The 72,089-nt window shown below is 41.3% G+C and overlaps 1 protein-coding gene and 1 non-coding gene across 3 annotated transcripts; one reads left to right on the forward strand and one right to left on the reverse strand.

Annotated features, from left to right (window-relative positions):
* Positions 1-678: 678 nt before the first annotated feature.
* Positions 679-33,714, reverse strand: LOC145351922 (zinc finger protein 346-like). 2 transcript variants are annotated; one of them, XM_080201712.1, is made up of 7 exons: positions 33,520-33,714; positions 25,737-25,840; positions 24,929-25,018; positions 22,014-22,173; positions 19,763-19,975; positions 14,960-15,059; positions 679-2,418 (listed from the first exon to the last, which is right to left on the reverse strand). In XM_080201712.1, exons 1-7 carry the CDS (start codon positions 33,602-33,604, stop codon positions 2,346-2,348), a joined length of 825 nt encoding a protein of 274 aa, XP_080057838.1. In that variant the 5' UTR covers positions 33,605-33,714; the 3' UTR covers positions 679-2,345. The 2 variants fall into 2 exon arrangements, with proteins under 2 accessions (XP_080057838.1, XP_080057839.1); XM_080201713.1 differs by lacking the exons at positions 679-2,418; positions 14,960-15,059 and adding an exon at positions 19,027-19,524.
* Positions 33,715-66,670: 32,956 nt separating this feature from the next.
* On the forward strand, positions 66,671-66,869 carry LOC145352038 (U2 spliceosomal RNA). Its single transcript, XR_013888496.1, has one exon. It is a non-coding gene; the product is annotated as a U2 spliceosomal RNA (small nuclear RNA).
* Positions 66,870-72,089: the final 5,220 nt, after the last annotated feature.

Genomic DNA, 72,089 nt, shown 5'->3' on the forward strand with positions numbered 1-72,089 from the left:
GAGCAATGAGAACTGACCAGGAACCAAAATTTCTGCATCTTCACTACTATCCCAGGTGATACGTAAGTTCTGTCTTTATACAGCACCCTTTCACAACTTCAGGACACTCAAATTGCCTTGCAGCAAAAAAAAAGTCTATTGTAGTATAATAGACTGATCTGCTGGTTAGTTACTGAAAGATTCCAAAAACAGCAATGAAATAATGTGTTGTTAAACGGTTTTGTGATGTTGGTTGAGATATAAACATTTGCCAAGACACCGAGGAGATTTCTTCAAAATAATGCCATGGGAACTGTCTCAACCACCTGAAGAAGATGGGGTGTTGGTTTCATGTCTTGTCCGAAGTATAGTTCACCCTATACTTCAACCTACATTTTGTATTCCAGTTTCTGGAGTGAGTCATAAGCTTCTAACTCAGAGTACAGTCACAGAGCCATGGCTTGTGCTGTAACGAAAAGATACTTTTCTTAGCCGTACAAGTTTATTACCATTTGTTGCTGGGAACTTAATAATAGAGAAGCCTGCAATATCTTTAATTTCTAATTACATCAGAATTGTATTGTGTAAAATATTAAGACCTCCACTGTACAAGTATAACAGAAAAGAGAAGTTTGGAACACTGCTAATGTTCAACCATGAGATATTTGGAGCAAATACAGAATTGAAAGCAAATCTACATTGATAGGGAAACTAATTCTACATTTATTGTGCACGAGGAGAGTAAAAGTACAAAAATTGTCAACGGTCACAGATTTTTCAACAAATCTTGTGAGGTTTAACTAAACATGTAGTTGAAGCAAAGGAAAAAAACGACAGTTTCAAACAGACACCCAGATTACAGAAGTGTGGAAGAGTGTGCTGAGCTCCTGGGTCCATTTTTGCATGAGGTCTGCACACAGTTCAGTTCAGTTGTTTTCGGTCACAATGACAATTAAATCAGTTTCCCTTATGTTCCCCAACGTATGGCAAATTTTTCTAAAAAAAAATTCACAAACACACACAATAAAATATAGTGTCAGAACACACCAAACATACTTTTGTTTTATGGTCTTCTAAACATTAACATTTGTTGCACATGTATTACCTCCAGGTTTCTCCCCATTTTCTCAATAAGTCACCCATGTCCCAAGACTGAAATATATGCAGCGCTCAGTTTGACTTCAGGGTAGTCTGCGATTTAAAGAATTGTTGAGGTGTGGGGAAATCTTGGAGGAACAAAGTAAACCCAATTTATTAACAAGATAAAAAGTTTGGAACTGCAGCCTTTTGTCCACAACAAATCGGCTTATTCAAATAAAATTTGAAGTGTTCAGAATTAGCAATAAACGTCACTAGTTATTCACACTAAATGTTAGAACAAGTGCCAGATATTGCCTTGCCACAGAGTTGCCACATACATTTTTACAAGATGCTTCACTGAAACATTTCCCAATGCAGCATAAGTCAAAATAAACATTTTAACATGTGGGGTATCAGTTTCTAACAGTTGTATAAAGTTTTAAATACATTTATTATTGAGATATGCTAATTACCAGTCACACCACCAGAGTGGCCATTCCATAAACAAATACAGCAATGAGACTGATATGGGACAAAATCAGAGATTTCTTGAGCAGAATTTATACTGCAATCATATACATAGTACCTGCATTAGCAATTTCTGAATAAGTGGAAGAGGTGATATTCAGGCTTAGTCCCATATATTAAAAGGTCAGCATCTTAATCACAGTTCACTGCCTCCTCAAGCAGGCAAAGATCAATATTCATGTTCAAACTTCATGTTGCAGATAACTGTATAAAGCTGTCAATGCTAGCTCAGTTAAATAGTTTAGTGTAACAACAATCAGATTACGGGACATCAGTGCAATGATTTACAAACAGTGCTTGTCATCTTACCTAGGTTGCAATTAAAAGGCTACCAACTAGTTACGTGGCAAATATTTGCAATCATTAATTTATATTGAAGTTTCTCATCTTTCCCTAAAGATCTACCAACTTAACTGCTGAGCTTAAGAATCAAACAGTAGTAAGAGACAGGGGTACATGTTTCTTAGTTCCGTTACCAATGTACTGAGCCAGGTAGGCATGTCAATAGTTAAACGTTTGACGGAAAGCACCAGTTACTGTTCTAAACATAGTTCTTTTACTCTCAATCCCTTCAGCTATTTGCATGAAACTTAACAATTAAAAACAAAACATATTGGGCCCTAGAGCTCAGAATTATGGGCTGCTATATCAGTAGAAATGTTTTGCTGAACAGTATGCAGATCCAAACATGAACATGGGCCAAAAGGCCTCCACACTGAGTAACATTCACTGACAAGGAGAGCATCATGCCAATATTGTTAGATGACATCATCTTCAAAAAGTTCAAAGCCCCCTTCATCATCTTCTGCAGTAAATTCATTAGGTTTCAACCTGAGGAGTAAAAGAGTAAACAAAGTTATACAAAAGTTTAAGACAAGCTCATGTAATCACTCTGAGCACATAACAAAGATGCTTTGCAAATTATTCCTACAAAAATATCCTTACACATTTCTTGCTTATTTACTACCCCAAGTAACAAATCTAAATGGCTATCAAAGATATTAGAGTCTAAACAATAGCAGTATGGTCCAATTTAAAAGGCAAATTGAGTGACAATAAATAAAAGTGAAAGCAGCATCATGGCCACAGTGGTAAATGTTCTTATATTTCTTGTATGCTTATATTTTTTCTATTTGCCATAGAAGCATAGTGTTCAATATTAGCAAGAGGAAATTAGAGTCCAAACACAGAATACATGTAGCCAGCAAGCATATGAACAATCTCTACGATAATGCTTTTCAAAAAACTCAGAAAATGAGTTCTTTCCTGTCCACAATTAGATATTTTTTAAACATTAATTTACAGGATGTGGGCATCACTGATTAGGCCAGCATTTTTTGTTCACCCCTAGCTGCACTTCAGAAGGGGATCTTGAGCTGCCTTGAACCACAGCAGTCCAAGGTGCAGGTACAGTGACAATGCTGTTAGGGAGGGAATTCCAGGATTTTCATACAGCAACAGTGAAAGATGGTGATATATTTCTAAGCCAGGATGGTGAGTGACTTGGAGGGGAACGTTCAGGTGTTGGTGTGACCAGGTATCTACTGCCCATGTCTTTCTACATGGTTCTGGTCAAGGGTTTGAAAACTGCTACATGCTGTAGATGATATGCACGGTTGTCATTGTTCGTCTGTGGTGGAGGGATTTAATGTTAGTGGAAAGGGGTAGCAGTCAAGAGGGCTGGTGTCGAGCTTCTTGATCATTGTTGGAGCTGCACTCATCCAGGCAAGTGGAATGTATTCCATTACACTCCTGACTTACGCTTTGTGGACAGGCTTTCAGGACTCAGGAGGCGAGTTACTTGCCAAAGGATTCCTAGCCTTTGACCTACTCTGGGAACCACATTATTTATATGGCAAATCCAGTTCAGTTTCTGGTCAATGGTAACCCCCAGGATGTTGATAGTGTGGGATTCAGCAATGGCAATGCCACTGAATGTCAAGAGGTGATAGATCCTCTTGTTGGAAATGGTCGTGGTCTGGCACTTGCGTGGCATGAATGTTATTTGCTATTTATCAGCGCAAGCCTGGATACTGTCTAGGTCTTGCGGCATTTGAACATGAGCTGCTTCAGGATGAGTCATCATGAATGGTACTGAACAAGAAGGTGAATGGAATGCTAGCCTTTATAGTGAGGGGGATAGAATATAAAAGTAGGGAGGTCTTGCTGCAACTGTACAGGGTACTGGTGAGGCCGCAGCTGAAGTACTGTGTGCAGTGTTAGTCGCCGCATGCGCAAGGATATTTTGGCCTTGGAGGGAGTGCAGACGAGGTTCACTAGGCTGATACCGGAGATGAGGGGGTTGGACTATGAAGAGAGACTAAATAGACTGGGTCTGTACTTGGAGTTTAGAAGGATGAGGGGGGATCTTATAGAGATGTATAAGATAATGAAAGTGATGGATAGGTTAGAGGTAGAGAGATTCTTCCCGCTTAGAAAGGATAGCAGGACAAGAGGGCACAGCCTCAAGATAAGGGGGGGGGTGGGTGCAGTTTAGATCAGAATTGAGGAGGAACTTCTTCACTCAAAGGGTGGTGAATCTCTGGAGTTCTCTGCCCGTTGAAGTGGTGGAGGCTACCTCGCTAAATACATTTAAGTCATGGGTAGATAGGTTTTTGACAGACAAGGGAATTAAGGGTTATGGGGAGAAAGCGGGAAAGTGGAACTGATCCACTTCAGATCAGCCATGAGCTTATCGGATGGCGGGGCAGGCTCGAAGGGCTAGATGGCCTACTCCTGCTCCTATTTCTTATGTTCTTATGTACATTGTGCAATCAGCGAATATCCCCAGTTCTGACCTTATGATGGAGGGAAGGTCATTGATGAAGCAACTGAAGATATTTGGGCCTAGGACATTACCCTGAGAGACACTTGCGATGATGTCCTGGAGCTGAGATGACTGACCTCCAACTACCATCTTCCTTTATGCTGGGTATGACTCCAACCAGCAGAGGATTTCCCCCCAGTTTCCACTGACTGCTAGGGCTCCTCGTTGCCATTCACGGTCAAATGCTGCCCTTAAGTCAAGGGCAGTTACTCTCACCTCACCTCTGGTGTTCATCTCTTTTGTCCACGTTTGAACCAAGATTGTAATGAGGTCACGAGCTGAGTGATCCTGACAGAACTGAAACTAAGCATCCATGAGCTGCTTATTGCTGAGTACTTAATAGCTTGGTTGATGACCTCTTCCATCATTTTGCTGATGACAGAGTAGACTGATGAGGCGGTAATGGGTCAGGTTGGATTTGTCCTGCTTCTTGTGTACGTTACGTACCTGGGCAACTTTCCACATTGTTGGGTAGATGCTAGTGTTGTAGCTGGACTGGAACAGTTTGGTTAGGGGTGTATTAAGTTCTGGAGCATAGGTGTTCAGTACTATTGTCAGAATATTGTCAAGGTCCATAACCTTCGCAGTATTCATGCTTTCAGCTGTTTCTTGGGCAATTCAGTTCATTCCACATGATATCAACGGCCGACATCTGTGATGCTGGAGACCTCCAGAAAAGACAAAGATGGATCATTCATACAGCACTTCTGGCTGAAGATTGTTGCTAATGCTTCAGCCTTATCTTTTGCACTGATGGGGATACTTTAAGATGGGAATATTTGTGGAGCCTCCTCCTCCAGCAAGTTGTTTAATTGTCCATCACTATTCATGGTTGTATGTGGGGGGGTGCGTGCGAAGGAAAGGAAGATAGTACATGATAATCAACAGGAGGTTCCATGACCATGTTTAACATGGTACCATTAGACGTCATGGGGTCCACAGTCGATGTTGAGGATTCCCAGAGCAACTCCCTGCTGACTGCATACCACTGGTAGATCTGTCCTGCCAGCGGGACAGGACATACCCAGGAGTGGTGATGGTGGTGTCTGGGACATTATCTGTTGGGTATGATTCCATGAGTATGACTACATCAGGCTGTTGCTTGACTAGTCTGAGAGACAGTTCTCCCAATTTTGGCACAAGCCCCTAGATGTCAGTAAAGACGACCTTGTAGGGTTCCAAGGAGGACTTTCCAGAGTAATATTGCTGGAATGGTGCTGGAAAGAAATACTGAAGCTATTGCCTCCTTTAGAAATTATGGTTTATCATTGTCAGATTTATTTGGTTAGAGTTAAGTAGAAGAACAGTTGCTATGCTTCTAGAGGTACTGTGCTGTTACAGGTGCACCAAATCTATGAGCTAGAGAGCCAAATTGCAAAAGTAACACATTAGAGTAGTGATAAATGGGAAAACTTCAATTATCCTAATAGAATAGGGGGTAAACAGTATAAAAAGACAAAATGGGGCAGGAATTCCTGACTAAATACAAGACAACTTTCTGAGGGTTTTCAGCCCACTAAGGAAGGAACCCTGGATCTAGTCGTTGTGAAAGAAGTGAGGCAAGTGGGATTATGTTCCATTCATTTGAGAGACATTGGTGTCACTGGCTGGCCCGCATTCATTGCCCATCGCTAGTTGCCCTTGGAAAGCAACTGAAAATCAACCACATTGCTGTGGCTCACGAGTCATATGTAAGCCAGACCATGTAAGGATGACGGATTTCCTTCCCTAAAGAATATTAGTGAACCAGATGCTTTTTATGACAATCAACAATGATTTCATAGCCAATAGTAGATTCTTAATTTCAGAAATTTTTTACTGAATTCAAATTCCACCATTTGTTGTGGCTTGGTGGCCTTGACTTTTCTCACACTTAAATGTCCTTCCAACCCAACCTTTCAAGTTTAAAGCCTCAACTAAGTACGATTTAGCAGACACTGATCCCAGTTCACTTCAAATGGAGGCAGTCCTAATCAAACAGTTTGTTCTTTTTTCAGTGTGGATTCGTGCTCCATGAATCAAAGTCTCCATCTACCATAATATTGTTTGAATCATGCATTCAATCTGATCTGTTTGACTCTATACCATTTGTGCACAGCTCAGATAGTAAACCAAGGCTTGCCTTTTGAGGTTCTGCACTTTAATTCTGACCCTGCCTTTTCAGATTCCTTCACCAAAACCTCACTCCTCAATCTATGTCACTGAATCCTCTGCAGACCACGACAATTGGATTCACTCCGTCCTATCTCAAATCCTTTTGCAGCTATCGGGAAATGTAGGGTGGAATACAAGGAAAGTAGAAATAAACTTAAGCAAGGAATAAGAAGGGCTAAAAGGGATCATAAAAAATCATTGGCCAGCAGGATTAAGGAAAATCCCAAGGCTTTTTATAAAGAGCAAGAGGGTAGCCAGGGAGAGGGTTGGCCCACTCAAGGAAAAAACATAAGAACATAAGAACATAAGAAATAGGAGCAGGAGTAGGCCATCTGGCCCTTCGAGCCTGCCCCGCCATTCAATAAGATCATGGCTGATCTGTCGTGGCTCAGTTCCACTTTCCCGCCCTCTCCCCATAACCCTTAATCCCCTCTCTTATCAAAAACCCATCAACCCGCTTCTTAAAAATATTTAGCGAGGCAGCCTCCACCACTTCAACGGGCAGAGAATTCCAGAGATTCACCACCCTTTGAGTGAAGAAGTTCCTCCTCAACTCCGTTCTGAACCGCCCCCCCTTTATCTTGAGGCTGTGCCCCCTAGTCCTACTGTCTTTTTTGAGCGGGAAGAGTCTTTCCACCTCTATCCTATCCATCCCATTCATCATCTTATACGTCTCAATGAGATCTCCCCTCATTCTTCTAAACTCTAACGAGTACAAGCCTAGTTTATTCAGCCTCTCCTCATAGCTCAACCCCCTCAACTCCGGTATCAGCCTAGTAAACCTCCTCTGCACTCCCTCCAAGGCCAAAATATCCTTGCGCAGGTGCGGCGCCCAAAACTGCACACAGTACTCCAGCTGCGGCCTCACCAATGCCCTATACAGCTGCAGCAAGACCTCCCTACTTTTATATTCAATCCCCCTCGCTATGAAGGCCAGCATCCCATTCGCCTTCCTGACCACCTGCTGCACCTGCAGGCTGGGTTTTTGCGACTCATGCACAAGGACCCCGAGGTCCCTCTGCACCGTCGCCTGCTGCAGTTTTTCGCCACGTAAGTAATAGTCCTTCCTACCATTCTTCCTACCAAAGTGGACCACCTCACACTTGCCAACATTAAATTCCATTTGCCATTTCCTGGCCCATTCGCCCAGCCTATCTAGATCCTTCTGCAGACTCTCCACACCCTCCACACAAAAGGCAGGGAATCTATGCGTGGAGCCAGAGGAAATGGGTGAGCTATTAAATGAGTACTTTGCATCAGTATTCACCAAAGAAAAGGACTTGGTGGATGATGAGTTTGGGAAAAGATGTATAGATAGTTTGAGTCACGTTGAGATCAAAAAGGAGGTACTGGGGTTCTTGAGAAACGTTAAGGTTGACAAGTCCCCAAGGCCTGATGGGAACTACCCCAGAATACTCAGAGGGGCAAGGAATGAAATTGCTGGGACCCTAAGAGAAATCTTTGTATCATCACTCGCTCAGGGAAGTCCCAGCGGATGGGAGAAGAGCCAACGTTGTTCCTTTGTTTAAGGAGATTAGCAAGAATAATCCAGGTAATTACAGGCCAGTGAGCCTTACATCAGTGATAGGGAAATTGGAGAGGATTCTTCGAGACAGGATTTATTTCTACTTGGAAATAAGTGGACATATTAGTGAGAGACAACATGGTTTTGTGAAGGGGAGGTCATGTCTCACAAACTTGATCGTGTTTTTTGAAGAAGTGATGAAGATGATTGATGAGCATAGGGCAGTGGTTGTTGTCTACATGGACAAAAATAAGAACTTTGTCAGACTTGTGCAGGAGATGAAGTCGCATGGGATTAGAGGTGAACTGGCAAGGTGGATACAAAACTGGCTCAGTCAAAGATGACAGATGGTAACGGTGAAAGGGTGCATTTCTGAATGGAGGGCTGTGACAAATGGCGTTCCTCAGGGATTAGTGCTGGGATCTTTGCTGTTTGTAACATATATAAATAATTTGGAGGAAAATGTAACTGGATTGATTAGCAAATTTGCGAACAACACAAAGGTTAATGGATTTGCGGATAGCAATGAGGGCCATCAGAAGATTCAGCAGGATATAGATCAGTTGGAGACTTGGGTGGAGAGATGGCAGATGGAATTTAATCTGGACAAATATGAAGAATGCATTTTGGAAGGTCTAATACAGATTGGAAATATAAATGGTAGAACCCTTAAGAGTATTGATAGGCAAAGGGATCTGGGTGTACAGGTACTCAGGTCACTAAAGTGGCAATGCAGATGGAAAAGGTAGTCAAGAGGCATACAGCATGCTTGCCTTCATCAGCCAGAGTATTGAGTTTAAAAATTGGCAAGCCATGTTGCAGTTTTATAGAACCTTAGTTAGGCTGCACTGGAATATAGTGTTAAATTCTGGTCGCCACACTACCAGAAGGATGTGGGGACTTTGCAGAGGGTGCAGAAAAGATTTACTAGAATGTTGCCTAGTATAAAGGGCATTAGCTATGAGGAGAGATTGGAGAAACTTGGTTTGTTCTCACTGGAGCAACGGAGGTTGAGGCACGACCTGATAGAAGTCTACAAGGTTATGAGAGGCACGCACAGAGTGGATGGTCAGAAGCTTTTTCCCAGGGTGGAAGAGTCCATTACTAGGTGGCATAGGTTAAAAGGAGATATACGAGGCAGATTTTTTTATTTTACACAGAATAGTGGGTGCCTGGAACTTGTGGCGGGGGGAGGTAATGGAAGTGGATATGGTAGTGACTTTGTGTTTGCCGGGGGGGCGGGGGGGGGGGGGGGGGGGGTGTGCTGGAGAAGTATATAAATAGGATGGGAATATAGGGATATGGTGCCTGGAAGGGTAGGGGGTTTTGGTTAAGTCGGGCAGCATGGTTGGTGCAGGCTTGGAGGGCCGAAGGGCATGTTCCTATGCTGTAATTTTTTTTGGTCTTAGGGTGGTGAAAACAGGATGAGGGATATTTGCCTTTATCAATCGAGGCATAGATTACAAAAGCAGGGAAGCAAGTCATGTTGCAGTTGTATAGAACTTTGGCAAAGCCACAGCTAGAGTAATGTGCAGTTCTGGTCACCACATTATAGGAAGGATATGATTGTATTGGAGACAGTGCAGAGGACATTCACCAGGTTGCTGCCAAGTTATGACGAGAGATTGGATAGGTTTGAGTTGTTTTCTTTGGAGCAGAAATGACTGAGGGGCAAACTGATCGAGATGTATAAAATTGAGGGGCATGGTCAGTGGATAGGCAGAAACCGTTCCCCTTAGTTGAAGGATCAGTCATGAAGGGACGTAGGTTCAAGGTGAGGAGCAGGAGGTTTAAAGGGAATGTGAGGGAAAACATTTTGACCCAGAGGGTGGTGATGGTCTGGAATGCACTACCTGGGAGGACGGTAGAGGTGAATTGTCTCACATCCTTTATAAAATACCTGGATGAGAACTTGGCACATCACCACATTCAAGACTATGGGCCATGTGCTGTTAAATGGGATTAGGTGGGAAGTCATCTGTTTCTCACGTGTCAGTGCAGACTCAATGGGCCTCTTCTGCACTGTATGATTCTAAGATTCTATTTAATTGTAGCACTTGGCAGGCATCTCAAACTCAGTCATGGTTGCAGAGAACAGAATCTATTTCCCTGACTCTACTGTCCTCTACCAAATGATTTGTTTTCACTCTTCCCAAGTGAATGATGTCCGGTATTATTATGCCATGATCAGTTTATCTATCCTGCAGATTTTGCCCTCACCCACACAGGCAATCAGAACCTTAAACCGATTGGCTAAGGGCAAAGGCCGAATGAGGCTCCTCTCCCATTGCATCTGGGGTCACCTTACCTGCCTGAATTATAGTCACAACCTCCTGCTTATTCTGACTGATCAGACCTAAACCACATCATAAACTAAGTGGTGTGATTATCACTAGTAATCTAGACGAATTTACAAGGTGCCCAAGAAACCTGATGCTTCCTGACACTCTAGGAGATCTGCACCTTGGACTTCAGCTCACCAAATTCGAGCTGAAGTTCAAGGTGCAGACGCTTACCGCAGATATAGTTGTCCATGATCAGAATGCTCTCCGTAGTTTTCACATACTGAAACTGTGGACACCATCTTCTCTATCACCCCTATATAACTTGGACTAAGTAAATAAAACAATGTATTTAATTACCAAATGTTCAATTTTTATACAGTTTGCAATGCACTCTGTGCAAACCACACCACTCTAATTTCACTCTGTAACTCTGATGAAAAGGCTTACACACCTAAAATAGTCTGTGAACAGAATTATTTTTATTCATTCAACAGTTAACATTCTACTTCCAAAGTTACAGAAATTTTGCTTTGAATGGGAGATCCATGGCAATCACTTCCCAAGAAAGAAAAGGATCAGGCAATGAAGGAAGAGTGATTGACCAAAGCTGGCACGGATGTAGTCACAAGCACATCCAAATACTGATATATTTTCTATTATTTGTTTGGATCCACCTATCAAAAAAGTCTCAGATTTTCTTGTAATCTAGTAGATGAATTTGCAAGGTGCATAAATAAACACAAGAAACTCTGTAGTCCCAAGATTTCTACACAAATTGAGATACAGTAACAAAGCTACTGAACTGGTTTGTCATCTTTATGCAAATCACTGTTGCATGGGGGTGGATTACCATAAAAGAACAAATTCTTGTTAGTATTCACCAAAGTGCTAAATCAGCGATTCAATTCAGAAAATGTTTCTCAAGGCAACATAAAAGGGCCCTTCCCCCTTGTCAATCATTCCCCCTTTCACTGATAGAAACACCTTAATGCATAGCATGTGGTATCAGATCATTCGGGTAAAAACAGATAAGGTTGTCAAGGACTCAAACTGTCGCAGGTTTCACTAATGCTTCGTGATTGATGCTACAGCCAGAGTATAAGAAATGACCTGCTTCACCTCAATACAGCAAACATACTATTGTTTACTGATACTTTTATTACTTTTTTTTATATACCCAGGAAATTATCGACCAGTGAGTCTAACCTCAGTGGTTGGTAAGTTGATGGAAAAGATTCTGAGGGACAGGATTTATGAACATTTAGAGAAGTTTAGTATGCTCAACAGTAGTCAGCACGGCTTTGTCAAAGGTAGATCGTGCCTTATGAGCCTGGTTGAATTCTTTGAAAATGTGACTAAATACATTGACGAAGGAAGAGCGGTAGATGTGATTATATGGACTTCAGCAAGGCGTTCGATAAGGTCCCCCACGCAAGATTTCTTGAGAAAGCGAGAGGACATGGGATCCAAGGGGCTGTTGCCTTGTGGATCCAGAACTGACTTGCGTGCAGAAGGCAGAGAGTGGTTGTAGATGGGTCTTTTTCTGCAAGGAGGTCGGTCACCAGTGGAGTGCCCCAAGGATCTGTTCTGGGCCACTTGCTGTTTGTAATTTTCATAAATGACCTGGTTGAGAAAGTGGAGGGATGGGTTGGTAAGTTTGCTGACGACACGAAGGTTGGTGGTGTTGTAGATCGTTTGGAGAGATGTCAGAGGTTGCAGCGTGGTATAGATAGGATGCAGGGCTGGGCGGAGAAGTGGCAGATCTCAACCTGTGTAGTGGTACATTCTGGCAGGTCAAATGGGATGGAGGAGTATAATATCAAGGCAACACTCTTAGCAGTGTAGAGGATCAGAAGGACCTTGGGGTCCAGGTCCATAGGACTCTTAAATCAGCCTCGCAGGTAGAGGATGTGGTTAAGAAGGCGTATGGTGTACTGGCCTTCATCATTCAAGGGACTGAGTTTAGGAGGAGTCGGGAGATAATGTTGCAGCTTTAAAAGAACCTAGTCAGACCTCTCTTGGAATACTGTGGTCCCCTCATTACAGGAAGGATGTGGAAGCCATTGAAAGGGTGAAGAGGAGATTTACAAGGATGTTGCCTGGATTGGGTGGCATGCCTTATGAGGATAGATTGAGGGAGCTTGGTCTCTTCTCCTTAGACAGACGAAGGATGAGAGGTGACCTGATAGAAGTGTATAAGTTGTTGAGAGGTATAGATCGGGTGGATTCTCAGAGGCTTTTTCCATGGGCTGGAATGATTGCTACGACAGGACACAGGTTTAAGGTGCTGGGGAATAGGTACAGAGGAGATATCAGGGGTAAGTTTTTCACTCAGAGGGTGGTGGGTGAGTGGAATCGGCTGCCGTCGATGGTGGTGGAGGCAAATTCGATAGGGTCTTTCAAAAGACTTCTGGATGAGTACATGGAACTTAATAGAATTGATGGTTATAGGTAAGCCTAGTAGGTATGGATATCATCAGCACAACTTGTGGGCCAAAGGGCATGTTTGTGCTGTAATTTTTCTATGTTCTACTTTTATAAAACCACCTCTTCTTAATCTGGCTATGATATTCCAGTTCCTTGGCCATATCTCTGATTCCTAATATTCTCTGAAGTGGAATTACATTTAACTCTGAGTATAGCCACATCCAAAGATTAAACGCAGCACTGGGGGGGACCAATGTTTGAATACTCTGTCTGGAACTTGAACTAAAACACTTTTTGCCAATTATCTGAGTCAATGCAGCAATTGCCTGCCCTAAAGCAGTAGAACATGCTGCTAATTCAACACAACTAATAGATATGCTTAGTAATTTTTCAGCAAGCAGAATATTTATGATACAAGTACACCATAAACCTTATTGAGTTCTTTGAGAAAGTGACCAAAGAGGTGGATAGGGGTAAGGCAGTTGACGTGGTATATATGGATTTTAGTAAGGCATTTGATAAGGTTCACCATGGTAGGCTTCTGCAGAAAATGCAGATGTATGGGATTGGGGGTAATCTAGGTACTTGGATCAGGAATTGGCTAGCAGATAGGAGACAGAGGGTGGTGGTTGATGGTAAATATTCGTCATGGAGTTCGGTTACGAGTGGTGTGCCTCAGGGATCTGTTTTGGGGCCACTGCTGTTTGTAATTTTTATTAACGATCTGGATGAGGGTATAGTTGGGTGGATTAGTAAGTTTGCTGATGACACCAAAGTCGGAGGTGTGGTAGATTGTGAGGAAGGGTGTCATAGTCAGGTTGCAGAGCTGGGCCGCGAGGTGGTGGATGGAGTTTAATGCGGAGAAGTGTGAGGTAATTCATTTCAGTAGGAGTAACAGATGTGTTGAGTATAGGGCTAACGGGAGGACTTTGAATAGTGTGGAGGAGCAGAGGGATCTAGGTGTATGTGTACATAGATCCCTGAAAGTTGGGAATCAAGTAGATAAGGTTGTTAAGAAGGCATACGGTGTCTTGGCGTTTATTGGTAGGGGGATTGAATTTAGGAGTCGCAGCGTCATGTTGCAACTGTACACAACTCTGGTGCAGCCGCACTTGGAGTACTGTGTGCAGTTCTGGTCCCCACATTACAGGAAGGACGTGGAGGCTTTGGAGAGGGTGCAGAGGAGGTTTACCAGGATGTTGCCTGGTATGGAGGGGAGGTCCTATGAGGAGAGACTGAGGGATTTGGGGTTGTTTTCGCTGGAAAGAAGGAGGCTAAGAGGGGATCTTATTGAAACGTATAAGATGATTAGAGGTTTAGATAGGGTGGATAGTGATAGCCTTTTTCCTCGGATGGAGAAAGCTAGCACGAGGGGGCATGGCTTTAAATTAAGGGGGGGTAGTTATAGGACGGATGTCAGGGGTTGGTTCTTTACCCAGAGGGTGGTGAGGGACTGGAATGCCCTGCCTGCTGCAGTTGTAAATGTGCCTAGTTTGGGGGCGTTTAAGAGATCTGTGGATAGGTTTATGGACGAAAAGGGATTGGTTTAGAATAGTGGGTCAGTGTTTTTTTTAAAAAACTGGTCGGCGCAACATCGTGGGCCGAAGGGCCTGTTCTGCGCTGTAATGTTCTATGTTCTAATAGTTGGGGCCTCTCAAGTAATGATGTGAATCAGAGCTACTGGTTAGCAGATCAATTTTACATGATCTACTGTATTATGCAATCATTCTGATATGTGAAGTATCCCACCAGTATAATCTTCTTGTTTAAGCCTACAGTTTGGATTATTTTCACAAATACATGGTTCTTTCAATACAAGCTACACAAATCATTAAGGAATTCACAACGAGGAAGGACTTCCCAAAAACCGTTGTAACTCCACATTGACCACAATGGATGCAACTGAACAAAAAGAAGCCGTTCCAGCTTTTTCCCCATTGTCATTTCACCAAGATGGGATTCAAATGCAAAAGATGTGTCAGTCAGATTTAAATGTGCATACTCCATATGACTGATTATCAAAATGGCTTTCTGCACCCAAAGCAAAGGTAATGCCAGCAGATCAGATTGTCTCACCCTGACTCAAATCGAACTATGTATGTTATTTTTGTCTGCCCTATGTAGATTGTTTAAAAAATAGTTAGGTGTACTTACTGGTTCTGGTGTTTGGTTCCCTGGATGTGTGCCTGATACTGTTCTATTGAGTTCAGAACAATGTTACAGGTGTTACAGGGGTAGCCTTTAGCAGCAGCAGCTGTGAAAGATTATAATTTAGTTACCTGCCATTATAAACAACCGTTGAATAATGCAATTACCTGCCTACAAGAGTACATTTATCCAAGTTGAAATTTCATGGACACTTGCTTTGCTATTCAGTTTTCTTTCCTAATCCTTTCCAATTTCAACATGTAATGATTTTTACCCACACTTTATAGCTTGAAAGAACTACTTTTTAAAAATACGGAATTTAGAGGAGAGAGACAGTCCAAAGTTATGGTCAAATGTACTCATTACACATAAATCAGTCTGCATCTATAAAGAGAAAGGATAGGCTGTTAAGTTTTGGGTGCAGACCCTGAATCCAAATTGTGGCCCCAAAATGCATGCATTTTAGTATGATTAGAAAAAAAACAAAGGTGGAAGGAAAGGATTGATAGATAAACCAGACAGAGGGAGGGAATTAAATTTTCATGCCATTTAATAATGTTCTGTTAATGATGTTAATAAAAAGCCTTTCTAAACCACAATTAGAGAACTGTATACAGCTTTGGGCTTCACATTAAGGATGCTACGGCAATACAAAATGTGTGGCAGATTCCAAAAGATGACATTTGGTATGAGGAAATAAAAAAGCAAAAGATGATTTTTAAAATTGGGACTATTTGCATCAGCAGAGCCATTTAAAATAGGATAGGACAGAATAGATAAAACAAATTTGCAAGTGATTGGTCCAAAACAAGAAGCCATATCTAAACTTTACCTTTATAACATTTCAGAATGGATGAGTACTGGGAATCTTGTTCGTTCACGGGATATGGCCAGCTCTGGCAATATCAGCATTTACTGTCTGCCCAAATTGCCCCTGAGATACAATTGAGTGGTTTGCTAGTCCATTTCTGAGCTAACTACATTGTTGTATGTCTGGAGTCACTTGTAGGCCAAACTGAGCAAGAACAGAACAGTTGCAGATCTCCTTCCTCAAATGAAGTAATGAGCACTCAGACGGGTTTTTATGCTAACATGATAGTTGCATGGGCACCATCACTAGCTTTAAAACAAAACATTTATTTAATTAATTGAACTTAAATTTCCCACTACCATGGTGGGATTTGAATTCATGCCCTCAGATCTTTACTCGGGTTCCTGAATTATTAAACCAGTGACACCATATGCTAAAACCACTAAGGTTCAAATCTGATAAATACCAAACATGATTAGAACTATATACTCTAGGCTATAGGATCTTATGGGGAGAGGAAAATTGGGAAATGAGCTATACTGAAAAACCTCAATTACATTGGTAGAATGTACTAGAACTTCAGGATACCAGCAAAAGCAATCAGGCAGTAGAAGCTTGCAAAGATCTCTTGTGGGAATTGTCTATAGGCCTCCTGATAGTGATAATGTAGTGGGGTTAGGAAACACAAGCATAGACCAGGGAAGCATGCAGCAGAATCAATGTAGTTATAGCAGAAGAATTCAATTTTCACAGAAACATCAAGAACAGCTCAAGTCATAAAGGTAATTAATTTCTAGAATGGATCTGGACAATTTTCTAAAACAATGCAAGAATGAAAAGAGGCTATTCAATCCCTTCAGTTTGTTCCATTATTCAGGTGAATTATGGCTGAACTGTATCTCAACTCCACTTGTCCACCTTGGTTCCATAGTACCCTTATATCGTTTCTAAAAGGAGCATCATTAATCTAAACTAGTTGGAATGGCCCATTTCCATGTTTTAATTTCTATGTTGTTACAGTTTGCAGATAATTAATATACTAACTCCTTTTTTTGTAATGGAGTTATCTGCTGACCCACTTCCTTCAGCTTTTTTTCCAAGCACAATAAAATCTTCATTTATCTTGCAGACTTCCAATAATTTGCACCAGAAGAAAACTTGCCTGCATTTTCTTTTACACACACTGCAAAACCTGCTGTGCATTTCCATAATTTTCTGTTTTTAGCTCATATTTCCAGCATTTGCAGTTCTTCTTTCTCTTTTACAGTTCAAGGCAAACTAGTTTATTTTCTTTCTTCAGTAATGCAGCACGATCAGATCTTTACCGACTTCAATAATGAAATTACATAACAGCCTAATTATTTTAATAAGTGTTAATACTGGGGGGGGGGGGGGGGGGGGCAGGGGCAGCAGACAGATCAATATTTTCTTTAGATGGAGCATATTTTCCATCTCTTCAACTTTACAGTTATTCCACAGTTTTGGCTACTTATAATGAGCCAGACATTTTACGTTAAGCCTGATGAAGATGGGCCATTGATTCCTACGTCCAATGTAGAATTCTTTCACTCTGATAACTGATGTGTTTTCTGCCATATATACTGCAGGAATACCAAGCACATTGGCAACCTTTTAAAGCGTAGCACTTAAGATTCAGAAGTCAGTGGAGACACCAACAAAGCTAATTCAGAAGAATGGCCTCTGCAAATATATATTATAACCCCATAAGAGGCTTCCATTTTTAAAAGAATATAGGGAAGTCGCACACAAAAGGACTTATTTTTGACACAGCAGACATCAATAGCAAGTTCTCACCCATAAAAAGGCACAAGAGGCCAGTGATTCAATCTCAACTATGGTTTTACCATAGGGCCAAAATATTAACCTGGGACTTACTACTCACCAGTTCATGTTTCCAGATGCAGCTGCCAAGCAAAAAGCAGAGGTCTGCATGTGTTGTAGGGAGCTTAAGAAAATGCCTTTTCCTTAGTGAAAATGCATCTCCACATTTTCGTCCTGTCACTCATATTTCCATATTAAATCATCTGACTAAATTCAACATTTGCATTGAGCACCAAAGCTTCCCAAGCTACCAGTAATATAAATAGCACATGGGCTCAAAGTGCTAAATTGGCTTTCCATAAGGTAGACTTAGATAGCAGAATAAAAAGACACAAAAAGACAACAATAAAAGAGTTATGAACAGGGGATAGAGGTCCGAATCAGCTCCATGAATGAGAAAATTAGTTGAAAGTTTTGCTATTTTTACTCTCCATGATTGAAATAGCTGTTTAAATTCTGAACTACGTGTGTTTTAAGCTCATGTTTGAACTCAGAGCTTTGAGATAATGTAATGTAAAATTTTTTGACATCCATTCATAATTCAAGCAAGCAACAGTAATTTGGGTATCTGAAATGTAAATACTTGCGAAAGGACACATTCCTTTCATCAGGAAAAATTGAACTTTGCAATAGGGGAGAAAACAGCTTGGTAAGTGTACCTCATTGGCATGTACAATATCAATACAAAGCTAGTATCTCACCACAGGCAACGAAACAAGAAACGGAATCATGCATGACTATACAGTTTTGTTCAACGTGATCAAGACAGTGACCTTGCAGAGCACTAATATTCCAGGTTCAGTCAATGCTAGTTGATGTCAGCTCTGCCTTTGGGAGTAGTGTGCATACATGCACAAGCATCAAAAAAAAGCCACAATAATTACATTAATTCCGAGTGGAAATTCAGACAGTAGGCCTGAGCTATTATGTCCTTCACGGAAATCAGCATATCAACATTCACTGTCTAGTTTCACAAATGATCAACTGGGAAATGTACTACACATCACCTATGAATCGGACACCAGCAAGAACACCAGAGTTGATGTCTAAAACAGTGAAAGTTCACACAAAAGTACAAGTCGCGGAACAAGTCCAATTTTTTTTTGAATTTGTCAGGTATTCAGCCATGTGCGAATGGCAACGGCAAGGTGTAAACTAACAGTAGTCATTAGAAGCTTCCCTATTTTCAAACAGAAAAATGCTGTTCCCTTCTTAGATGCAACAATTTGTTTCAAAAAGAGCAGAAAACATTTCCAAAACAACAGACGGCAATGGCCACAAGGCTAACAAAGCAAGTTGGATGATACTGATTTTCAATCATCCAGTAGTAGGTAGTGCAAGGTCATAATTGACCAGATACTTCAGTATGAATAGCACAAACAGTTCATTTTAATTGCATTTCATGAAAAAAAAGTTGAACTGGGGATTCTGATTGAGTTTATTCTTGGATAATACATAAATATACAATAATGCAAGATTCATCAGCTTTGACGTGAAATAAATGGCAATTTTCTCTTTACAAACAATGTCAATATAAAGCAAGTGACATCTAACCAACGTTTCAATTAACTGCATTACTCTTATTTGCGGATTGATAATGCATTTATTTTTTTAATATACCCCACAGAAGACAGAACTACAAATTACTGCATTCCATATGTTTGCTCAAATCCAAGGGCATTTTTCTTGTTTCACATCATATTTTGTGCACAAAAATGATAATTATGCTTTCCTAAGTTGAATACTGCAGTTCAAATCTGAACATTGAAACACATTTTACAAAAGTAATAAGTTTTTTTTGAGATGTTTTATAGTTTGCTCAGCTGGTTTCAACGAGCAGGTTTTGTCTTTATTCATAAGATCAACTCGTGGGGTGGAGAATTACCAGAAATTAAAATAATTCACAAATGCTGATAATCTGAAATAAAAATAGAAAATGGCAGAAATACACAGCAGCTTTGTCAGAATCTGAAAAAAAAAGATGGACTGATATTTTGGATGCAAACCCTTCCCTGAATCTTAACATAGGCCTTCTAACAGCAATGTAAATTTTACTTTAGCAGATGCTGAAACCAGCAGTGTATTGCCAATATTAAATCCCTTTCCTATTCACGTGTGGTATATAGTGTATTAGCTCCTGCAGGTTGTATACTCACAGTTATCATCAGCTTGTCCTAGTTGTTCCAACAACTTTGCTTTTGTCTCACGTTTCTTGTGTCTTTTGCCCACATAGTGTTGTTTGGCAATAGCAGGATGGTTAAAAAAAGCTTGACAGAGGCTACAGTACTTGTCCGGGTCACTGCTCCCAGGTTCAACATTGGACTGCACAGCAGAAGTTGGGGCAATTTCTTTCTTTGCTTTAGGGGTAGCTGCAACAACAAAAAAATCCAAGATACTGATACTGAAACTGATCTGGAGAAAGTAAAATTTATCTTTATGTTTAAAGCAAATTGGCTTCCATTCAGGCAGCTGTAAATTAAAGAGCTTATTATAACAATTATTCATTGCTGTTCACGCCAAATTCCTTAGGGTACCAAGAGCAAAGATCTTCAACAGGAGTTACTATTTCAAACTATTCTGTAAAGTTTTTTTTACTGTTAGTTTTAAAGTTTTGAAATACAGAGTAATGAAGAACCAAACCAACTGTTTGTAACATTTATTTTTGCAACTAAAATACCACTAAAACAATTTCAAATATCGACAAAATAAGCAATCTAAATAAATAAAAGCCTCAGTTTACATGATATCATTTCAAAAATGTTGATTCTTTCAATTTAAAAATAGCTAAGTTTGTAAATGCAACCTATCTTTACTAAGTGCACATATTTTCTTCTGGTCTCTGTCCAAACAGCAGAAAGTTCACAAGTTCCTTCCATCATGTGTAAAAGGGAAACTATTAAACGCACCTATATATTGCCTGTTTTCTTCAGGATGGCTGCACTGTTTCATTTTCTAAGTCCTGTTCTTCCTCATTTTTTACCAACAGCTAATTTAGAAAAATATAACCTCATTGTAGTACTTTTGCCTTACAGCGCAGGGACCTAGGTTCAATTTCAGTCCTGGGTAACTATGTGTGGAGTTTGTAAGTTCCCCGCGTCCATAAGAACATAAGAGTTAAGAGCAGGAGTAGGCCACCTGGTCCCTCGAGCCTGCTCCACCATTCAATAAGATCATGGCCGATCTTTATGTGGACTCAGCTCCACTTATCCACTTGCTCACCATAACCCTTAATTCCTTTACTGTTCAAAAATTTATCTATCTTTGCCTTAAAAACATTCAATGAGGTAGGCTCAACAGTTTCACTAGGCAGGGAAACTGCACAGTGTGGAAATCCATGTGTCCGCATGGGTTTCCTCCAACAGTCCAAGAGATGTGCTAGCTAGGCTGACCGGCTATGTTAAATTGCCCCTTAGTTAAGACGAGTTGGCACAGTAAACACATGAGGTTACAGGGATAGAGCCTGGGTGGGATTGTTGTCAGTGCCGGTTCAATGGGCCTCCTTCTGCATTGTAGGGATACTATACTTTAATTCTAGTATCTTCACCTCCCCAAGCACAGGCAATGTCTCAGAATGGCTCAGTTTGCTGCATTTTCACATCAGAGCAACAAACTGTAGGTTCAAATGCTACCTGAGGACAATACTAACAGTGCTGAGTTGTCAGAGATGACATCCTTCAGATGTGATAAAGCAAGTGGACCAATTGGACATTAGTCATCCATGAGCACAGTTTGAAAACTCAGGGTGATTCTCCAGACATTCTGGTAAACATTTATTTCGCCACCCCGATACCTTATCAAGTTTTAGCACATCTAGCAACTAAGTTACCTCCCTTTTATTATGATTTTGAATGCCTCTTCTTCCTTGGTAAGGGCAGAGGCAGAATATTAATTTATTACCTCAGCTTTGCCCTCTGATTCCATGATCACTGTTTTGGTCCCAAATTAGCCCCAGCCCTACTCTTGCTAACCTTTTACTATTTCTATGACAAGATGAAACATTCAGATTACTGCCAGTCTCTTTTTGTACTCTCTCTTTGCTGTTGTCAATTTATATTTTTTCATTGTTATAACGTTTACAGTTATACAAAGTTTTTAATAAGAGAGAATTTCCCCTGCTAACATTGACATTCACAAGAGTAAGAGCAGAATGCAGTTCCTAATTTCGAGGGGTGCAGCAACATCATATCTTGAGGTTCATAAGAACATGATCAAACGTAACTCTGAAATAGTTCTACACATTTTCTTAGCATTTACCACTACATCTGTGGAAAGTTCCAGCAGTCATTTGACAATTCTGATAAATGCAACAGGACAGATTGCTGAATACCAGCTAATTTAACTAGAAATGTAAAAATTATGCACACAATCTTAACTATCTAACATTTACAATATATTAAGATCACTAACCAGAGGATGCTGGGGTAGTTTCTTCTTGTTTCTGCTTCAGTTTCAGAGTTTTTGCATGGTTTTTCCCCTGATAATGCGATTGGGCAACTACTGGTGATGTAAAGGTCATATTACACAGTGGACAAAACTTATTCCGATCCACTTCTCCATTGCTACTGTCCTGTTAAAAAATTCGAAAATTCTGATTGCGTTAAATAAATCACATCTGAGTTTGACCTTGATCAGAGCTGGCTTAATCTGACAAACATTTACATATAAACAGATTTATTTATTTTATATTTAAGCAAATACGAGATAATTATGTACATTGTAGATAGATGGAGCAGTTGAGATCGATTGCCTGTACCTGCTGTGCCACATTTATCAAGATGTTATGTTAGAGGGTCCTTCAACAAACACACCAATTACAACTGGTCAGTCAACTTCTAGATTCAGTAATTAATCCCTAATAAGGGATTTATTTACAGCTGATTGACTTAACTACCACTAATCTGCTTTATGTTAAAGAAAACAATGTTCAGTTTGATAAAACTTTGGTTTTCTAAACAGACTGCAAACAGGAATTTTGAGAAATTGGGAATTTACAGGCAAGTAGAAATGGCTGAATAAAAAAACATTTTTTTTTATATACAAAAGGCACCAAGTCTCAACTAGTTCATAATTCTCAGTGTATTCAAAGATACATGATTTGTATGTATATCCCTGAGTATAGTCATCATGAAAGTTGGAGTCCTTCAAAGAGAAGATAATTCAGGCACAAACGACATATTTTGAAAGAAAGGTAAATCTAAAGCTGGAGCTTCTTGCATAATTAAGAATATATAGATTAAGGAGGTATTTGATAAATATCTGGTTCATAATTCTACAGTGAACAATGCTCATTATAAAAAATACAAGAACTGAAAAAGGAAATGGGGGGCAAAAAGAATGTATGAGATAGATTGGTGAGTATTTTACAAACATATAATAAGGGCAATTAAATGAAAGGGACTGATTAAGGACCAAAAGGACATCTTTGTGAGGAAGTGGGCGTAGATAAGGTATTAAATGAATTTTCTTGTCTTCATTAAGGAGAAAGTCATCAATATCATTGTAAACGAGGTGGTGGAAGAATTCTATTTAAATAAGGCTGTAGCCAAACAGGCCATCTAAAATGGCGTTTTGTAAAGCACTCTGGGATAACCGGGCAAGAAACTAAACCGACAGGCTGCAGTTTAAAGACAGAGACAAACAGGCTGCAACCCTGATGAGTGAATACACAGGATATGGGCCATCTCCAGGATGAAAGAGACTGTCTGATCACACTGGGTTGTGTGCCAGACGTAAAGGCACCGTGAATCCTTATTTAGGAGGAAGGTATGTGGCCTATGTGCCTACAACACCTACAGGCATGGCCGCCAGGGACACACCCAGAGATCAGTGTGGTAGCACCTGATTGGACTCTTATCGATCAGGGTGATCAAGTCCTGATCGATTGATTGGCAATGGCCAAAAAAAGGGCGTGAAACCGAACGGGGTATAAAGGATGCTGCACAACCAGGAATCTCTCTCTCTCGGACCCCCACGAACAAGCTACAACGACGGAGAGCCACCACACCTGAGGAGGGAGGAAAGAAAGAAGATCAGAGCCAGGGTACCACACCAGACTAAAGGACCAGACTACGCAGACAACTACCAAGACCAGCACACAGATAAAGGCCAGTATCTGTTTGGGTATTTGTCAGTCACACACAGTTAAGTCAAGGTCTTGTATTGTACTTGAATTCTAGTATTTTCTGTAAGATAACTTATTGTTGGTCGGGTGGGTGATTATTGATTGTGTGGGTTTAAATAAATATTGTTTGTACTAATAAGACGTCTACTCAAAGTTATTTGTCCACCGTATAAGAGTTGAAACAGGCTGATTTTTACAACAAGGCAGAGGTACTGAAAAGACCGGTAGTGCTCCAAGTAGAACAATCATCCAATCACAAAGTCATATATTCTGGAATGCCAAGGAGGGGAACACCGCAGAGACTCTGGCCACCATCTCCAATCCTCCTTTGATACCAAAGTGGTACCAGCAGGGTGCCACTGTTGCATAAACCTAGCAATTAGAGATCAGGAAACAATACCAACAGGAAAAGAAGTTAAAATACACAGACGTGTGCAGACAGAAAAGAAGAATGGGAAGAGCTAGAAAGCAAAAGTGGTCAACTAGCCGAGTCAGACAGCTGGATTCCTGAGCAGTGGGAAAGCACATTTAGGGTTGTTGCTGCTGGTTATTTTTACTTCAGTGATCGAATGCCCAGAATCAGTCATACCAATGTGAAGATAGGCAGTTCTCCACGCTACCATGATTGACATGAACAGAGAGTTCAGAAGCTCCCGGTAAAAAACATGCCATTCGTCTCGAAAATTGCATGCGCAGAATCCTATTTACGTGGAAAATGCTGCCTATGAAGAATAGACTAATCTCTTGAAGGAAAGGAAATGTAATTCTTTCCAAGCAAAATGTGAGCATCAGAAAACTTTGTCTGAAATTGAGGTCATACAGTTGGAGTAGACGGCCTCGAAATTGGAAAATCTGGGATGCACATACACAAATCTTTGAAAAGTGGAAGAACAAGATGCAAAGGCAATTAAAAGAGCATTAGAGGTCTCAAGCTTTATAGAGGTACTGAACAGAAAAGCAAGGAAGTTATGCTTTGTAACTAGTTAGTTTTAGTTTATTTATTAGTGTTACAAGCAGACTTCCATAAACACTGCAATGAAGTTATTGTGAAAATCTCCTACTTATACCCCCATTGGGAGTATTATGTTCAAGGCTTTACACTTTGTCAAGGCAAAAGAGATGGTGCAAAGGGCCAGTACATGCATCATGGTCAAATGGCCTCCTTCTGTGCTCTAACATTCTATGATTAATAGAAACTTACAGTGGAATCCTTCTTTATTATTTTGGCGACTGGTTCACCATCTTGATGGAGCTCCTCATAGCGACGTACTTTATTAGCATGTTTCTTGCTCTGTGGACCATAGCAGAATTTCAGTAATTTGTCATTGAGATCAAAGATTACCCACAACTCTGGACTATTAGTATACTATAAGCAATGAAATAGTGGAAAAAATTGATTGTATAAACATCTTTAGTTATTGCCCAAAGTAAAAATGCTACTTTCAAGCAGAAGCTGTGAGACATAATCTTCATGGTTCACTACAATTAAATAGTTACAACTAAGTTTATATCCTTTTATACCAATTGAAGGAAAAAGATCTCATGCCTTCCTGTTTATTAATTCTACCTTTAGAAAGTTTTAGGGATAAATTTAACATTTTGCTATAACTCAATTGTCGTCATGCTTTGACACATTATTTAATTTTCAAATTAGAGGCCCATTATCTCTACCTGGCAAATTCTAGCATTTGTCTCAATCATCACTGTCTCGAATGCACATTTTTATTCCTCAGGAAGGTTGCATCAACTTGGCTAATTCCTCTGGTAACTACGTACCAAATAATTAAAAGGGAAGAGGAAGGAAGAACACAATAGTCAGCAAAGATTGAACCTGAGGTTTTTGTAGTCCTGAATGCCTCAGTGCTACACTCGGCAGTGTTGTTACTCAATAATAAGGAGCTATGATTTTTAAATCCTGCACCTGGTATCCATGCTCAGCACGCATTAATCACACCAGAGATAGCAAAGAGCCAAACTCTCATTGACACAGGATTTTACCACTTCATTACCTGGTAATGTGCTAGTCTCTGGGACTCTGAAATCAGCACAGCGTTACACACTTTGCAGTGAGTGTCCGTGAAGAGCTCACTATTTCCTTCGATGATCTTTTGTACTGTAAGGACAAATCAAGAGAGTAGAGATTCTGACATTTTGCAGTAAGTGTCTTCTTTAAACAAAGCCATTAGATTTCACCATTTTCCCCAGTGGGTATAGACCTCCTTAGAAACAAAAAACTTCTAATGGTTACCTATATTCTGTAGTCAAGCACAACATACTTTTTTGCTATTTTAAAATAAATTTAGCACTTTAATTCTCATCTGTAAGACTCCATATATTGAGGTAATACCACAATATTACCAGTAATACCACAAAGATTAGTGGATTTGCGGATAACAATGAGGACCATCAAAGGATACAGCAGGATATAGATCAGTTGGAGACTTGGGCAGAGAGATGGCAGTTGGAGTTTAATCCAGACAAATGTGAGGTAATGCATTTTGGAAGTTCTAGTACAGATAGGCAATATATAGTGAATGGCAGGGAGTAAAAGTGTGGAAAAGCAGGTTTCGGAGAAGTGAGATCAGGCTCAAAGCTTCAGCCAGAAAAAATAGGGAGTAGATTGCTAAAGCATTTTCAGCTATGATGCGAGGGTCAGTGGAAAAAAAGTGGATAGGATTATACCTTAGGCTGGAGAGGTGGGGAAACAAATGAAAGTGGATCAGGTATGTTTCATAAATGGAGCAAGACTGTACTGCAAAATAACAGCTAAAGGACAAAATAATTTTGGGTGTCAGGAGTACAGGGTCAGTGTTTGCAGAAGGGAATTGGGGGTTCTGTGCAGCTCTTGAGCGTTAAGAAGAAATGTTACAAATTGGTGGAATTATGCACATTGCAATTCCAATTAGAGCATAAGTAGCGCTTTACAGGAAGTTATAGGTGTTGACATTTCAACATTGAAATCCCTAAATAATTCTTACCATCCAATCTGTGTGCAAGATTAATATCTAAAATTAAAATCTTAGCTACTAATCTCCAGAATAAGTCCCTGTTTATGGTGACACAGCTGACAGAAGAAAGATTTTTAAAAACTACTGCTGGAATTTTCTGTTCAACTCATGAAATTGACCACTATGCATTATAAAGTCAGGATTTCTGCTTAACTACTTTCTGCCCTTCTCTGAGGGCAAACATCTCCTCAGCACCCCCCCTTTAAATCTCACATCTTTTGATACAACCACTTCTCATTCTTCAAAATTCCTGAATAGAGGCACAGCCTACTCAACATTTTTTATAATGCAACCTCTTCATCCTGGTAACCAGTATAGTAAATCTTCTCTGAATTGCTTCCAATGCAAGTATATCTCTCCTAAAGTATACATAGTATTCTTCACGCCATTTCACCAAAGCCCTTTAACATTTGTAGCAACTTTCCTCCTTGTATATCTAACTCTCTTCAATAAAAGCTAACATTCCATTTATTTTCCTAATTACTTGTGTCTGCTTGCTAACTGTTTGTGATTCATGTACAAGGACACCCAAATCCCACAGTATTGTGTAATTTTTTTACTCTTTCACAAGAACACAAGAAATAGAAGAAAGAATAGGTCACTAGGCCCTTCAAGCCTGCCCCACCATTCAATACGATTGTGGCTGATTTATACAGGCCTCACATCCTTTTCTGTGCCATTTCTTCATAGCCCTAACCCCCGAACTATGAAATATTTACCCAGCTTCACTTTAAATACATCTAATGATCTAGCCTCCGTAGAGGTAGAGAATTCCAGAGATTCACCACCCTCTGAAAAGAAATTTCTACACACCTGAGTTTGAAATGACCGACCTTAATCTTTTAGCCATGTCCCCTTGTTCAAGACTCTCCACTAATGAAAACATCTTACAACTTATCCTTTCAAGCCCTCTCAGTATCTTGTGTATTTAAATGAGGTCACCGCTCACACTTCGAAATTCCACGGAACACAGACAATTTAGTCTCTCTATAGGATAACACTCCCATCCCAGAAATTAGCTTGGTGAATCTCTTTTGGATTATGTCCAAGGTTACTACATTCTTTTTCAGGTAAAGGACCAAAACTTATATACTTTTGACCTTTAGTCCAGAGTTACGGTTTCATTAAAGGGAAGTCGTGTCTGACAAATTTACTGGAGTTCTATGAGGATGTGTCTAGGGCGGTGGATAGAGGAGAGCCGGTGGATGTGGTCTTTCTAGATTTTCAGAAGGCGTTTGACAAAGTGCCTCACAAGAGGTTATTGCAGAAGGTCGAGTGACATGGAGTTGGGGGTAGGGTGTCCTATTTCTTATGTTCTTATGTTACTGGAGGAAGAAGACAGCAAATGCACTTTAGATCCATGTTCTCTCCACAAGATGATAGCCTTTGCTTCAGTTCTACAGGTTGCATTACTCTCTGGTCCCTTACCAAACTGGCCAATGGCATTTATCTACTGAGCCCTCAAAGAATCATATTTCTTTTTCGATTAGTCAGATACATGGCAACTTACTGTGCAGACTGGAAGAATCATTATAAGCGACGTTTCTCACTAGTTACATAAACCAGTACTATGTATCTGACAAGTTTTCAACAGACTTTAAAATCCTGTGCAATACCAAGGTGGCCACAGTTCACAAGTTTTAAAGTGCAACTTAAGTGCTTTTTCACCTTTTGATGTTGATTTTGTTGATTCTATGTTGTATCCTATACATTTAGCTTACCTCTATTTTCTTTAATATGTAAAAAAAATTGCTGTTACTACTGTTTTCACAACGGTTTGCAAAATTGCTGTACTCAGAGTAAATCACCCTACTTTCAGCATGTTTAAAAATTCACAGGTTTGGTCACAATGTTACACCATGCTAAATCACTTGCCTTAAAGCATTACCTATCTCAAGCTGGTCGGGAAAGTTCTGTCCCACGTCGTTTCCCCAACTACAGACCTGCCTCCCCTACCCCATTTTATGAATTTAAGAAACAAAATTGCCTACATTTTCCTGCAGTATGTAAGTGAATTAATCTATCAAACAAAAAAACTCCAATAGGGAGGCAAGTTACATAGCATCTGCAAAAAGGAAAACAGTGTTAATGTTTTAGGGCTATTTCATCATGACTAGATGTCACAGATTTTAAAATATGTAAGCAAGTACAGAGTCAAGGAAAGGACAAGCAAAGTGGAGTTACAGAGGACAGTATGAAAGACAAAAGTGATAGGATGGAAGGCGGGAAAAGAATGATGGTGAAACGCAAAAGGAAAATTAATTGAAGTAAAAAGATAGGTCTAGGGAACTATATAATGACATCAGCAGAACCACTACAAGTCAGAGAATTGTACAGCACAGAAAGAGCCCTTTGGCCCACTGTGTCTATGCCAGCTATCAAATACCCATCTATTCCAATCCCATTTTCCAGCACATGGTCCGTAGCCTTGCATACTATAGCCTTAAGTGTTCATCTAAATGCTTTTTAAATGCTCTGATGGTGCCTGTCTCCACCACTCTTTCTGACAGTTCAATTCCTGCCACCCTCTGGGCAAAAAAGATTTTCCTCAAATCCCCTCTAAATCTCCTGCCCTTTATCTTAAATCTATGCTTCCTGGTTATTGACCCCTTTAGTAAGGGAAAAGGTTTCTTACCAACTATCCTACCCAAATAAATGTGAATAATTACAATCGGAAGTTTTTTTTTTCAGTCTGACGTGTAGAATCACATTTCTCCTTTAGTGTCACCCCTGAAAAATCTCCCAACTCACTTACAATTGCATCCTCAAAATTCCATTTACATAACTTTTACTCTCCATCCACCAGATTTCTACAGCTACCAATCTTAAGTATGACTGGAAAAAGAAAGACTTGTTGAAGCATTTGGTTTTGCACTGAGGACACTTTGCAAGAATACCAGTATAAAGGGAAATCAACAATTTATACCAGAGACAAGAATGCCAACTAGTTGGCAAGTGAACTCTGATTGTAGAGGCACTGCCATGAGGAACGTTCCAGTTGATGGTGACTGACAGCAACTGCTAAGCATTGTTTGAAATTTAACCCAGGCAACATGACCAGCCCTGGGGAATAAACCAGGAAATGGCAGTCACTTTTTAAGCTAAAACACATACAATGTACATACATTTTCTTTCAGTCTACAAGGAACAGGGCCTTACGCATTAATACATGTAGCTTCCAGTATATGCAAATACACCATAATGTGAGTTCAGCCGACAATCGTAAATTGGTTGCCAGCATAATTCTTAGCACACTGAGGATTATTTAGCAAATGCTGTCCAATCATGGAATCATATCTAACGTCGGACACTATGTTTTGCGGTTTGCAAGCCTGGGCTGGTTTGGTACGTTCTGAGCCTTGTCCAGTGACCAGCAGTTGGGGACATGCTGTTTGACATGATCCACCAGTCACTGGAATGTACAGCCTACATAGCTAGTAATCCTCAAGTTCTGCACTACCAAATAACTATTAGCTACCAGTCTATTCAACCATACCCTCTCCGCTATCTTTTGATTCCCTGGTCTCCCGCGTACTGTCATCATTTTTGTATTTGCAATCCCTGCAAATAATCAATCACGATCCCACAATCCTCGTGCACCATCTCCAACCTCCTTTGTCTCTCCAAATTTCACAAATCTGTTCTCACCTCCCATCATCTCCTGAATTTCATGTTTGAATCTCCACTCAGGTATCTTTGTCAAAATATTGAAGCAGCTCTTATCACAATGCAAATAACATCCCACGAGCCTGTGACAAATGCAAACTAGTCTCTTTTCATCCTTCACAATTTACCTGTACGACTAACCAAACCATCTTCCCCCAATGCCTTGCCAACATTATCCAGCTGAGTGGGGCTGCACTCAGTATCACCGGCAATGGCTCTTCTTCCTGCTTCCACGTTACCCCTCCTCCAGGATCACACCTTTGTTACATTTAGACCTGATTATTCCAACACACTCATGGCCAGCCTCTTACATTCTAACCTCCATAAACTTGACTTCATCCAAACCTCTGCTGCCGCATCCTAAATACAAAGTCACATTCATTCATCATCATTGTACAGTGGTGTTAAGCAACTCAATTTTAAAATTTTCATCCTTGTTTTATTCCTCCATGGTCTTGCCATTTCCTATTGCTGTAATCTCATCAGGCTCTACAACCCTCAGGCATATCTTCACTTCTCCAATTCTGGCCTGATTTTAATTACTCCACCATTGATGGCCATTGCTTCAACTGACAATGTTGATACTCTGGAATTCCCTCCCTAAATCTCTTCACCTCTCTTTTTTTGCCTTAACACCACCTCTTTGACCACATTTTTGGTCATTTAATAAACTTCATTTACAGAATGTGTGCATCACTGGCTAGGCCAGCATTTAATGCCAATCCCTAATTACTCTCGAGAAGGTGGTGATGAACTGTTAAAGTCCGTACAGTGCTGTTAGGGTTAACAGGGAGTGACTTTGATTCACAATGCACCGGTAAACCACCTTGTGATATTTTACTATATTAAAGGCACAATAAATAGAAGTAGTTGCTCATTTTATAAAGGAGGGTGCCAAAGTAGGACTGGAAAGAAACTAGTTACACAAGTTCCTATTGAGACACCCTTCTGAACATCTCTCTGGCACAGTGGTTAGCATTGTTGCCTCGCTGCGCCAGGGACCGGGTTCTATTCCCAGCTTGGGTAACTGTCTGTGTGGAGTTTGCACATTCTTCCAGTGTATGTATCGATTTCTTCTGGGTGCTCTGGTTTCTTCCCTCAGTCCAAAAATGTGACGGTTAGTTTGATTGGCCATGCTAAATTGTTCCTTAGTATCAGTAGGATTAGTGGGGAAATATGTGGGTTACAGGGACAGGGCCCAGGTAGGATTGCTGTCAGTACAGATTCAATGGGATGAATGGCCTCCTTCTGCACTGTAGGTATTCTATGATCTTGTTTCAGTCAACAAGTATGATTCTCAAATTCCAGTCACTTACCATTTTAATTAATGGTCCTACAACCTACATTGTTGTATTGAAGTTTAGTAGAAACTCAGGGAACAGTGCCTCACTAGTCACCTCAAGAGTTTCCAGACACAACATTTATTTAAACAGCTTCAGATCATAACCACTGCACTGAACTTTTCAGACTTCAGGTAATAGTTCTTTTGTTGCTATTTCCACCTTCTTTCAACCCATTTTTGTTTACGTGCCCTATTTCCACCCCCTTTTGCCTAGTGCCACCACTCCTTTTGTCATTTAATGACTTCTGTCTCACATATGATAAACCTTACTGTTTGTTCTTCCCTCCTCTTCTCTCACCTTTCTTCCTGCTGCAGCTACTAAGATCTGAATCCAGAAAATACTGGTATACATTTCTGCTCTCGACCCTTGCCCTCCTCAGAGCCATGATTGAAATGCCCTTGTTCTTGCCGTCCATCCCACTAGCCTCTGTATTCAATGAATCATCCTCCACCACGTCTGCATCTCCATCGTGATGCTGTCACTAAACATCTCCCCTTTTAACACAATGAGGAGATGCCGGTGTTGGACTGAGGTGGGTACAGTAAGAAGTCTCACAACACCAGGTTAAAATCCAACAGGTTTATTTGGAGTCATGAGCTTTCGGAGCACTGCTCTTTCATCAGACTTCTTACTGTGCCCTTTTAATACCAAAGGGATTGTGTTCTCTCCACAACACTCTAGTTCACTCCTCTATTACACCCATCCTTTCCAAAAGTGAATATGCAACATATGCCATTTTACCTCCTCTCTTCCCACTATGCAAGGCCCCAAATACACCCTCCAAATGAATTAGCAATTTATTTATAGTTTTCATTTAGTATGTTGTATTTGCAGCTCACCATGTGGTCTCCTCAAAACAGATTATTGACTACTTTGTGGAACACTTCCAAATAGTCCACAAGCATGGCCCCGAGCTTCCTGATGCTTTTCATTTCAATTTCCAATTTGTTCCCAATAACCCTTGGCTGCTCCTGGCGCAATAAAGCTCGACCCCAATGTACCTTCTCAGTACTGATGGGAGGGTCATTAATCTGGTGTCTCTCCAGGCTTGTTGAGTATTCCCAGCATTTGTTGTTTTTATTTAAGACTACCAGTATTTGCATTATTTTGCTTTTGTAAATACTGGAAATATCCAGGTCAGGGAACACCATAGAGATAAGAGTTAACATCTTGATACAGTACTGACGGGAAGGCCACCGACCTGAAATGTTATCTCATTTATTTTCAGTGCACAAATAAACGCTATCTGATCTACTGGAGTGTTTTCCAGCATTTTGTAATTCCCTGATCCTACCCTGATTTATAAATGTTAATCCACACCCCTCCCCCCCAAACCAAACACTGACCTGAATGAAATGCCCACAGATGTTACTGATCATTTCCAAGAACCTCAGTCCTGTGTTTTTACGGGGAGCTGCTGCTGGATGCCGAGCACTGGGAGTGGAGTGGGAGGGTGAGGGTGAGTTTTCATTCAATTCCCGCCCCCCTCCCCAAAAAAAAACTCTGCATGGCGATGATGAGGAGGTGGGGTTTCCAACATGAAGTCAGGTGCTGATGCACCAACTCGCACATCTCAATCACTGCGAGTGAGGGGCCTAAAGCGGGAGCTCGAAGCCGAGACGCGGGTGGGGGCGGGGAATGAGCTTCACCGTTGCCCCCCCCTCCCCCCGTCACCACCTCAAGAAACCCGACCCCCCCCCATCACTGTTCGGAGCAGCCGCCTCCACCGGGCAACTGCATTCAATCAATCGTGGATGCGCTCAGGCAGCGCTTACCAGCCCCGTTGCCGGTGGAGCTGTCGCCGGCGCCGGCCGGTTTGAAGCTTTCCATCAACTGAGGTATGGGTCGTTCCGCCGCCATTGCTGCCTAGTCCGACTCCGAGCCCCGCACTCGCTGCCAGGGAGAGGGCTCGGAGATCTCGCGCGAACATACTCGGACCGCGCCAGATCTCGCCCTCCGCTTCCAGAAATTTCGCGGCCGCGACGTCAGGTTTGGGAGGGGGTTGCCATGGAAGCGGGCCGCGCCGGCAGTGTGACAGTGGCTGGAGCCGCCTAGGTGAGCAGATGTTCCAGAACTGGAGCAACTGCTCCATTTCACAAATCAGAAACATGATACCTCCAGCACCCTTTGGGCACTGCAGGGGCTGGGGTGCATTATTGACCCTAATAATCACATTTTAATTTGATGTTTTCATGTTTCCTTTATACTTTGATTTTGTTTGGGCTGTTCCCTTTCCTTTTAGGGAGCTGCCCATTTTACTTTGTCCTGATTTAACTTGAGTTTGTTCATTTGGTTTGACCTTAAAAGAGGCCAGCACCCCTTGGGGTAGAGAATTCGAGAGTTTCATCACTGTCTGTCTTTTGTAAATCTACATCATATCTACAGCTTCCCCCTATCTACTCTCCTGGTTATGTCCTCAGAGAATTCAAGCAAATTTTACCTTTGATACACCCATGTTGACTAGGATTGATTATATTCAGCTTTTGTAAATGATTAATTATTTCATCTCTGATTATTGACTCCAGCATCTTGCCAATAATAGATGTTATACTAAGTGGCTGACAGTTCTCTGCCTTCTGACTCTCTCCCTTTGTCAACAAGGGAGTCATATTGGCTGTTTTCCAAACCTCTGGTACCCTTCCCGAATTTAGTGAGTTATGAAAAATTTCACCAATGGGTCTGCTATCTTTGCAGCCACTTCTATTAAAACCCTAGTGTGCAGTTCATCGGGTCCTGGCAACTTGTCTACCTTTAGTACCCTTGAGTTTCTCTAATACTCTATTCCTTGTGATTGGGATTTTTGTAAGTTCTACCATGTTAGTTGAAATCAGCCTATCTGATATCTTAGGGATGTTGCAATGTCTCCACCTGAAGGATGATGCAAAACATTTATTTAGCATTTCTGCCATTTCCTGGTTAGGGTACCAGATCAGAAACTCCAAGATATATTATGAAGTCAGACTGAAGCAAAGAGTGGGGGTAAATGGGTGTTTTTCTGGTTGGCGATCAGTGACTAGTGGTGTGCCTCAGAGATCAGTGTTGAGATGCAATTGTTTATGATTTATGTAGATGATTTGGAATTGGGGACCAAGTGTAGTGTGTCAAAATTCACAGATGACACTAAGATGATTGGCAGAGCAAAGTGTGTAGAGAATGCTGAAAGCCTGCAAAGGGATATAGATAGTGTAAGTGAGTGGGTGAGGGTATGGCAGGTGGAGTACAATGTTGGTAAATGTGAGGTCATCCATTTTGGTAGGAATGACAGCATAATGGACTACTTTTTAAATGGTAAAAAATTGCAGCATGCTGCTGTGCAAAGGTGTCCTTGTGCAAGAATTGCAAGGAGTTGGTTTGCAGATGCAGCAGATAATTAAGAAGGCGAATGGAATTTTGTCCTTCATTGCTAGAGGAATTGAGTTTAAAAACAGCAAGGTTATGTTGCAGCTGTATAAGGTGCTGGTGAGGCCACACCTGGAGTACTGTGTTACAGTTTTGGTATCCTTACTTGAGAAAGAATATACTGGCACTGGAGGGGATACAGAAGAAATTCATTTGGTTGATTCCAGAGTTGAGAGGGTTGACTTATGAGGAGAGACTGAGTAGACTGGAGCTATACTCATTGGAATTCTTAAGAATGGAGGGAGATCTTATAGAAACATAAGATTATGAAGGGAATAGATCAGAAAGAAGTAGGCACATCACTAGTGCTTTATTGGTGGGTGAAACTAGAACTAGGGGGCCTCAAAATAAGGGGGAGCAGATTTAGGACTGAGTTGAGGAGGAAGTTCTTCACACACAGGTTTGTAAATCTGTAATTCCCTGCCTAGTGAAGCAGTTGAGGCTACCTCATTGAATGTATTTAAGGCAAGGATAGATAAATTTTTGAACAGTAAAGGAACAAAGGGTCATGGCGAGTGGGCAGATAAGTGGAGCTGAGTCCACAAAAAAATCGGCCATGATCTTATTGAATGGCGGAGCAGGCTCAAGGGGCCAGATGGCCTACTCCTGCTGCTAGTTCTTATGTTCTTAAACACCAACAATTTTCTATTTTGGCATTAGTGAGAGAATATGATTTTCACTCCAGACATAAATCTCCTGACACAATAGGAAGCTTTTATCAAAACAAGCTTCATTTAACAACACAGTTTAATTATAACAACTGAATTGATTTAATCTTTAACAATTGAACAATACTTAAACAAGGTTAATCATGGCATGCATCAAATCCTGTCTCCCAGATTGCCTGGATCCATTACAGTCCACCTGTTGCCACAACGAGTCCACAGCAGATGCCATCTTCCTGGCTCTACTCTCAACCCTGGAATACCTGGATAACGAGGACACTTATGTCAGACTCCTATTTATTGACTCCAGCCCAGTCTTCAATATCAGTACCCCAACAAAACTCATCTCCAAACTCAGTGTCCTAGGGCTCGGCTCCTGCCTTTGCAATTAGATCCTCGACTTCCTAGACCACAGAGCACAATCAAGAAAGGCGGGGGTGCAGAAAATAGTGTTGCAGTTACAGATAGAGCGATGAGAAAGATCAGCATAATTTATAATATGTCCATTCAAAAGTCTGATGGCAGCAGGGAAGAAATGTTCTCAGACTTTTGTATGTTTTTCCTGACGGAAGAAGCTGAAGGAGAATACGTCTGGGTTGTGAGGGGTCCTTGATTATGTTGGATATTTTTCAGTTCTTCATCCACGATTATCCTCAATACTGGTGCCCTGCAAGGCTGCGTACTCGCCCCTTACTATTCTCCTTATACACTTATGACTGCGTGTCCAAATTCTGCTCCAGCTCCACTTTCAAGTTTACAGATGACAGCACTGTAGTGGATCAGATCTCAAACAATGACAAAACAGAGTACAGAAAAGAGAGAGAGAAATACTGTGATGACAATAATCTGTTCCTCAATGTCAGTAAAATGAAGGAGATAATCACTGTCTTCAAGAAACACAGTGGAGGACACCCCATGTCTGCATCAACAGTGATGAAATGGAAATGGTTGAGAGCTTTTAGTTTCTAGGTGTTCAGACGACCAACAGTCTGTTCTGGTCCCGCCATGCTGACGCTATAGTTAAGAAAGCCCACGAACACCTCTACTTTCTCAGGATGAAATTTAGCATGTGCGATACGACTCTCAGCAATTTTTACAGATGCATGATAGAAAGCTTCCTTTCTGAATGTATCACAGCTTGGTACGTCTGCTGCTCTGATTAAGACCACAAGAAACGACAAAGGATTATGAACATAGCGCAGGCAATAACGCAAATCAACCTTGCATCCATTGACTCCATCTACACTTCCTGCTGCCTCAGAAAAGTAGCCAACATAATCAGGGACCCCACATACCCTGGACATACTCCCTTTCAGCTTCTTCTGTCAGGAAAAACATACAAAAGTCTGAAAACGCTTCTTCCCTGCCATGAGACTTCTGAATGGATCTATTATGTATCACGCTGATCTTTCTTATCACCTTATCTGTGACTGCAACACTATTTTCTGCACCCCCAGCTTTCCTTCTCCTCTATGTACTTTATGAACAATATGTTTTTTTTCTGTATAGCACATAAGAAACAATACTTTGTCACATGTATTGGAATATAGTGCAATAATAAATCAAATCAAACATGACAAGATACAATTCTTAACTGCTAACCTGAGTTCCAATCAAGCAATATTTCTCTTATAGACTTGAACCTCTCCATAATTAATTAGCAAAACTGAGGCACATTTGCTTTGACTTAGGTTAACAGGCTTTGATGCTTTCAGAAGGCCTTTATAGAGACAGAGAGAGACTGCTTTCTTCTGGCAGCACAGACAGCAACTGCTCATATTTTAAAATGAAACTGAAACTCTTTCCTTCAAGCTTAGCTCCACCCTTTAAGCACATGTCTGACCCTGTCAATCAAATTCATCAAAACTCTATTGTGAAACCCCAGGAGAACTTAAATAAACAAAAATGCATGAGCTCTCATCAAACAAACAGTCCATGTCAAAAATGTTCTCCCATCTACTAATTTTAAAGGTTTTCCTAGACAACCATCACCTTTACAAAACAGATTTTAAATGCACCCCTTACAACAAATATAATACCGCTTGAGGATGAGTGACCATAACAGGATAGAATTTTTCATTAAGATGGAGAGTTATGTAGTTGATTCTGAGACTAGGGCCATGAATCTTAACAAAAGAAACCATGATGATCTGTGGTGCAAGTTGACAATGATAGATTAGGAAACATTACTTAAAGAGACGATGGTGAATTAGGCAATGGCAAACATTCAAGGAGCATATGGGTGAACTGCAACAATTCTTTATTCCTGTCTGGAAACTGGAGGGTGGCCAAACCATGGCTTACAAGGGAAATTAGAGATAGTATTAGATCCAAGGGGGAGGAATACAAATTGACGAAGAAAAGCAACAGGCTTGAGGACTGGGACCAGTTTAGAATTCAACAAAGGAGTATCAAGGAACTTAAGAAGGGTAAAATAGAATATGAGAGTATGCTTATGGGGAACATAAAAACTGATTGCAAAAGTTTCTATAGATACGTGAGGACAAAAAGATTGGCGATGACAAATGTAGGTCTGTTACAATCAGAAACTGGGGAATTTATAATGGGGAACAAAAAAATGGCTGACCAACTGAATTGACAAAGGAGGACACAAATATCATGCCAGAATTGTTTTGGAATGCAAGGTTTAGTGAGATGGAGGAACTGAAGGAAATCAGCATTAGTAGAGAAATGATGTTGGGAAAACTGATGGGAGCGAAGTCCGATAAATCCCCAGGGTTTGATCATTTACATCCAAGAGTACTTAAGAAAGTAGCCCAAGAAATAGTGGATATATTGGTTGTCATCTTCCATGATTCCATAGGCTCTGGAACAGTGCCTACAGATTGGAGGGTAGCTAATCCCACTATTGAAAAAAGGAGGTAGAGAGAAATCAGGGAATTATTGGCCAGTAAGCCCGATTTTTGGTAGTGGGAAAAACACTAAAATCTATTATCAAAGATTTTATAGCAAAACACTTAGAAAACTGGCAGGATTGGACAGAGTCGGCATGGATTTATGAAAGGGCAATCACGTTCGACAAATCTACTGGAATTCTTTGTGGATGTAAATAGAGTTGATGAGGGGGAACTGTGGATATGGTTTATTTCTACTTTGACGGCTTTCATCAAAGTTACACGTAAAAGATTAGCATGTAAAATTAAGCACATGAGATTGGGAGTAGTGTTTTGAGATGGGTAAAAAACTGGTCAGCAGACAGAAAACAAAGAGTAGGAATAAACAAGTCTTTTTCCAAATGGCAGGCAATGACTAGTAGGGTAGCACAGGGATCAGAGCTGGGACCCTAGCTATTTAGATGAGGGAACTAAATGTATTATCTCCGAATTTTCAGATGACACAAATCTAGGTGGAAGGGTGAGCTGTGAGATGGGTGCAGAGATCCTTCAGTGTGATTTGGATAAGTTGTGTGAGTTGGCAAATGATTAACAGATGCAGCATAATTTGGATAAACTTGAGGTTATCCACTTTGGTAGCAAAAACAGGAAGGCAGATTACTATCCGAATGGCCATATATTTGGAGAGGGGAATGTGCAACAAGACCTTGGTGTCCACATACATCACTCACTGAAAGTAAACATGCAGGTGCAGCAAGCAGTAAAAAGTATGTTAGCCTTCATAGTGAGAGGATTCAAGTATGGAAGCAGGGATGTCTTCATGCAGTTATGATGTGGAGATGCTGGTGTTGGACTGGGGGTAAACACAATAAGAAGTCTCATAACACCAGGTTAAAGTCCAACAGGTTTATTTGGTAGCAAAAGCCACTAGCTTTCAGAGCGCTGCTCCTTCGTAGGATAAGTGGGAATTTTGTTCACAAACAGGGCACATAAAGACACAAACTCAATTTACAAAATAATGGTTGGAATGCAAGTCTTTACAGGTAATCAAGTCTTAAAGGTACAGACAATGTGAGTGGAGAGAGCGTTAAGCACAGGTTAAAGAGATGTGTATTATCTCCAGACAGGACAGTTAGTGAGATTTTGCAAACCCAGGCAAGTTGTGAGAGTTACAGATAGTGTGACATGAACCCAAGATCCTGGTTGAGGCCGTCCTCTTGTGTGCAGAAATTGATAGCCAAGTTCCCCACACATGAGGACAGCCTCAACCAGGATCTTAGGTTCGTGTCACACTATCTGTGTGACTCCCACAACTTGCCTGGGCTTGCAAAATCTCACTAACTGTCCTGTCTGGAGATAATACACATCTCTTTAATCTGTGCTTAACACTCTCTCCACTCACATTGTCTGTGCCTTAAAGACTTGCATTCCAACCATTATTATGTAAATTGAGTTTGTGTCTTTATGTGCCCTGTTTGTGAACAAAATTCCCACTTATCTGACGAAGGAGCAGCGCTCTGAAAGCTAGTGGCTTTTGCGACCAAATAAACCTATAGGACTTTAACCTGGTGTTGTGAGACTCCTTACTGTGTTCATGCAGTTATACAGGGTCTTGGTGAGGCCACACCTGGAATATTGAGTGTAATTTTGGTTGCCTTATCTGTGGAAGGATGTTCTTGCCATGAGGGAGTGCAGAGCAGGTTTACCAGACTGATTCCTGGAATGGCAGACTGACATATGAGGAGAGATTGAGTCGGTTAGGATTGTATTTGTTGGAGTTCAGAAGAATGAGAAGGGATCTCATAGGAACCTATAAAATTCTAACAAGACTAGAGAGGGTAGATGCAAGGACAATGCTCCTGATGGTGGGGGTGTCCAGATTAAAGATCACAGTCTGAGAATAAAGGGTAGACCATTTAAGACTGAGAAGAGGAGAAATTTCTTCACCCAGAGAGCGGTCAGCCTATGAAATTCACTACCACAGAAAGTAATTGAGGCCAAAACATTGAATGTCTTCATGAAGCAGTTAGATATAGTATTTAGGCTAAGAGGAACAAAGGATATGGGGGAAAGGCCGATCAGACTATTGAGTTGGATGATCAACCATGATCATAACGAATGGTGGAGCAGTCGCGAAGGGCTGAATGGCCGCCTCCTGCTCCTATTTTCTATGTTTCTATGGCACTCCTCTTTCCTACATTCCAAGTTTGACCATAGCAGGGTTTTCGTGCATTTGGAGGGATGGTTGCTTGGCAGTACAGAACTTGAGTATTGCTGAAAAAAAGATACTTTTTTGCGAAGTTTTTCATCTTGCACTCATCAGGACTATTGCAAGAATACAGAATATGAAAGAAACAACAATTTATATTATGTAAGAAGAGAGTACTAATTGGTTGGCAAGTTGACTGATTGATAGAAGTGTTGTCATGAATAATGCATTTGGTGATGGTGATTGACAGTTAACTGCCATGCATTATTTGAAATTTAAACCAGACAGCTTGACTCTGGTCAAGCGTTGCCCTAAAGGATGAACCAGAAAACGGTTCTCACTTATTTTGTTTAGTTGAAACAGGCTGTCATGAATGTGCCTGGGTAACAAGCAATACCAGGAATATAACAAAACTAGCATGTTAGGAGCCACTAGCATTTCAAAAGGCATTTCAAAGAATGTGAGTCTCTCAGTAACAAGGTTAACAGTTTTTAGATAGACCAGAAGAATCCTGTTAATAGGAAACAACTTTGATTGAACCATCATGGAGGGGAGGGGCATATATATGGTAATTTTGTAAGATCATAGAAGCTGAGGTGGCAGACAGCAAATACCTAGAGAGAACCATCAAAGGGAAAATAATACAATTGCCAACCTTTTGTGGAAGCAGGAAGGTAATTTTCATCTAGCAGCCTGTACCCAGTTCTAGCTAGCACACCAAAAGCAAGAATGTGGAAAGCTTTGTGAAGGCAGTTAAAACCATGTCTTAGCTAAACCAAGAAGACACATTTCCCAGAATAACTTGCCATTTGTGTGTGGTGCAGTAACTATAAGCTGGCCTTTACTTACAAATCTATTGAAGTTGATGTTGTTTGGGGAGGGAGAAGTCCTAAAAGAGTTCAGATCTTGTAAATGTACTTTGGATCAAAAAGGGTAATTTATACATAAACTGTGTGAGTTTGTTTAGTAGTCTGTCTTGGATCATTATTGTCCTGTTCTTCAATAAGTGTTACACAATGATTGGATTGGTTACTTTCTCACTGGGTTTTGCATATGACTCCTCACACCATTCCTGTAAACAAAATTATACACTGCTGTGAACAAGTGCTCCAAGTTGGGAAACCCTCGCAGATGACATCAGTCAGGTTCGTGACACAGGCACAATATGTGTACATGCTCTTTCTGTCTGTTAAGAACAGGGCCTTGTGTACTAATATCTGTACCTTCCTGTACATGCAAATGCACCACATTGTGAACCCAACTGACAATCTTAAATTGGTTGTTAGTGTAATTTCTAGTTTACTGAGGATTATTTTGTAGATATTGTCCAATAGAGAATTACATCTAGTGCTGGACACTGTGTGTTTTGGTTTTGCAGGCACTGACTGGTTGGGTATTGTCTCGACCCTGCCCGTTGCAAAGGGACATGTTTGATATGATCCACCAGTTTTTGGAACATGTAACCTACATGCCTTACATCACACTGGAACTGAAATTCATTTTTTTTATACTTTATTCCAATTCAATCAAATCCAATTCAGAGCCCCAACAAGTTGGGACATTCCCAATCCAAACTGACAAGACGGGGCTCTCACCTCCTGTCTTGTGCTTGATCTACATGATCCAAGCTGATTGGAGTAGGTATAGCTCCTCCTCCAAGGCTTGATCTCATTTGCATCTTAGCCAAAAGGCTGAGATGCCACTTTAAAAAATTGCTTCAAATGAAGCTAAAATGTAACCTACTGACTTCAACTAAGTACAGCATGCTGATGCTATGCTTGATCTTAGCCAAAAGGCCAAGAAGCCCTGGACTGGCATGAAAACCCACCAGCGACGTAGATGATTGGGCAGGGGAGTACAATTCTGTTTGAACCTTACCTGCCTCCCTTAATAGGATGCAAAATGATTTCACACCAGCCTCTGGGAACCCATCATATGGGTGGAAGCACACATTCCCACCATCATTTTACACTGGTGGGAAACCAACATTCTGGCTCCCACCGCATTGTCCTCCCTGCCCACCATTAAACTCACTGCAGTTATCTGGAAACTTCCACCCAATGGTCCTTTAGATTCTAGGAGTTGATCTGAAGCCCTTAAGTGTATTTGCTGGAAACAATTTATCTTTAGTCCATAATACATCGCTTCCAGACGTTGATGGGTTTTGCACCCAAATTCCTTTTAATGCAATTGCTATCTCTGATTTTTAAACTGTAAGAGATAGGGTCTTAACTCAGGAGAATAGAGAAAGGAGCTCCTTACAGCTTTTTGGTAATTTTTCTAGACTACTTATTACTTCTTTCTTCCACAGCTTGTAGTAAAGAGCTTTCAAAATGGATAGTTAAGTCACTTCACCTCTCTCTCCCCATAATGATCTCAGATGGGTTTTTTTGTCTGATGTCTGATTAGACAGTTGCTATTGTTTCATCGCGGGTTGGCGGTGGGGGAAGGTGCTGGTAGGACGGGGCGGGGGTGGGGGGGTGGGGGCGAGGTGGCCCAGGTTGGGTGATGGTGAGAAGATTCCATGATGTTTCAGCCATCAACCTCCCTGAATCAGTCTTTATCCATCTTGATGAGAAAGGTAGACCTATCTTCATATAATAATTGTCCTAGCAGATGTTCTGTAGTTATGGGAAAGGTAGTCTTACGGAAATGCTACATTCAGCATATTTCAGTAAATCCTTTTGAAATGGTTCTTTACATCCTCAGAGCCTGAAATTCCAGAGAAGGATATCGTGGCATGTCAGAATTGCAATGCACAGTAGAATTTCCCATAAGCTGATCATTTTGTAGTACCGGATGCCAGATGACTTGTGACATCCATCTTTATTTAGTCAGCCTCTTTTCATTTTAAAAAGATCAGCATGTTTGGTCAACTGGTGAAATAACTGATTAATATCACTTATGCTCATCACATCATAGTGACAGTGTACTTAATATTAGAGTGATTCACATGCAAAATACTAGACTAGCTGGAATTCTCCAACCCTTTCTGTGACAAGGATTATCCAGTCCCGCTGCTGTGAACAAAGGTTTGGCTGAGTGCCAAATTTTCCATTCTCACTGTCAGTGGTAGCGGGGTGTACGAGACCGGAGAATACGAGCCACTATATCTATCCAAGGATAAGCAACAAGTTGATAGATTATCGAGGGAGGTGAGATGCAGGTTTGAAGTTTGATAAGCCATGATCTTATTAAATGACAGAGCAGGCTTGAGGGGCTGAATGTCCTACTCCTGCTCCTTGTTTTTGAGTCTGCTTAGAGCAGTTGAACCTATCAATTGATAAATGCATTTCTGCAGAATTGCTGAGTGTGTTTACACTTTATGTCCACATGTGGGTGCTAACTGATAACGTTTCAGTAAGTCAGGATCGGTATATTAAATCCAGAATTGAGAAATGGCATGGAAGCTTTAACATTGAATTTTCTCATATTTATACTTCATATTTTTGTCCACTTTTATCACCACAGTGAATTCACCATTGGAGTATTATGACATTTCTTTATTCAATTGTCATTATCAGTTAGACTGTGAATTAACAGAGTACATCATCAAGGACTTCTGAAGTAGGGCTGAAATGATATATCAGTTAAAATGTGGATGCCATGAAAGTATGATATTTTTAGCATTTTACTATTACTAATGAGTCAAAAACCTTGCTTAAGATGAAACTACTGATCATGCCCAAAAAGCATAAATATTAAATTTTAAGTAACATTAGGTACATCCAATGATGTCATAGCTTTAAACCCAAAGACGATGGGGCATTTTTCCACTTTGCCCTGTCCGTCAATGGTAAAATTGCACAAGAGCCAAGAATTCAGGATTGTGTCTGATTTCCCACCTCTTGCAATCCTACCAGCACTGGGTATCCAGTGCATTCAGCCTCCGCCCATTTATGACAAGAGGTTGAATAAATTATTTAAATATATTTAAGACATCATTTGCAATCGTCTGGGCTCATCTTCCTTTGTGGCTTTGCCAGGAGAGGTTCTCTCCAGCGAGGAAAATACCTGGTCCCCACAAACGGGGACCAGTTGTGATACCTCGATGGTAGAACCAGATGCCATTGAGGCTCCTGCGGGAGGTTTGGGGTCAAGGGTGAAGTGCCCCTTGAGCACTGCCAACCTGGCAGTGTCAGCTTGGTATCGTGGCCGTGCAAGCTGGGTGCACCTTGGCACTGTCCACCTGGCACCTTGGCACTGCCCACCAGGACAAGGCCTATGAGAAGGAGGCCTATGGGGAGGGGTCTATGGGGGCATGGCCTGAAGGCAGCAGGCCTAAAGGCAGTGGGGCCTACATGGGAAGAGGGAAGGAAAGCCAATGTTATTTGCCATTTATCAGCACAAGTCTGAATGTTGAGGTTTTGTTACATGCAGAAGTGGATTGCTTCAGAATCTTGAGAGTTACAGATGGTACTGAATACTGCATTGGACAAGTTTGTGTCTTGGAAGAGAATCCAGATTTGATATAACTCAAATTCTGTTACGTGATTATGTGCACCATTAAAAATGGTGTGTACTATTTTGTTGTAGTAGCCAACATAATGTTGCATTGCATTATGCACAGTCATATACATAACAGGGTTTCTGAAAAATGGTCTATCATAAACCAATCACATCTTCACTGGGGTCATGTTCCTGAAACAGGGACTTTGCAGCATCCAAATATTGAAATTCCACTGCCAACGCGTGTGCTATTAAGGAACTGTCCTCTCATGGGTGCATCTACTTTTCCCTCTGCCACTTGTTGCAGTTCCAATTTAATGAGGTCCTCATTAGTTAATTCTTCAGAATGTAATGCCAGCAACTCATCCTCTACTGCAATATCTAAATTTGAGTTCTTCACCCATTTAACAACATTTCTGTCACCTCTTCAACAGTGTTCATAAAGCTTTGGAGTCATAAAAAAACTCAGGACTCAATTTTCTCCAAACACCACGGAAATTTTATTGTGTGACTTCATTCCATGCCTCACCAATGTTCTTAACTGTATGGTGCATGTTGAAGGCCTTCCAGAATTCCTTAATAGTTGGTTAACCTTCTTTCTCAGTTGCCCTGAGGTCCTGGGCAAATGTGCATCAAAGGTATTAGGCTTTAAAGGATGCAATTGCCATTGATCCATGTGTTGCAACAGTGAAGTGCTGTTCAGGGACAGAAAAACTACTTTGACATCAGGATGCATGTCACCAAGGATGGTTGAATAACCCAGGGTAACAGTGCTTTAATGTAAATTTGTTTTTGCTGCAATAAGTCTAACACTTGACACAAAATTGTGGTTAAACTAATCCTTGAAGGTTTCCTACTGACCCACACCTTATGATTTGATTTCCATATCACTAGGGGAAATATCTTGGAATATCCCTTGAGAGCCCTGGGAATTTCCCAATGGGGCACAAGCAAAGGTTTAAGTTTAAAGTCACCTGCAACTTTGGAACTGACCTGATGAATGAGCCTATCTTTAGCAACTTTGGAACCTAGCATCAATTCTCCTGTTTAGCAGTGTTGGTTTTTGACAACATTTGTTTTCAATAGAGCTCAGTTTTATCAACATTAAAATCTTGCTGAGTACGATGTCTACCTTCAATCTTCAATGATTTCAAGCAATGCCTCAGAAAAAGCATAAGCTGCCTCCTCATCAGTATTGACAGCTTTACACAAATCTTAATATTATACAAATTGAAATTGGCTTTAAAATGCATAAACCATCCCCTATTTGCATGACGAGGCTTAGCATTAGAGCTCTCAGCCTATTGCTTCTTTAGATCATCATAAAGACTCGTAGCCTTTTCTTGAATTATGTCTAAACTCATAGGGGTATTGCATTTATTTTGGTCTTCCAGCTAAACTATTCGAGTTTCTCAACCCGAGCAGCAAGTCCAACACCTCGCCTGTCTTGCAGTCGGCACAGGCAAAGGTCCGATAACAGAAATCTCCGTTGACCTGGGGCAGGAATTTTCAGTCTCGCCCAAGTGAGGCCGTAAAATCCTGCCCAGTGACGGTTTAGTTATCACAGTTGATTGCATAGGAGCTGAACTCTTAACATTTTCCTGAATTCTTAGCTTGTCTTTCAGAAAGATCACAATAGTCATTTGGGGGTATATCCAAAGCTCTATCAACTTCAGTGTGCGTCTCGCATTTTTCAGACCTCTTAACTATTTCTATTTTTGTTTTCATAGTAATTGCTCTGCGTTTCTTAGAAAAAGAAACATCTCTTGCTGGCAAGAGATCAAATTCTTCCATCATGCTAAATTTAATACTCTCACCTGCCATGATTCATGCTGCTGGCAGGAGCAGAATATTCTGCCAATCTCTATTTTCCAAATTGCCAGATGTTTCTATTTTTAACTATAAGCTATATAAAATTTAAAATGTAATATCAAAATACGGATGGAATATATATCTTTAAAAAGGAAATTGAAATCCACCTATTTGCTCTAGTCTAATCATTGTCTACCCTCTAAGTCTTCTTCAGGCCAAGACTTCCTAAACCTCTCTACATCTCTCCCACCCTTTAAACGACTCCTTAAAATCAAGTATTGGCCACCTGTCCTAAAATCCCCTGATGTGGCTTGGTGTCAAATTTTATTTGGCAAAATTCTTTGCTTTTTCAGCATGTTAAAACATGCAATATAAATGCAGGTTGTTATTTTCCTTCTTTTACTAATGGTTGAAATTTGATGGTACTCCAAAACATCATTCGATAATGTAGCCATCTCTTAGTTTTTGCTCCATTGGTTTTAGCTGCTTGAATTTTGTGGGCCGCGTGGAACATATGCTGCTGTTTAAGATATACCCATCAATAGCAACTTAGAATAATTCTACAATCTTAGGATCCATTGAATGCGAAATACTAAAAATAAAAGAAAGAAGCATCTACAACATGAGATAATCGTTCAAATTCACATTTTAAATATGAAAATTTGTGTGAATTCCTAAGAGTCTGCCAATATTGAAATATGAATAGAGATTTTCTGGATTATTTTTCCGAGTGGAAACATCATATAGGCAATTGTGTGTATAATATTTGTGTATACATTTCTTGATTGCTAAATTTAAAATCATAAAATTACTTTTCAGTCAATGCCCTCCTGCTCCCTAACCTGAATTGGCTTGTGACCCCCCAAATGACTCATTATTCAAATTCTCTTCTTATATTGATACCCTCACTCCCTTTCTCTGTTACCTCTGCCAATCCTACATCCCTGATAGAACTCTGCATTCTTCTAATGTTGATCATTTATCCATCCTCCAATTCCTTCACCCTACAACTTGTAGCTGTGCCTTCAGTTGTCTTCAGTCATAAGCTCTGAATTAAATTCTCCTTGAACTCCTGTCTCTTCACCTTCCTCTTTTTTAAAGCTCTCATTAAAACCTACTTCTTTTGTCAACCATAATACTGTCCAAATGACTTGTCCTTTAGCTCAGTGCCTGATTCTGTCTGGTTAAATTTCTGTGAAGTTTCTTAGGATATTTACTACTATATTCTAAGAATCCTAAATGCATGCTGTTATTTGTGCCCAGTCAACTTTATAAAGAGATAGAGATAACCTCACTTAAGGCTCAACAGATCAGAATTAACATATGAACATGCAAAGTAGGTGCAGAAGTAGGCCATTCAGCCCCTTAAGCCTTCTCCATCATTTGATAAGATTATGGCTGATCTGTTAGTGTTTCAAGTTCTACATTCCCATCTGTCTTTGATAATTTTTGATTCCCTTGCCTAACAAGAATCTATCGCCTTTCACCTAAAAATATTCAATGACCTTGTCTCCACTGTCTTTGAGGCACAGAATTCCAAAGGTGCACAACCTTCCGAGAGAGAAAAAAAATCCTCGTCTTCTTCCTAAAAAGGCAACCTCTAATTTTAAAACATTGCCCCAGTTCTGGACTCACCCGCAAGAGGAGACATCCTTTCTATATCCACCTTGTCAAGACCATTCAGGATCTTATATATGTCAATCAAGTTAACCCTCACTCTTCTAAACTCCAGTGGAAACAAACACAGTTTGCCTAACCTTTTACTCATAAGGCAGAGTGGTGGCTAAAGTGTTTTGTTGAAATTAGTAGGATGTGGACCATATGATTCAGTGCATACTTTTCCACAAACATTTACAGCAGTAGAAAAAAATGAAAGTAAATCAGAATTAGACTGACCCAGTTCAGTTAAATATAATTTGGCTGAAATCAGCATGAGTAAGATTTCCAGTTTACTTCTAGCATATATTATATTGTAGGCCTGGATTATTAAGTAAATCATGAAGAGAGTTCTAATTAATCATCTAAAAGTGATTGTATTAGGTTCAATTTGTCAATCAGATATGCCCAATTAATGGGTACAAAGTGAATAGAACCAATCAGAGAAATGGACAAAGATCTATGACACTATTTAGAGCCCCATCCAATTTTCTAGTTGGGTTTTGAGCTGCTGCCAGATACATCAGCCAGCTTGCATTTAATTATATTGAAATTAGACCTATCATGATTACATCATTTAAATGTTCACATAATTTCCCAGTTCTTCATGTCAGTTTAGCAATTAGCCTTTTAGCTGTCTTTACAAACTAGGTGTTGTGAGCTGTTAGGTTCTGCTCTTTATGTAAGCTCATTTAACATAGCAGTATTTTAGTATTGTTTGTGAACATTTTATTTTTCTTTTATTTTTTTTTCCCTATTCCATCTGGTTAACTCAAGTGTGGTAGTGTCACTTCTTTTGGTGTCATTCCTTGATGATGAAACATGGGATTACGTTTTTAATTACGGTTGGCAGTGGAAGACAATAAATTGGAGGTAGATCCCCTCCCAATCTGTAATGGCCAATGAGCCACAGTTCCTGTCACTGTCTGCCCCCTGGAGGGGGGCAGACCTTCTCAAAGGCAAACAGGGATGGGCAATGAATGCAGGTCTAGCCAGCAAGGCTTATATCCCATAAATGAATATTAAACTGTTTCTTGCTTCCACATTCATTACACTAGCAGCGAGATTTTTCTTACATTTTTTCTTAGCCAAATTGCATATGCACTCAAATATTTGTAATGATTGCAATTAAATTTTTCTCCCCATAAGAGATCTTGCATCTTTAAATATACTCAGCACCCCATATTAGCTGCCTTTGCAAGATGAGATTTCTTATCCCTCTGGCAAGCTGGCAGTCCTAGGTTTCACAACACCAGGTTAAAGTCCAACAGGTTTACTTGGTAGCACAAACCACAAGCATTTGGAGCACTGCCCCTTCATTATATGAGATAAAGGGGCAGTGCTCTGAAAGCTTGTAGCTTGTGCTACCAAATAAACCTGTTGGACTTATTACAGTGCTTATCTCAGTCTAACACCAGCATCTCCACATCAGTCCTAGGTTTAACATAAGTCTGAAGATGATCCATACTTACTGGAGATGACCCTGCAATATCAGAGTCTGTACACTATTATTAGACAGATGTTAATAACACAGGCTCAATTGGAAAGTCTACACTATTTTATTTACAAAGACTATTCTGCAATTTCTCTCCTATCTGTGGTTCTTTGTGTTCTGGGCTATGGACCATTGATTCCAAATCTCAGAGGAAATCCAATAATCATTTTAAGCAGTCCACAGTTATTTTTATTAATTGATATTTCATAAATTCCTATTTCTAGTTGACATCAACAAACTAAACCTTTGTTCAATTCAGACAATTGTCCTCCAAAGTTATAATCGGTGTAGGGGACAATTCTCCCACCCTGCCATGCTAGTTTTCTAGTGCAGCAGGATGGGAGAAACCGGGCATGCGATCCCACATCCCAAGATGTGTGCATCTTCCTACGCCGGATTTCCAGAGTGGTCAGATCCGTGCTAGAAACAGGTGAGAAGACAGATAAGTAATTTACATTTTATTTGAATGTCCATTTAAATGTGATTAGTGGGCCTGGGACTGAATTCTCTGGGCCCGCCAGTCTCTCCCACCCCGCCAGCTTATTTCAGTCCAACTGCGGTTACACTAGCTTCCCACTTTCGGGGAACTAGTGGGACGACCCTACTGGAGTGAAGTGGGGGCAATTGGAGCTCCACCCCCCCCCCCCCCCCCCAGGGGATCGGGTGGTGGGGTGAGTAGTGCCCCCTACGCATGAGCATTCTAGCACTGCCAGCCTGGGACCCCTGACGCTGTCCAAAGAGCAAAGTGCCCATGACCAGGGGGCAGCTTGGCACCCAGGTTCTGCCAGGAAACAGGGGAGAGGTCTGCACTGTAGAGGGGAGAAGTGGCGATTGGCACTGCTGGGTGGTTTGGGGGACTGTTGTTGGGGGGGGGGGGGGGGCGGGGGGGGGGTGCAAGATCAGGATGAGGTGGGGGGGGGGGCGTCGAGGCTAGCCTGGGAATCATCGCAGAGGTCAGGATCGGTCCATGGGAGAGGGTCGGGAGGCAGCACTGCGGGGGTCCCGGACTGGCCAGCAAGTGGGATGTTGACAGTTTGGGGCCATGGCGCATGTGTAGTGACCCACTCAGCACGCTAGTTTCAGCCTCCTGAGCAGAATTAGGCCCTGCCCCCTGATATCTAATGATATTCATGCTGGTGGCCTCTGCATTCCACAGTGTGTGGCAGATTCTAGCGTGAACTTCCACTGAAAAAACCAGCGTGAATTACTCCAGTTTTCCTGCCAACTGAACACTTAGAGAATCCCACTTGTAATGTATGGTATTGACATTAAAGAAATACTGCAGTGTAAATGCCTTTTAACAATGGGATAAACCTTCTGATGAATAATGCCATATTCTAGTTTTTAGCTTTTTTTCTTGGAGAACACATTATTATACTACTTACTCTTTCATTCCCTCGGACAGATATTGTTCATTCAGTCTTGGCCTAAATTAGCACTCTGTTCCACTGAATGAGCTGTGTGGAAATGGCAATCCCAGTTACCTTTTATAAGTTATGTTAACTAATACATTTCATCAACTGAACTGAGTTTCAGCCAGTGGAAAGATGGGAATAATTCTAATCTCTGGGGCATCTATTGAATCTAGAGCAGATTTAACCGTATCAGTCAAACTAGTATGAGCACCACTGTGGGGGAGAGGATGCAGGTTGTGAGAAAACCATTAAAATATCTGGCACTATATATACATAAAGGAGGATACCTTTTGTATCTGCAGATTTGAAAAAATGAGAACCTTGCATACAATGGCTCCCACTGGGTGTGTTTTTGGTGGTGGGTGGTGGTAGGGCTAAAATACCCCCTCCCTGAGCAGCAGTTAGGTAGGAGGACACCTGGATCAGCAAGTCACCTGCCTTATTTAAATAAATAATTAAGAGACAATTGAACTTGATAACAAGCCAATTCTCTCATATTATACTGCCCATGCCATAATATGGTTGACATGGACAAGTAGGTGGGAATGGGCAGGCCATTTTTATAAAAAGATTTTATGAAGATTTTGGAGTCTGCCTCTGGAGGGGGACACCCCTCCAAGAATCCCCCCACTTTGTTCCATCCCATCTTACCTCCAAAATGCACCCTCCCATCCCCACTCACACCGTCCCTGAGCTAACATAAGAACGTAAGAACATAAGAAATGGGAGCAGGAGTAGGCCATGTAGCCCTTCGAGCCTGCCCCGCCATTCAATAAGATCATGGCTGATCTGAAGTGGCTCAGTTCCACTTTCCCGCTTTTTCCCTGTAACCCTTAATTCCCTTGTCTGTCAAAAACCTATCTACCTGTGTCTTAAATATATTTAGCAAGGTAGCCTCCCCCACTTCAACGGGCAGAGAATTCCAGAGATTCACCACCCTTTGAGTGAAGAAGTTCCTCCTCAACTCTGTTCTAAACTGCGCCCCCCCTTATCTTGAGGCTGTGCCCTCTAGTCCTACTGTCCTTTCTGAGCAGGAAGAATCTCTCTACCTCTACCCTATCCATCCCTTTCATTATCTTATACGTCTCTATAAGATCCCCCCTCATCCTTCTAAACTCCAACGAGTACAGACCCAGTCTATTTAGTCTCTCTTCATAGTCTAACCCCCTCATCTCCGGTATCAGCCTAGTGAACCTCCTCTGCACTCCCTCCAAGGCCAAAATATCCTTGCGCAAGTGCGGCGACCAAAACTACACACCGTACTCCAGCTGCGGCCTCACCAGTGCCCTGTACAGTTGCAGCAAGACCTCCCTGCTTTTATATTCTATCCCCCTCGCTATAAAGGCCAGCATCCCATTCGCCTTCTTGATCACTTGCTGCACCTGCAGACTGGGTTTTTGCGACTCATGCACAAGGACCCCCAGTCCCTCTGCACCGTAGCATGCTGCAGCTTTTCGCCCTTTAAATAGTAATCCCTCCTACTATTATTCCTGCCAAAGTGGATAACCTCACACTTGCTAACATTGTACTCCATCTGCCAGGTCCTCGCCTACTCGCTCAGCCTATCCAGATCCCTCTGCAGACTTTCCACACCCTCCACACAATTTGCTTTTCCACTCATCAGCAAATTTCATCACCCTACACTCAGCCCCCTCCTCCAGATCATCTATATAAATGGTAAATAGCTGAGGCCCCAGCACTGATCCCTGCGGCACTCCACTAGTCACCAACCACCAATCAGAGTTGCACCCATTGATACCAACTCTCTGCCTCCTATTAGACAACCAATTCTCTATCCACGCTAACACCTTACCCCCAACTCCATGCCCCCTAACCTTCTGAAGCAACCTTTTGTGCGGCACCTTATCAAACGCCTTTTGAAAATCTAGAAACACCACATTCACCAGTTCCCCTCTGTCTACCGCACTAGTCACATCCTCGTAGAAATCCAATAAATTTGTCAAACATGACTTCCCCTTAACAAATCTCCCATACACCCTTTATCTGTTTTCCTTTTGTTCTTTTTTGTAGATTTTGAACCTGAGTTCCTGGGTTCTCAGTGTCTTCTCTGCTCCTTTTGAAGGGTTCTAAAATCTATTTTTGTCCATTCCCTGACACCAAGTTGGCACTCTCTGTTGTATGTACAAAGATAGCAGCAATCTTCATTCACATGTGAGAGGCTTTCATTGAACTGATCTTAAGATGTCTGCCTCCAGAGGCAGACTCATGGCATGGTCACATGACAATAAGAAGCCATGCTGCGTCTGCTCTATCAAACCATTCCTTTCCAGGTGCCTCGCTATTTCTTCTTTGATGACGGATTCAAGCATTTTCCCAACAACAGACGTTAAACTAACCAGCCTATAATTCCCTGCCTTTTGCCTGCTACCTTTTTTAAACAGCGGCGTAACATTAGCCGTTTTCCAATCTTCCGGCACTTCCCCGGAATCCAGCGAAGTTTGGTAAATAATCATTATGGCATCTACTATCACCACTGCCATTTCCTTCAGAACCCTGGGATGCATTCCATCCAGTCCTGGGGACTTGTCCACCATCAATCCCGCTAGTCGATCAAGCACTACCTCTCTAGTGACAGTAATTGCATTCAGGGATGAGCTGTCTGATCCGTCCCAAATCCCCAACTTATCTGGGTCCAAAAATCACGGCTGCCTTTCTACTTATAGTATGGCAGTGTCTGCTATCATACTCTGGCGGTGCCCAGCCTGCTGAAGCTAATATGCAGACAATCAAATTGTCAAGCAGCTCTCAAAGGCAGGACTTCCTCCCACTGAGGGGCAGAAGACCCAGTCACAGCTTGTTTAGCCCACCCATAACATGTTAAGGCTGTGGTGTGAGCTTCTTTCAGATTGCAACAGCTGCCAGCCAACTTTCCTTCTCCTTCCTCCACCACCTGTAAAGTTCAATCCTGTTTTCTGTGAATTGTACTAAGGCTAATTGAGTTTTCTTTTTTTACCACCGAGGGAATAATCCAGTAATGTGAAAAAGATAACATTTCTTGGAGCAATAGACCTGATCATTTATTTTTGGAATTGAAGCAATTTCCCCCATTCTGTACTCTCACATCACCAAGAAAAGAAAATGCAACTAACATTTCATGCAGATGACATTTTGAAGTATAACATTTGACCCTGTGGAATTTTCTAAGATTGACCCTAATTCATGATGGTCTGTCCATTACAAGACTGCCACTGGAAGCATGCCAAAGAGTAATCTAGAAAATCATGTACAAATCATAGATCCTGAAGGGCGGCAGCCAGAATTGAAATGGATGCAGTCACTTGGCTGCATTGGACAGAGATTGATTTCTGCTTTTCTCAAAGCTAAAAATATTTAAAAACTATTAAAAGGTATGTCTGATTCAAACCAAGGAAACCGTTGAAATATGTAGCTAAAGCTCACCAGTGTTAGAGATGGAGGATCTTGTTTGGGTTTTGAAGTGTAACCAGTCTGATTGACACTTCAAGCTTCTTATTGTCATGTGACCATGCCATGAGTCTGCCTCTGGAGGCAGACATCTTAAGATCAGTTCAATGAAAGCCTCTCACGTGTGAATGAAGATTGCTGCTATCCTTGTACATACAACAGAGAGTGCCAACTTGGTGTCAGGGAATGGACAAAAATAGATTTTAGAACCCTTCAAAAGGAGCAGAGAAGACACTGAGAACCCAGGAACTCAGGTTCAAAATCTACAAAAAAGAACAAAAGGAAAACAGATAAAGGATGTATGGGAGACAGTTCAGAAAGGCACATGTAGGGTGCATGTGAAATTACTGACTACAGAGAAAAAAGAAACATGGACAATGGCTGCAAGTAGTGAATAAAAATGGCTGCAGTAAATTTTCCAATCCCAACTCCAATAACATTGGACAGTGATGCAGGTAAACCTGGCAATTTTTCCACTCACAATGGCAAAACTATGGGATTGCAACAGACTTCGTGAATAAGTATGAACCAGTAAGAACAGCCACATTGCTAACATTTCTGGCAGGACTCCTACAAAGGGTGTACCACACTGAATCTAATAAAGAAGCAAACAAAAAAGATGGATTTTGCAAGCTTTGAATGCGCATTTTGAACCCAAAGTGAATGTTACATATAAACGATATATATTCAACGCTAAGGTTCAGAATGAAAACAAGACCATTGAATAGTATGCCAAGGCAGTAATGCAGCTAGCAGAATCACGTGAATTTGGACAGCTAAAGTGTGATTTGATTAAAGACAGATTGGTCCAAGTTGTGAGAGACTCCTCGGTGAGAGTAAGTCTACTACATGATGAGAACTGACGCAAAAGACAGTGATAGATATCCATCGAAAAGCAGAGGTTATGAAACATCAGTTAGAGCAGGTGTACGGCAGAGCAGACCAGGAGATGCATTGTGCTGAGTGACAGTGCAGGCCGAAAGACTTAAACAATTGTAGACAAAGGACAGGATGCGTAAGAAAAGAAGGGCTGCTCAGCATGGGGGAAAGCAGTGTTTTAACTGCAAGAAGCACAATCATTTCACACACAAGTGCTTGGCCAAAAAAAAAACAAACCTGTACAGATAGACACTGGAGAGATTTCAACAGATGAGTCTGATGAAGAACTGTGCATGTTACAACAAATTGGTTCAGTCAAGTCCATAGATGACAAATGATTTGTGATTGTTACCACATCAACCACAGAAGGAAAGCTTCAAGCAAACAAGCAATGTCATATGGACACTGTTGTGTCATGCAACATAACGACCTTTAGAGATCTGTATGAAGGCGCACAACAAGGCAATTTGAAAATCAAGCTTACAAAAGTAAGTTTGAGGCTACAAGATGGCAAGAAAGATACTCATACCTAGAAGACAAATTATTCTGAGGGCCAATGTAATGACAAGAAGGAAGATTCAGATTTCAAGGTCATTAATGGGACATAATGGCAACTCACCTCAGCTGGAGCAAGTTTAAAGCTTGGACTGGTAACCCGAACGACCATGTCATTGCAATGAAATGCATAAGCTGAAGACAAATGTTCTAAAGATAAATGTTCACATCAGAGCTGAACTGAAAGAGTTAAAAGGCAAGATTCCAGCTGAGTCTATACTCTGAAAATGCTTGATAAACTGAAGTCTTCAATGAAACAAGCTGTGCAAGATCTGACCAGATAAAGTTTAGGGACAACAAAAAGATACCAGGAGGAAAGAATGACCCACAATTCCACAATTGACAACACAAAACAAGATTTTTAAAACTCAACCAGTTTTACAGGCACAACCACAGGCAAATGCATATGCTGCTCCTTCATAGCAATTGGGTGGTTGGGAAAAAGGGATCTCACTAGCTGTACTAAGTACAGAACTACCATCAATCCCAGAGGTTGATTGAACCCTCCAGAACTGCAGTGGAACAAAAATCACCAAGACAACAACGGCTATGGGAATAACATGCTCTATACAAAGAACATCACTAAGAAGAAGAGTCAAGGCAAATGCATTCCGTTAAGGAATTTGCATGGTCTAAAGACAGATGTGAAATGCATATGCAGTGACTTGCATGACAACAATGGGCCTATAGTAGATAATAAAATTATGAATGCAAATGTGTCTTTTGTTCACCAAAAAAAGGGGACATTTATACCTTTAGTTTAATATGAAAGAGGGAATGTTTGGGTTTTGAAATGTACCCAGTCTGACTGATATCTCAAGCTTTCCATAGTCATGTGACCATGCTATCAGTCTGCCTCAGGAGGCAAGCATCCTAAGATCAGTTCAATAAAAGCCTTTCACAGATACATACTAATGAAGACTGCCGCACTTATACTTGGAACAGATATTGAATCCATCAATCAAGTAAACTGTTCTATCTTGTAATATGTCAATCTTTCAGTGTGTTACTCATCACATTCCTGCCTTGAGCCTTGTAGATGGTGGACAGGCTTTAAGAGCTAGGTTAGCCTCTCAGAACAGAGCTAGTAATGCCCATTAAATGTGTACCTAGAGGGTTAAACAAGGAAGAAACTAAGTAGCTCTCGGTTGGAACTGATTTCCACTTCAGTTTGTGGTTAGATATCATCTGTGCCTGTTGTCCAACTGCTTCCTCTTCCTTTTCAGAGGTTTCTTTCTGTACTTGGTCCTGCTTTGACTTAGAATCTTGAATTAGAGCTCAAGATTGTAAATTAGTCCAGATGATGTCCTGAAGGAGCTGGGCAGGATCCGTAGGGTAAAATTTAACACTGACTTCTAACTGGCATAAACCATTTCAGATTTGCTTTTCAATTGCTCTTCACTAAGTCCAACCAGTTGTTTTGATTACCAGAATCCTGAAAGGTCAAACAAAAGTAATCTTTTGCAGAAGGTTGAGCAGCTCACAGACCTGACAAGAGAACCTGTACCTTTGCACGTCTTCTCAACATCACATGTGTGTTCAGGGCCGTCCAGAAAGGTCACTTTATCCCAATCCCCTTTCTTGTTAACTGGCCTCAATTCCTCTGTCAGGTAATTCGCTTCTGTTGTGATTGGTATGCTCAACATACTTTCCAGAGTCTCCAATTATATATCTTCCTGTTCCAATGTAGTTTATTAATCCTTTGGTTGTTTAGGATCTTCATCATTATTTTCTACATAATCTTTGGCAAAAATATGTAGCAGATTGCCTTCTTTGGTGTCAGGATTTGTTGTAGTTCAGGTTTTAACAATCACTGTGACATCTATGCTGTTGTGAAAACCAGCCTAATTTACTTGAATATCAGCTATGAACAGTACTGTTTCTCTGAGTATCTATGCCTGTGCAAGCTGTATAGATTCATTATCCTAGCAGTTCATTTGGAATGATGGTACAGTATCGTTGTTCTTTTCTTCATTGTACAGTAACAAAATACTTTCCTACTTTGAGGAATGTCAAATTGAGAATCATCTGGATTTGTTTCTTCACCCTGAGTTGTAACAACTAACACATCCTTCTGCTTTCCTTCCTTATCAAAATATCATTTGAACATATTAACATGACATACTCTGTTTTTCTTCTAACTGATGTTCTTATCAAATAATTTGCCTCGCTCAATTTTCTTTCAATTTGCTAAGGCTGGTTAAACGTTGTTTTTAATGATTCACCTACCATTGGTAATAGTAATAGTAATTTCTCCCCACGAACAAAACTATGAATTTTTGATCTCTTAGGTGCACCCATTATTTCAAAAAGTACAAATGTAATTTCTTTATCCCAGCCCACTGGATAATCCTGACTTTAGGCCCTCAACATGGTTGTTAAAGATTGATGCCTCTGTTTTACAGCTTCCTGCGATTCTGGGTGATGCGCAGTGCATTTAAGTTGCTTTACTCCTAACAATCCATAACTTCTCTGAATAACTTTAATGTAAAATTTGATCCTTGGTCTGATCGGATTTCTGTGGGCAGTCTGTATCTGGTTTAAAAAAAAGTAAGTAATTCCTTGTGATATTATGTAATGGAATGGCCTCTGGAAATCTGGTAGACATATCCACTATGGTCAATAAATACTTATTCCCACATTTTGTTTTAGTGAGGGGTCCCGCAGAACCAATTAGGGCCCTCATAAAAGGTTCACCAGATACCAGAATTTTTATTAAGCGTGCGGTTTGATTACTGCTTGAGATTTTCCTATTGCTTGACATGTGTGGCAAAATTCAACCACATCTTTATGCAGCCCAGGCCATTAAAAGTGTTTTTTGTGTTTTTGCTTGAGTTTTTCTTACTTCTAAATGACTTCCTACTGGAACCTGTAGACGGAGAAAAAAATGACTATAACAATGATTTAACAACAATAATGGCAATAGTGTCTTTAAAATGGCTATTCCAGCTGAGAGTTAAGAATTCTGGGAATTTTGGTCCACTTATAATTAAAACCAGATGCAGGTCGTAAAGTTTCTCTGGTCTGGGAACTGTGATCTGAAACTTCTGTGGTTGACTTAGTAAGGGAAATTGTTTACCTTTGAACAGACATAGCAGCCTTGAATTTTATTGCCATTATGTGTGGGACATGCATTCTGAACTAAGTGTAATGGTGTCATTCACAAGCAATTTCACTGGATGTTTGAGCTATCTGATCAGTTTCTGATTACACAGTTAGCTGGATGACAGCGAGTCTTCTGGATGCAGGTAGACAATTTGTACACAAAAGACATTTCAGTCTTTTATTTGCCAATGACAGCTCTATAAAGAGTAACCATCACAAGACATGTGCCCTGAAGGAATCTTCAAAGAGAAGATGGATTCTACATTGGGAATATTTCTTGGCCAAGGTTTTTCCTAAACTCAGTAGTATCTATTTTCAGTTAAATAATTAAACTTATTGTTCAGTTAAGAGTTAAAGTTCAGTTGAGAGTTAATGAGTTGCAACTATGTATGTTTGAGTTGGTATCAGAAGTATTAAATAAAGAAAGAAATTGTTGAATGAATTAAAAAATCGGCAACTGTTCTTGTCATTAAATTGAAATGCTTGGAATGTGTTTAAAGTAAAAGCCAAGTAACATACCTCATGTGCTGCCCACCACACCAACTTTGGGCATATTAGGTGTCTTAGAATTTACTTTAAAACACCATCCAGGGAAACATACAGCCAACATGCATGCCCTGAGCCCTGCCACTACCCACCAGCCTACCTTCTCTTCCAAAAATGGATGAAGTCATCATGACTCTGAACTCTATGGACACTCTGTCAGTATCCACCAAACAGATCCAGGTATGGACCCAAAACAACCCTATGTTGATGAAACTACATCACGTCATCCTAAATGACGAACCACAATGGAGTCCTACGGAGGATTTGAAACCTTATCTCTCAAAATATCAGGAGTTGAGTTTAAAAGGTGACATACACACAGGGCGGGGTAGGTGTGGGAAGATGCGGCGGTGTGGGCTCGTTGGGCTGAAGGGCCTGTTTCCCGTGCTGGGATGTTCTTTGTTTTTTTTTATAATCTTGTGGGGAGCCTGGGTGATTGTCCCACGTTCAGACCAGCAACCAATACTTCAGAGATTGCACAATGGCCACCTAGGGATTTCTAAGATGAAAATGCCCTCAAGGAGCTATGTCCATTGGCTGAAAAGACAGATGATAATCTGTTCTTCATTGACACTGAAGGTGAAATTAAAGATCTGCTCCATAATAAAGGAGAACTGAAGCAATTAAGAATCAACCTAATTTTGACAGTGATAGCGAAAATCTGGTCAAGCATTACAAAACTTGCCAGGAAAACTAGAAATTCCCATCAGCAGCCTCATTGCACCCTTGGGAATGGCCAGAGAGACCCTGGGTGTGAATATATGCAGACATTCCAGGGCTATTTATGGGCTCCATGTTTTTAATCCTCATCGATGCCCATTCAAAATGAATCAACAAAGAGCGACACTGCTTCCTTCAGGCAGTCCAGGCAACAACTACCTTTGTTTTAAAAATGAAACTGAAAACAATATTTCTTTCTTGTAAGCTTAGCTCCTCTCATTAATCACATAACTCTGTCCTTGTCAATCAACCTAATCCAAACTCTACTCTGAAACCCAGTAAAACCTAAATAAATGACTGGTCCATTAACTCTATAAAGAAACACCAGATGGTCTTTACTGCCTTTTACAATATCATAGAGGAACTCTGTCAATCCTTCAGCATGCATGGCATACCTGGGGTTCTCATGACAAACCTTCCTCGCGGCTGAGCAGGGATGTCTGTGTAGCAGTGGATCTCCTCCAAAAGGTGGAGGATGTAAAGACTGTCACCGTCATTACCCAGCTAGAACAGCACAGTTTTGTTATGGATAGTGTACACCAATTCAAAGACTTGTTTGCTGCTGTGCTTACCCCTCCAGCCCCCCCTCCACAGTCCAATCACAGCCCCCACAACACTAAAGAGTATTCAAACTTGGATTTCACCTTTGATCTCTCTTCTCTCTTTGAGATGCAAGTTTGTCTGTTATCATTCCTGGGAATGGTCCCCAATGGTCAGACCAGCCTAGCCCCCATGAAACAACCATGGCATCATTGGTGAAAGTGGTAGCAGGGATTGATCAGCTGTCTGCAGAGCCTCTATCTCCAACTGGGTACGGCTAGTCAACACGCCAACTACTGTGTACACAGTGCAACTTCCAGCCAGCAAACCACAACCACAAAGAATACTGCAACAGAAAACAGAGGTGATTATATCACTCATCCTTCTTCTCACAACAGGAATGCTCTTCCTCAGCCTTAGGCTTCCAGATGAACTACACAGATAAAGAAGAACAAGCAGCACGAAGGAGATGAATACTATCCTCGTCCATCGCACATGCATCAACATAACAGCCGAATCAACATAAAGCAATGGAAAAGATAAATGCAAGTATTCCCAAATGCTAGTCCAACCTTCAAGCCAACAACAAGAACCAGAACCAATGGAATCCACCATTCTTCCGACAGAAGGGCGATAAGGCCAGAACATTGTAGGCAAAAGAGATACATCTTAATATCTACCTTTTACTAAATAGTCATTTAGATGATGACTATTCTAAATGATTTGAAATTGCTATTTGTGATATTAGCTTATAAATGACTAAATCTTCATGATTAATAATTATATTTATTAGTGTTTACTTAAAGTGTTACAAATAGATTTACATTAAAACTGTAATGAAGTTACCATGAAAATCCCTTGGTCACCACTCTCCGGTGTCTATTCAGGTACATTGAGCGAGAATTTAGCTTGGCCAATGCACCTAATCAGCATGTCTTTCTGACTGTGGGAGAAAATCGGAGCACCCGGAGGAAACCCATGCTAACAGAAGGAAAAGGACAGACAGTGATCCAAGCTGGGAATCAAACCTGGGTCTCTGGCGCTATGAGGCAGCAGTGCTAACCACTATGCCACCATGCCACCCTAAGACATTCACTTAGCTTTTAATGGCATTAGACCATTTAAAATAAATGGCTTAACAGCCGTTAGAAAGCAATGGAGTGTCACATCAAGTGTTTTATACAGTATTTGCAATATATTCTTTGGGCTTTTAAAATTTCAATTCCCTGGAACACACATAGACACACAATGATTGTTAACTTACTCTGAAAAATTGACCAGTAATTAGAGTGACATCAGTGTTACCAATTTTCATCAATAAATCTGTTTTTAGCCACAGCAGAAAATTGAAGTGCTCCCATGCGGCAAAATGTTAAGAAAGCCAATTACATACTCATCTACAAATTTTTTGAAAATCTGACAGCACATGTAAGGGGGGATTTGAGCACAAAATAAAGGCTGATATGCTTGTGAGTGCTATCAGAGGTGCCATCTTTTGCATGGGAAATGAACAAAGGCTCTGTCTTCCCTCTCAGATGCACATAAAAGATTCCAAGGCATTATTTTGAAGACTAGAAAGGGATTTCTCCAAGACCAGTACACAAACAAGGCCCAAATCAGGGTATCTGGCCATTATCACATTGCTGCTCATGTATGTTTCTGTGTGCAAATTGTCTGCTGCAATTCTTCCATTATAAAACTTAAGAAAGGATATTTCATCAATTTTAAAGCACTGAAGTTGACCAAATGTAGCCTAAACTAAATAAACCTCTGTTTAATAGTAAGATAGCTGGTGTAACGTATTACGAAGATTGCGTAACCACTGCTATCTAAGTTTTGATCCTCCCCAGATTCATCTGATGAAAGTTTTCTCCTGTTGAAAGAATGGTATTCATGGGGATCGCATAAAATTCCACCCATAGTTTTACTGAACCTAATCCAATATACAATTGTATATGATATATATCAGCTCTGGATTCAGAAATTTGCATTAATTCATTATTAAAGATGTTGGAAATAATTAGGATAGACAGTTCATTACGTTGAACAATTCTAGTAACGTAGCAGCAGCATTAAGAGGTTATGTTTATGACAGTGGAAATAGTGGGACATGATAGGCTAGGGATGTGATACAGCATTGGTATGGAAACTTCATTCGTTGCTTGGTGTGGAAGCAGAAAACTCAATGCAAGATTTGCGAGTACTGGACACTTCAGTAGTATGAAATGTAAATGTTATGTCAGAATAAGGTAACCAAGCTGTATATATTTCGCATCTTGAAGATGAATGGAGAATGTATTGGAGAAATGCAGATAAATGCTATGTCATTCCTGATCTCGGAGAATTCAACATCTTCACTATGTATGAAATGTTGTATATTTAACTTTATTAAGTATATTGTCACAGTAACATATTGATAATCTGGATGAACACGATGATGTCATTAAAAGTTATGCACTTATTTCTGATGAAAGTAGTTTCAGAAATAAGAAATCGAGGGGAACATATGGGGGCGATTCTCCCAAAAAGGTTCAAATGCTGAATTTGTGGGAAAAATGGTGTAATTCATGATTTGCTTTTTCAGTGGGAGTTCACACTCGAATCTCCCACAGTCTGTGCAACGCAGAGGTCACAATCGTGAATATCACTAAAATCTTTGAGGGGGAAGGGTCTATTCACACTGGAATTTGACAATTCCAGAACTCTGTGCATGTGCAGCCTGCAGTTTGCTGTCCAGTTCGATTGCTGGCTACCTGGGACCTCCGCAGTGCTGCCCCTCCATCCCCCCACAGTTTAATCGCTGCACTCACGATCATTCCCAGGCCAGTCCTCTAGCCCTCCCGTCCCAGCAGTGTTGACCCCACTCCACCCGCCCCCTAACCCCTACCCTGGCAGTCCCCACCACGCTCCCCCCCCGCCACCCCTGTGAGGCAGGCACCCCACCCCAGCAGACCCTTCCTCCAGCCTCAACCAATCCTGTCTGCAGAGTGGCAGTGGGTCTCCCCACCCCCACCCATCATCCCCTAGACCCTGTCCCAGCTGGCCCTGCCCCCTAGGCCCCATCCCTTGGCACTGCCTGATGCCCGGTAGGCACAGCCAAGATGCCCCCGGGCATGGGTACTTTACCCCTTTGGTAGTGCTGGGGGCACAGACTGACACTGCCAGGATGCCCTTGCTCAGGGTGCACCAGCCCTTGTTGCCTGACCCCGTCAGGGGGACCCCAATTGCCCCCCTTCACCCCAGTGGGATTTCTTACTAGTTCCCAGAAAGCGAGGAGCTAGCAGGAACGCCGCCGGAGTGAATCTGTACGAGATGTTATTGGGCCAGGGAATTCAGCCTCGGGCCTGATAGTCATATGTAAGTCACATTAAAATAAAATTAGAATAACTTGCTTAGTGTTTCCACTGGTTACCTGCATGGTCCCAACCACACCAGATTTCTGTCGTTGGTGTGCTCGCATGCTCGTATCCCGCAAATCGGCACACGAGCAAATCTCCTGGCCCGACCTGCCAAAAAATTAGTGGGTTGGAATGGCAAAAAGTTGAATAATTTATGCAAATATTTTTAAAATAGGATTAACAGACTTATTTAATCTGGAACGCAAGCATTCCAGCTCACTTCGCTCTGTAGCCACACCGGAGAGTTTCTTACTGGCAAAGAAAACGCCTGGTCCCCTCAAATGGGGAGCAGGCATGATGGACTTGCGGTAGAAGTGGATGTCCTTGAGGTTCCCCAGGAAGGTCGATGGCAAGGATGGGAGTCCCGTTGGGCAGTGCCAGTCTGGCAGTACCAGTCTGGCACTCTGGTACTGCCCAAGGGGCAACTTGGCCCTTCCCACCGATCAGTGCCAAGGGTGGGGTTTGAAGGAGTTGGTCCCCAGGGGGCAGGACCCGGAGGAGCAGGGAAAGGCCGGGGCTGCCTGATCGGGGAGGGATATGTCCCCAGGCAGCATGGACCTGTGATCGCCTGCAGGCACCCACAGTTGCTGGGGAGGAGAATTCATTGAGGCTGGCTGCAGCAACAGAGGCCTGACCGATCTCTTTCAGACTTGTCAGGCCTTTGCTGTTGCAATCATGCATATACAGTCACAGAGATCTGCACATGCATAATAGCTCTCTCTGCTACTACAGCAGACTTGCTGGCAATTTAAGCTTTGCCCCCTTCCCTTACAGCCGAGGAATAGTTTAACTTGCCCATGAAAATGGGAAGGAACTCTGCTGTCTTCCCACCCATCGTGGACTTAGAATTTTTTGGTAAGATCGCCCCCAGGATCTATCTAGTTAGGTTTCACACTGGGATCTGACTTCTCCAATATTATTAGCTGTGATCATAATAGTATAGAAAATACAAGCAACAGTATCTACACAGCAGCAACAATGCTGAGGTGCTACCTGAAGGCATCTGTGGAGGCACTGTTGAAAGGGTGTTGCTTTTACCAGAAATTGATGTTCCATAGGCCTTGTTCTCTGGTAAATACTGAACATGCTTCATCAAAATATGAAAAGGAATATTGCCAGTAACACAAATCATAACAAAATTGGGGACACTGACACTGTTTGCAAAGAATGAAAATATGTTGTTATCATTAACTTGAGATTAACTTGACCTTATTCAACGCAAAGATTCATCAAAGGCTGCAAAATCCAATAGAATAGTTCCAGTATTTTGAGTACTGCAGCTGCTGTTTCAGTATCAAAATGACATTCATAGTAGACCTGCTCACTTCTGGTGCTGGTCGCACAGGATACTATTTTAATGAGGTCCTGAGAGTAGGAGTAGGGAGCGTGTACTGGAAGTATGCAATTTGGCAGATTGTGATTTGAAAGGCTGTTTTGATGCCAGCATTGCCACTTTGCAGCTCAATGTTCCTAAACTATAACTGCTGAACATGTGTTTAGCAGCAGGAAGGACCCTCCCACCATCATTATTTAAGACATCATCAACTTCTCTCAGATTCGCTGCTGATTGATACCTATTGGTTCTTTCTGTACAGGACAAAACTCTTGGTGGTTTGAACTGTTACTTAAAGTTGCTGAAGTCTACAAAGAGTCTCTGATAGGCTTGGAAGGACATGGTCCTGAACGCACAGGAATTCTACCGTCAGTTGGCTAAGACCTCACACTCTGTTTCTATAATATATATATCGATATCCTCATGGCTAATTTCTACAATTTAAAAACTGATCGCTTCTCGGCCTTTTGGCTAAGATTAAGTGTAGTATTGACATGCTGTGCTTGGTTGAAGTCATTAGGTTACATTTTAGCTTCATTTGAAGCAATTTTTAAAAGTGGCATCTCGGCCTTTTGGCTAAGATGCAAATGAGATCAAGCCTTGGAGGAGGAGCTGTGCCGACTCCAATTAGCTTGGATCATGTAGATCAAGCCCAAGACAGGAGGTAAGAGCCCTGTCTTGTCAGCTTGGTTCGGGAATGTCTCAACTTGTTGAGACTCTGAATTGGAACTTGATTTGATTGCATAAAAAAACTGATGATAAAACTTTTCAAATGGCTGAGGCTATGACTATCTATGACTTTTGAACAATAAAAGCTAATATGGCAGTTTCACAGAAACTGATGCCTCGTTATCTCCGAAGAGAACCTAACGACCCCTTGTGAGATGCAGAGACCAAATTCAAAGGAAATTATAGAAAGGTCATCTACATTTCTTGAAGCCTGAGTAACTGAAGCCTATTTGCCTGCTAGGACAAAAAAGCCAGCAACCTCCCTTTAAGACTTAATAGTTGGAACCTTAACAATTTTATGCATCCATACAAAGGGACACATGCTCTTTGTCAAAACCAAAGTGGATTGATGGGAGCCATGTGAGATGACCCCCCCCCCCCCCCCCCCCCCCCCCCCCCAGCCAGTTGGGGGAATCAGCAATATTTCCTTGTGGTAGAAGCCTCAGTCTAACATTTTTCCATCTACCTAGCAGCAGCACAGGAAAGGGGTTCTGTCAGACTGAATACCTGGCTCCATCTATTATTTCTACTAGAACCTCCAAACCAACAAAACTGATTCAGCTCTGCATGCCTATCGCATCATGGTAGTCGCCTCTGCTGGAAAAAGGAATTATCCAGCACCAGTTTTCAACCTGTTGACCTCTGGAAAAGAATACACCACTGGATTTTGGTCTTGGACTCTGGACACGTGAAACTATAATTCTTTTCTCTCTTTGCCCTGGAAATCCTTTTTTTCTCTATCCCTCTTTTACTGTATGAGTGCCCAGAGGGCTACATATAAAACCCCCTCTCATGTTTTGAGGGTGTGCAAATAAACTAACCCTTTGAGTTCATCCTATACTGAGTTAGCTATGAGTTATTAATAGATGATTGAATCACACCACAACTGAGGTGTTTGGAAATATATGCCATCACGTATAAAGGGGAAAGAAAATCAAAACACCTTTCTATTTACAGATGGATATTGAGGGTGGTAAACAAGGCTGTTTAAACTAACCCCCTTCCCATCTGTAACACTGCACAGACCATTTGCTGCAGACATATGGAGTAATTTGCATGACGGAGAATGAGCAGAGGCATCAAGAGTAGCACAAGCTGCTGGAAGAGAGAGAAGAAAAAGAGGGAGAACAACATTCAGCACAAGTCCAGATCTACCCAAAGTTTTCAGGGAACAATTTTCCTGCTTCAATCACAGCAAGAAATCATGAGTAACACTTCATTAATCTGCCACATCTTGATAGCCACAACTGCAGCCTCAGTGCAGAGTGAGGATAGTCTATGGCTGTGAAGACATTTGTAGCTATGATCTTTAGATGTATGGCTCCTTCCAGGTCGGTACAGGTGATATTTGGAACATCTCCTGGTTTGCCATCCATTATTGCATAAGAGAGATTACTAAGGTCTGCATGTGAAGAGAACTGAATACATTTCATTCTTTCTTGCCAGACAGAAGTATGCACTCTGAGCACAGAGCTTTACCAGATGGTGTAGGATGACTGTACATATGCCACTTTGTGCATGCAACATCTCAATTCTGACATGTACCACAGCTGAAGGACAACAACACTCCTCAGTGTCCAATCTATACTCAGTGCACCATGCAGATCAATACTTGGTATCCTGGCAGCAGCCATGATGACTTTGTTCTGTGACAGTCTGCTGTTTCATCTGCATTTGAGCCACCATGACAAACCCATTGGTAGCTATGGAACAAGAGCTATCCGCTGGGGCAACACAGCTCAAGATTCAAGTTCTTAACCTATGCACAAGTGGGCAACATGCATGTAATGCAAGCCAACTGTCACAAGGAATGGTGATCAACTACTGGAGTAATTAAGCACCTCTTCCACTGTCTGGACACTCCCAAGTTTATAAATCAAACCATCCAATATTCCACAGAAAAGGCAGCTGATCAATCTCATGTGTTCCTTTAGTGCATTTCTTCCATGAGCTTTTGCCTGTTCCAGTACTCTTACACAATGTTACTTCAGTGGCTGTAGAGTGGCTGGAGGAAAGGCTGCCTATTTTCAGTGGGGGAGATTGTATAGGGCCTTTGTATGATAGTCTCAAAAGCTCTGATCCTAAAATGTTGGCTTTGGCCTGCACTATTTTGACATGGATGGCAATAGTTTACACTAGCAGGTTGATAGGCAACAGCAGGACGGAGTGCAATGGTGGGAGGATAAATGCTGTTATGTTGGGCAAGGACAGCAGGTTCATGTTCCACAGTACCAGTGTCACTCCTGTGGACAGCTCTCAACTATTTTCTAAGTTGTTGTGAAACCCTGCAAGCCCCTTTGCATCCTGGCAATCAGCAGTTCTGATAGCAGCAACTTTGCTTTGCACGGTGATAAGCTCTGCTTGCATGAGAGCGAGTAAGAGTTTCCATGGCAGCACCCAGATGTTGGGTGACCCTTCCATGTGTTGTAAGGAAATTGAACATCAACCATCAGCCACTCCATTATGAATGGATCAACAAATGTTCTCATGGAGCTGGCTACCACTTCTGCAATGAAAGGATGAAAACTTCATGAAAAACCTTATACCAGCTTGGTGCTGGATTCCTCATGTCCCTTGACATTGATTGTAGACCATCAGGTCTGTTATGCACTGAGCATTTCATTGTGTGTTCCCAAAAACTGTAGGTCAGCTCATTGAAGTCCTCATTTGAGTCTTTTGCAGAACTCCTGAACAATCTTGCCCTCTGGAAGGTTGCACTACCCTTGTCCACTCCTAGTGCTGCAGGTCCCTTGTGCAAATTCTGCCTGAAAGCCATCCACAAAAGTATACTCAGTGTTAGTATGTGAACTGGTAGCTGCCAGAGTGAGATCAGGCAATGATGTTCTTTCTTCATCACTTCTTCTTGCTCTTCCACCTCTTTTTCTTCCTTCACTGACAGGTCTGGTTGCAGTTCTTGGGTTTTTGAAAGCCGAAAAGAAATGTGGGTTAGGCTAATTGGGCATGCTAAATAGTCCCTTATTGTCAGGGGATTGGCAGGGTAAATGTATGGGGAATTGTTGTTGGTGAAGGCTTGTCGGGCTGAATGGCCTCCTTCTGCACTGCAGGGATTCTATGATTCTAAAAGGCACAAATGAAAGGCTGTGGTGAGGGGAGGAGCAGTAAAAGGTACATGCTTACACCATCTAAAACTTGTAAATCAGAAGAGATTGTAGGATGAGGGGCTAGTGTGTTTTAAGAAAGCGAATTATGACTGAACATACCACCGTTGGTCACAATATCAACTTTGACCACTCCAGTAGTAGTGACCAAGAGATCAAAACATGCTGCCACACTTGTCCCTGACCAGTTTATTTCCATTGCCTCCAGATCTTGTTATGTGCCACCTTGTCCTCCAAGAGAGAGAGGGAATTGTATCAATGGGTGATAAATATTGTCATGACTGAATGCCAGTAAATGTAAATGTAAATCAAAACAAAAAGGGTTGCAAAAACTCAACAGGTTTGGCAGCTTCTGTCAAGAGAGAAACAAAGTTAACATATTGAGTTCAATATGATTCTTCTTCAGAACCCTTCTATTGAGCAATCTCTATGGCTAATGGTATGATGCAGCATTCAACAATGAATTCACTGACTTTGACCACTTGCACAAAGCCGTTGACCTTCTTGTATTACCGCTCTCACATCCTTAGGGTTGGACTAATGCATTGACTGCAACAATGATCTGATCTCAGTGCCTTCACGGTGTCTGTCTGGATGGTCTCCAAGTCCCTGAAGGCAGAGGTCCTTTCTCCTCTTTGCCATCTGGTCGACAAAGCAGTATGGGAGAAATTTGGAATATGCTCTCTGTCCAGTTATTTCTGGTACGTGCTTCATCCAGAAGCCATTTCCCTTTAAGAAGTGCAAACTGGCTTCAAATGGTGCAGGCCACCTGTGATTGTTGCTAGCCGCACAAGGAAAACTTTGTGATGCATTAGGTAGTGTCCCTCCCTCTGAGCCAGAAACTCTGGTTTAGGTTCATCCCCAGGACTTGACAGTCATGTAAGCTGCGTTCGGAACACAGCCAGATAAGGTGAGTATTGACTTAAATAATCCCTACATACACCAATAGCAGGTGTTTAAAATTTATTAGTACCACAATTAGGTTTACATTAACACTGCAATGAAATTACTATAAAAACCCCCTAGTTGCCACATTTCAGCACCTGTCCGGATACACTGAGGGGGAATTTAGCATGGCCAACACACCTAACCAGCATGGATTTCAGACTGTGGGAGGGAACCAGAGCACCCGGAGGAAACCCACGCTGACGCAGACGCCGCACGGACATTGACTCAAACCGGGAATCGAACCCAGGATGCTGACCACTGTGCCACCGTGCCACTCTTAAATGGCAAGAGCAGGGGAGATCCAGATCAGCCATTTGAAGGAAAGAAAACTGAAACCTTTACCATCACTATTCATAGCTACGGACTATAACATCCATGTAAAAGTGCATGCTGCCATAGCAACCAAGACTCTACTTGGCTAGTGTGGATCAGATTAGTGCCAACAGCACAGGATTTGATTCCTATTCCAGCTGGGGTGGATTCAGGACCTGTCTCCTTGTCCTATATGCGCTGGAAGTCGTGGCACCTGCCTTCGAGCAGAGAACTGAAGACTTACAGGAAATTAGGCCTCCTGCTGAGAAATACAGCCACTCAGCAGCACATTCAGTACTGGGTTGTGCACAACAATTATGTAAATAAGTAGGCATTACAAAGTGTGTGTGCTGCCTGTATTGGAAGCAATGTACGCGAGTTAATCATGCATCATAATACCCATGCTTATTTTTGGTGGCTATCCAATTTTGCCCCCTGAATGAACTGTCTGAATCAGGAAAAAAAACCTCCCAAGATTAAAGTGAACAGATTAACCTACTGATGACAGTATTTCTGCTCCAAAAAAACCCAAGATTGCTATAAGAAAATCTCCACTTTTCTTTTTGTGCCTCCAAACATCTGTCAGCCTACTTCAGAATTGTTAACAGTGGAGTCATAAGAATATCATCGCTGCAGCTGTGCTATCATGAATAAGGGATATTTTCTAGGCTAATAAGCTTAATAGCATCCGATCATGCGGGCTGCATGGTGCAGCTGGCAAATATACTCAGGGAGAATTACCAATAAATATTTTAAAATGCA

The sequence above is a fragment of the Carcharhinus amblyrhynchos genome, chromosome 13 (assembly GCF_965287045.1).
Source record: "Carcharhinus amblyrhynchos chromosome 13, sCarAmb.v2.hapA, whole genome shotgun sequence".
NCBI classification, from domain to species: domain Eukaryota; kingdom Metazoa; phylum Chordata; class Chondrichthyes; order Carcharhiniformes; family Carcharhinidae; genus Carcharhinus; species Carcharhinus amblyrhynchos.

Excerpts from the sequence above, each read along its gene's own strand:
- LOC145351922 (XM_080201712.1), bottom strand. The coding sequence starts at position 33,604 with ATGGCGGCGGAACGACCCATACCTCAGTTGATGGAAAGCTTCAAACCG. Across the intron at positions 19,976-22,013 it reads AACTACCCCAGCATCCTCTG|CTACCCCTAAAGCAAAGAAA; the intron begins GTTAGTGATCTT and ends TTGTTGTTGCAG. Across the intron at positions 2,419-14,959 it reads GGAACCAAACACCAGAACCA|GTTGAAACCTAATGAATTTA; the intron begins GTAAGTACACCT and ends TTTACTCCTCAG.